Source organism: Nerophis ophidion, linkage group LG22 (genome assembly GCF_033978795.1).
Source record: "Nerophis ophidion isolate RoL-2023_Sa linkage group LG22, RoL_Noph_v1.0, whole genome shotgun sequence".
NCBI lineage: Eukaryota > Metazoa > Chordata > Actinopteri > Syngnathiformes > Syngnathidae > Nerophis > Nerophis ophidion.
Genome location: NC_084632.1, coordinates 31162588 through 31223712, shown reverse-complemented (window position 1 = coordinate 31223712; position 61125 = coordinate 31162588). Strand labels below are relative to the sequence as shown.

At 39.6% G+C, this 61125-nt stretch overlaps 1 protein-coding gene and 1 long non-coding RNA gene across 2 annotated transcripts; one reads left to right on the top strand and one right to left on the bottom strand.

The window, feature by feature from the left end:
- Positions 1 to 4256: 4256 nt before the first annotated feature.
- On the bottom strand, positions 4257 to 45579 carry efcab7 (EF-hand calcium binding domain 7). The gene is made up of 14 exons (XM_061883690.1): positions 45467 to 45579; positions 45237 to 45394; positions 36511 to 36722; positions 36293 to 36379; positions 31131 to 31332; positions 26947 to 27035; positions 17863 to 18004; positions 16072 to 16175; positions 14867 to 15030; positions 14500 to 14633; positions 10763 to 10911; positions 10466 to 10675; positions 6984 to 7091; positions 4257 to 4846 (listed from the first exon to the last, which is right to left on the bottom strand). The coding sequence occupies exons 1-14, from the start codon at positions 45568 to 45570 to the stop codon at positions 4766 to 4768; spliced, it is 1944 nt and encodes a 647-aa protein (XP_061739674.1). The 5' UTR covers positions 45571 to 45579; the 3' UTR covers positions 4257 to 4765.
- A 174-nt stretch (positions 45580 to 45753) lies between these two features.
- LOC133540774 (uncharacterized) lies at positions 45754 to 46634 on the top strand. The gene is made up of 3 exons (XR_009803720.1): positions 45754 to 45969; positions 46223 to 46264; positions 46487 to 46634. It is a non-coding gene; the product is annotated as an uncharacterized LOC133540774 (long non-coding RNA).
- Positions 46635 to 61125: the final 14491 nt, after the last annotated feature.

Sequence of the window (61125 nt, the reverse complement as noted above, 5' to 3'; positions counted from 1 at the left end):
TTATGTATTTAATATTTGTTTGCTTACTATAGTATATTATTTGTTCACTGATCTAGTTACAGAGAACAAGGAAATTGGAAAAATTGCTATGGTATGAAAAGGCGTAGGGTTAAATAAGCTCTGCTTCTTCCTACTCCTTTTTGGACATGCTGTAATGAAACAACTTAAATCGTGTGATGCATTACATTGTATCGTATGTATGTTCGAAGTAAACTGAAACTGAACTGAACTGCTACCCAAGAATATACAACAATTCTTCTCAACAAAAGATGAGTATAATCTTAGAGAAAATTTTAATTTAAAGCATTAGTGTGCACGTACAACACTTAAGACCTGCAGTATATCAGTACGTGGAATTAAATGGATGAAGCAAAGAAATCAAACAAAGCACCAATATGATTCATTTTAATAGACTGTTCATACTACAAGCGTTCACAAAGTACAAAGAACAATAATCATGATGAACATCTTGAACCCTTTTTTTCCATTTTTTTTTATTAGGACAAGAATTATTTATATATTTAATATTTGTTGGCTTAGTATGGTATATTACTTATTTGTTCACTGCTCTCTTACAGAGAACAAGGAAATTTGATAAAATTGCTATGGTATTAAAAGGGGTCAGATTAAATAAGCTCTGCTTCTTCCTACTCCTTTTCGGACATGCTGCAATGAAACAACTGGAATTGTGTGATGCATTACATTGTATCGTACGGATGCTCGAAATAAACTGAATAGAACTGCTTACCAAGAATATACAACAATTCTTCTCAACAAAAGAGAAATATAATCTTAGAGAAAAATGTAATTTAAAGCGTTATTGTGCACGTACAACACTTAAGACCTGCAGTATATCAGTATGTGGAATTAAATGGATTAAGCAAAGAAATCAAACAAAGCACCAATATGTTGAATAGAGAAACTGGAAATTGTAATCAAGCATGTTCGAAATAAACTCAAACTCAACATGTGGTTCTCAAAAGTTTTTCACCAAGTGCCACCTCAGAAAACACTTGGCTCTCAAAGTACCACCTTGATTGACATTAGAATACGCTAGCATAGTAGGCTTGAGTATTCATCAAAAACAAGACGGATGATTTATTTAACAAGTAAATATTTAATATTTTTGGCCACTGCATCAGTATACACAGTTTGAACGATAACATTGTTTGAAAATAGGAAAACACTGTTTTTAATCAAGTGAGTCTTTGGTGTACCACTCAGTTTGCGAATCACTGACTAAAAAGATGATGTTATTTATTAGACAAACATAACAGTGATCAAATAACATTGTATTAACCGTACAAAAATAGTATTAATAAAACATATTAAGATAATCAATAATCGTATTATTAATACAAGTCCAAGATTAACTTTATTGATCCTCCATGGAAAAATTTTACTAATGAACTCAGGTGTTGTCATCACCTGTCATCTACAAAACCCAAAACCAGTGAAGTTGGCACGTTGTGTAAATTGTAAATAAAAACAGAATACAATGATTTGAAAATCATTTTCAACACTTATTCAATTGAATACACTGCAAAGACGAGATACATAATGTTCCAACTGAAAAACAAAATAATCCATCCATCTTCTTCCGCTTATCCGAGGTTGGGTCGCGGGGGCAGAAGCCTAAGCAGGGAAGCCCAGACTTCCCTCTCCCCAGCCACTTCGTCTAGCTCTTCCCGGGGGATCCCGAGGCGTTCCCAGGCCAGCCGGGAGACATAGTCTTCCCAACGTGTCCTGGGTCTTCCCCGTGGCCTCCTACCGGTCGGACGTGCCCTAAACACCTCCCTAGGGAGGCGTTCGGGTGGCATCCTGACCAGATGCCCGAACCACCTCATATAGCTCCTCTCGATGTGGAGGAGCAGCGGCTTTACTTTGAGTTCCTCCCGGACGGCAGAGCTTCTCACCCTATCTCTAAGGGAGAGCCCCGCCACGTGTGGGAGGAAACTCATTTCGGCCGCTTGTAGTCATGACCATAGGGGAGGATGGGAACGTATAGATCGACTGGTAAATTGAGAGCTTTGCCTTCCTGCTCAGCTCTTTCTTCACCACAACGGATCGGTACAACGTCCGCATTACTGAAGACGCCGCACCGATCCGCCTGTCGATCTCACGATCTTCTCTTCCCTCACTCGTGAACAAGACTCCTAGTACTTGAACTCCTCCACTTGGGGCAGGGTCTCCTCCCCAACCCGGATGGCACTCCACCCTTTTCCGGGCAAGAACCATGGACTCGGACTTGGAGGCGCTGATTCTCATTCCAGTTGCTTCACACTCTGCTGCGAACCGATCCAGTGAGAGCTGAAGATCCCGGCCAGATGAAGCCATCAGGACCACATCATCTGCAAAAAGCAGAGACCTAATCCCGCGGCCACCAAACCGGAACCCTCAACGGCCTGACTGCGCCTAGAAATTCTGTCCATAAAAGTTATGAACAGAATCGGTGACAAAGGGCAGCCTTGGCGGAGTCCAACCCTCACTAGAAACATGTCCAACTTACTGCCGGCAATGCGGACCAAGCTCTGACACAGATCATACAGGGATTGGACTACCACAATAAGAGAGTCCGATACCCAATACTCTCTGTGCACTCCCCACAGGACTTCCCGAGGGACACGGTCGAATGCCTTCTCCAAGTCCACAAAGCACATGCAGACTGGTTGGGCAAACTCCCATGCACCCTCAAGAACCCTGCCGAGAGTATATAGCTGGTCCACAGTTCCGTGACCAGGACGAAAACCACACTGTTCCTCCTGAATCTGAGGTTCGACTATCAGGCGTAGCCTCCTCTCCAGTACACCTGAATAAATCTTACCGGAAAGGCTGAGTGTGATCCCACGATAGTTGGAACACACCCTCCAGTCCACCTTCGTATAGAGAGGGACCACCACCCCAGTCTGCCAATCCAGAGGTACCGCCCCCGATGTCCACGCAAATAATTATTAACTTAGAATTGAAATGCAGCAACACATTTTAAAAAAGTTGGCACAGGGGCATTTTTACCACTGCGTTACATGACCTTTCCTTTTAACAACACTCAGTAAACACTTGGGAACTGAGGAGACCAATTTTTGAAGCTTTTCAGGTGTAATTATTTCCCATTCTTGCTTGATGTACAGCTTAAGTTGTTCAACAGTCCGGGGTCTTCGTTGTCGTATTTGATGCTTCATAATGTGCCAAACATTTTCAATGGGAGACAGGTCTGCACTACAGGCAGGCCAGTCTAGTACCCACATCTTTTACTACGAAGCCACGCTGTTGTGACACATGCAGAATGTGGCTTGGCATTGTCTTGCTGAAATAAGCAGGGGCCTCCATGAAAAAGACGTTACTTAGATGGCAACATGTTACTCCAAAACCTGTATGTACCTTTCAGCATTAATGGTGCATTCACAAATGTCTAAGTTACCCATGCCTTGCACACTAGTACACCTCCATACCATCACAGATGCTGGCTTTTGAAATTTGCGTCGACAACGGTCTGGATGGTTCGCTTCCCCTTTGGTCAATGTCGAATATTTCCAAAAACAATTTGAAATGTGGACTCGTCAGACCACAGAACACTTTTATCCAATTTGCATCAGTCCATCTTAGATGAGCTCGGGCCCAGCGAAGCCGGCGGCGTTACTGGGGGTTGTTTTAAAATTATAATACAACCTCTCTAAATTTAAACTCTATTTTCTTCAGTTTGAATCTCGAATTGCAATTGTACTTCATGTTCTTAAATTCAAATTAATGGAATGGAGTTGGAATGTGGGAGACAGTCTCAAGTGAATTCATCATTTATGCAGTTGATATTCTTTAAGAGTGCCGATTTGCAAGGTATCTGTGATACACTGAAGATGCACTACACTAAACAGGGTTATGGTTTTCAATGTATTTATTTATCATTGGATCTCGGAAGCAGTTATTCTGTTATGTTATGTACATGAGGTAAGTATATATGCATACATAATCATACATAAAAAACACACAAGTGAGTTTATTAATGCATCAATAAGTAAATATGTCTAATCTGTTTATGGCACCCATCCAAAAAGAGACATAGTTGTGCAGCTGTGAATGAGGCACATATTGTGAAATAGTCCATAGGCCATTACTGTTTGCTTGTTGCATCAGAATGTGTGTACTCAACACAAAAGAGCAAAGTTGAACATCATATAAATACCTTGCGGACTTAAATGTGAGGTATAAATTGGACTTTTGATCTCTCATTCTAAATAATAATAAACAAACAATACCAGGGATTGTGAAATTAACTTTTTATTGATATGTGAGTAGTATATTTTCACAATTTTGCTTTTTAATTAGAAAAGTTTTAAAAACGGATAAAAAAAATCCCCCCACAAACTACTTACTGTACATATTTAAGTAGTTAAAAGTCAGTGTGTTACTAAACCTGCATTGGGGAAAGAAAAGCATACAGTGGGCTAAATTATATGTCGAATGCCGTATGACATTTAGTTAGCTGGCTCTACTGTTTCAGTAGAGAAAGTCAAAGGGCAAAGAATGGTCTGTGAGATATAAATAGAAGATCAAGACTCCACTTCTGGAAAGGGCAAGTAAAGTTTAGACTAGGGTGCAATGCAGACACACGTACTTTATTGCCAGTGCAATATCCCCAAAGCCAACCCTGCAGTACATTACCAGCTCCGAGTGGTGACCAGTAGATATGAGATGTGCACTCAAATCTTGACAGTAAGCCCCTCATTTAATGGAACCTTTTTCATTTTAAGTATAGAAATGCTGTGCTCAACTATTTATAAGGTAGTAAAGTCTCTACACAGTTGTAGGTCCAATCCAGTTTCTCACTGATAGGCAGGACATGTTGGCACACCTAAAGACAGCAAACATATTCATCACAGTCATCCAAAATTCTAAATTCTATTTATACATAGACCTGGGTCGATAACAACTTGATGATATACTGACCAACAAATTATTGCCAATAAACGATATTATTGTCAACATTATTTTGAGACCAAATTAACCACTGATGTAATGATAACACAGTACATGATGATAATGAAAGTATGCCCCTTAAAATGCAATAAACTTGCATTTTAAATTCAGGGGTGTAAAATGTACGGCCCATGAAGATTGAACATTACAGCAGAAAGTAAGCAAATGTTATCATGGGGTGTTAAACTTATGTCCCGGCCCGCGAGATGAGTTTGCTAAGTATGAAAATGAGCTGAAATTATTGAATGAAAGTAACTGTTGTTCTAGATGTGTCCACTTGATGTCGCAATTGCAATTCTTTGTATCCCCTGCAATCACATGCATGACTTCAGAGGGGGTGGAGCAATGTGCCTTGTTGGGATAATTACAACACTTCCTGTTGGGACACTGCATAATTGCTGCTTATTAATGATAGTAAACAACATGTGGATTTTTACGTTTGTCAAAGATGTTGTTGATAATGTAACCTGTGACAATTCTACCCAAATAAATGATTTTAAAAATGTATTAATGATTGGAGGACACACTTTTATGGGCGCGCATGAGTATTAAGATTAATTAATTTAGTCCAAATTCACAAGTTTTGTTGTAGATGATGCTCTCCATAAGTACAGAGCAATCCACATGATGTTATTAGTGCATCAATTGAGAATAATGAGTAAACTATATTATTAAAATGCTGTCATTTTATTTTGATATTATTTTTTTCATCTTCTGATAGATTAAAAATTAACACCGATAGGAGCATTTTTAAACCCTGCCAGACTCAATTCCACCTTTTTGACTAATTAATATTATCACATTATTGATTCAGAAAGTACAAGTAACGACAAATGAAGGTAGAATCTATTTTTAACCAACGAAAACAAGCTGAAGTTGTCTTTATTTTTAAGTTATCATGTCATGATTCTACCACTTGGGAATACATTTTCCTCCATGTGGCCACTGAGCTAAAATTAGTTTGACACCTCTGTTGTAATTTAAACGTAAACATAAATATCCAAATTAAATAAAACAATCAAAAAATAAAAATAGAATATAGTCTGTCAGCAAAATTTTGCACTTTAATAAAAATCACAACCAAAATCAATACAAAAGGTTCTGTCTCTGTTAAGGAGGGGTTGGGCACCCTCAGATATACACAACCAAAGCAATAAATATGGCTGAATAAAGTTATTGTGATCAAAATGATCATGTTTATCATTATTATCACGGTATTGTTGAATATACTAAAAAAGTACTAATATACACACTAAAATCTTGTCACCAAGTTGTATATATTTTCTTCAATAACTAAAATAAATAGACACACAATGTACTTTCTTGGCATCGGAAACATTAAATATTGTTCTGGCTTTATAAGAGCCATATATTATTTGTATTTGTGTGTTTGAATAGGTTCATGTTCTTCTATTTTAATGTGTTAACATTTGAGAATGATCAAAAAATACAGATTGGGTGATCAGTTTGTTGTCCTGTGGAATTTATACCAATTACTTTGTGCAATGACAGCACCGCCTTTATGTTCAATTTGACTATTGTATCTTAATAGTTTAGACAGTCCTGTGTTTATACAAGTTTTGATAAGTGTCTGACGTTTCTTAATAGAATAAATACAATGTCTACTGTTTTCATGTTAGCGTTTAATCTAGCTGGCAAGCTAACGATAGCCGGTCCATAATTTCATCAAAAAATAGTTATCAATCAGGGTTTTGGGATCATTTTAATTTAATTTAATTTTATATGGTAATACTAACTATTGGGAGTTGAAGGGGTTATAATTATAATAATTTATGTGCATGTAGTACAAACGCCTGCAGCTACTGAAACCAATGCAAAAAGTGACCGCTTTTGCAGCCCGAAACAACGCATGCATTTGGCGATTTTCGAGGCTGTTATCAAGTTCATTTTTCATTTATCATTCTCTTAACTGACTTACTGAATATCGACCCAGGTCTATTTAAATACACCAGCCATCTCAGAACTATTTCGATATAAAATAAAATACCTACCATTTTAGTTCGAGCCGGCACCTCAATGGCAAACACATTCAAGCCTCGACTGCTGCAGCAGTTGCTGTTGTGTTTGTTGTTGACATGAATCGTCACTTTCTGGTTGGACTGCAAAAAACAACAACAATAACATAAAGACTGATCGCCTTTTTGTTTGTAAACTGTCATACAGAATGATACTGAATTTGTATCATGTAGCATGCATATGGAAATGGTTTTGTTATTTTGGACACACATTTTTGCACAGCAATTAAATAGACTAACAATGTTGCCAATAGCAGTTTTTGATATGGGCTTCATGCTATGAGCAGCATTCTCCATGGGGCGTGACACAAGGATAAGAGAAAAAAAGATAATATTAATTTGTGCTCATTTTATAATCAGGTCGGGATATGTGTGCACAGAGCGCCATTGAAGATCCAACCACCACATAGTGTTGCTATACAGAAATTCCGAATTTGGAGTTTCAAGTCAATTCATTGGAAGAATTGGAACTACAATTGAATAGGCTCCCCCCAATAGATATTGAATTATAAATTGGAAATACAGGAAGTAGAATTAAAAAATAAATTCATTAAAAAAATTGGCCTATGAACTGACCAAATATATGGAGAATCGGGATGACTGGAAGCAACGATGGAAGGCTCGTCTGAGGACGACCTAGAGAGAGCCTAAGTACTAAAACAATATTTGGACTGAAATGCAATTTTATTGTCAGAATGGCAAACAGGAACACATTTTTTATTTGCTGAAATCTTGGTGACAGTTTTATCTAAATTCTTATTTGAGTGTATTTTAAAGTGAAATTTTCCAGCGAGCACAAGATTCAGAGTCTCCCTCACTAATCTTTGCACAGGCGTATGCATCGACCCGATCATTGACTGTATAGCAACCCATGCTGGTTATCAGGTAACCAACCTCTTATGATAAAAGAGCATGTACGGTCCAAATAATTTGTGTGATTATTCTGCGTGTATACATGATCGATATTTATTTAATATTTTTTTTCCATCCATCCATCCATTTTCTACCGCTTGTCCTGTTCGGGATGGCGGGGGGTGCTGGAGCCTATTTCAGCTGCATTCGGGCGGAAGGCGGTGTACATCCTGGACAATTTTTTTGTGATTAATTAATTGAGTTAACTAATTTTTACACCTTTTATACATAATTTAAAAGCAATAAAATTAATGACTTATTTTTTTAGCTACAATATTAGCTAAAATGCTAGCATGCTAACACCAAACATGGTAGCAAGGTCACAATAAGTAACAAAATCCACAACATTTAGTTTTACGGCTAGTTGGCTACGAAATTGGCTAATATGCTTGCATGCTAACACAACTTTTGGTTTAATAACTACGTAATTGGATAACATTTTAGTTTGCTATCACTAAGAATGCTAACACTAAACATTGTAGTAACGTAACAACAATAAGTTAAAAAATGTACAACGATTAGTTTTTTGGCTACAAAATTGGCTAAAAGGCTAGCATGCTAACATCAAACTTAGTAATAAAATTGTGCTAAGTCACAGTATCAACAACTTTTTGTTTCATGACTACAAAATTGGTTAATATACATGCATGCTAACACTCAACAGCTAGCAAAATAGTGTTAAGTAATACTGTCCATAACTTTTAGTTCATACCCACAAAACTGGTTAAAATGCTAGTATAATAAAACTTAGCTTGCTAACTTAATGTCTTTGTGCAAATGCCTTAATGATCTGTTTTACAGAAGATGATTCTACAAACCCCGTTTCCATATGAGTTGGGAAATCGTGTTAGATGTAAATGTAAACAGAGTACAATGATTTGCAAATAATTTTCAACCCATATTCAGTTGAATATGCTACAAAGACAGCATATTTGATGTTCAAACTGATTAACATTTTTTTTTGTGCAAATAATCATTAACTTTAGAATTTGATGCCAGCAACACATGACAAAAAAGTTGGGAGAAGTGGCAATAAATACTGATAAAGTTGAGGAATGCTCATCAAACACTTATTTGGAACATCCCACAGGTGTGTAGGCTAATTGCGAACAGGTGGGTGCCATGATTGGGTATAAAAACAGCTTCCCAAAAAATGCTCAGTCTTTCACAAGAAAGGATGGGGCGAGGTACACCCCTTTGTCCACAACTGTGTGTGCAAATAGTCAAATAGTTTAAGAACAAAGTTTCTCAAAGTGCAATTGCAAGAAATTTAGGGATTTCAACATCTACGGTCCATAATATCATCAAAAGGTTCAGAGAAAACCAATATTGAATCACCGTGACCTTCGATCCCTCACACGGCACTGTATCAAAAACCAACATCAATCTCTAAAGGATATCACCACAAGGGCTCAGGAGCACGTCAGAAAACCACTGTCACTAAATACAGATCATCGCTACATCTGTAAGTGCAAGTTAAAGCTCTACTATGTAAAGCGAAAGCCATTTATCAACAACATCCAGAAATGCTGCCGGCTTCTTTGGGCCCGAGATCATCTAAGATGGACTGATACGAAGTGGAAAAGTGTTCTGTGGTCTGACGAGTCCACATTTCAAATTGTTTTTGTAAATATTCGACATCGTGTCATCCGGACCAAAGGGGAAGCAAACAATCCAGACTGTTATCGACGCAAATTTCAAAAGCCAACATCTGTGATGGTATGGGGGAGCATTAGTGCCCAAGGCATGGGTAACTTACACATCTGTGAAGGCACCATTAATGCTGAAAGCTACATACAGGTTTTGGAACAACATATGTTGCCATCTAAGCGCTGCCTTTTTCATGGACGCCACTGCTTATTTCAGCAAGACAATGCCAAGCCACATTCAGCACGTGTTACAACAGCGTGGCTTCATAAAAAAAAGTGTGCGGGTACTTTCCTGGCCCGCCTGCAGTCCAGACATGTCTACCATCGAAAATGTGTGGTGCATTATGACGCGTAAAATACGACAGCGGAGACCCCTGACTGTTGAACGACTGAAGCTCTACATAAAACAAGAACGGGAAAGAATTCCACTTTCAAAGCTTCAACAATTAGTTTCCTCAGTTCCCAAACTTTTATTGAGTGTTGATAAAAGAAATGGTGATGTACCACAGTGGTGAATATGCCCTTTCCCAACTACTTCGGCAAGTGTTACAGCCATGAAATTCTAAGTTAATTATTATTTGCAAAAAATAAAATAAAAGTTTATGAGTTTGAACATCAAATATATTCTCTTTGTAGTGCATTCAACTGAATATGGGTTAAAAAGGATTTGCAAATCATTGTATTCCGTTTATATTTACATCTGACACAATTTCCCAACTCATATGGAAACGAGGTTTGCATTTCCTTCCGTTTGAATTTGAATTGCAATTTTACTTTCTGTTTGCAAACTCAATTCAACTTCATGGAATGCAGTGAATTTCGCAGACATTCTCAATTCAAGTCATCATTTTGCACAAGATTGCTATCAAGAGCCCCAGAGATTGTGTTGTTATCTACCTTGTTGGCTATGAGGGAAGACACCCTATGTTCTCCTGTGTAGGTGTAGATGAACACGTTGTCCTGTCCCTTTAGCTGTTTGGCTGTTCCTGCAAGAGTAATAGACCTCTGAAGGGCCTGGTTCAGAAGCTTGGGCCCTGAATCCAGTCTGACTGCATGAAGTGAAGGCTTTGTGCCCTCGCAGAGCACTTCTATCTGAAATGGGCAAGCCTGATGGACATGATAGTTACAATTAATAACTTGTTGACTGAAGCGTTGATGTGTTCGCTTTGACATTTTTGTTAAAAGAGTAAAAACCTCCACAAGCTCCAGCCTACGGTTGTATCCCATGGTTTCCACAAGGGTCCATAGGTCATCGGAATCTCCATCTTTTTCCGTTGCTTCCATCAGATTGAGCTCCATGAAGCCCTGTCGTGTCAGTTGGTTCTTTTTCATGTCAAAATTATCTGTGAATAAAAATATTATTAATCATGAGAGTCAAGTGGGACTTGGATATTTGAAAATTGAAAATACAATGTCCCTGCACATGAACTTAGTGTTGATGAGGGTTGAGAACTCATCATAACCAGAAGGGGTAGTAGTAAGTTACATTTACTTGGTTGGATTTACTTAAGCAACTACTTGAATGAATTGTACTTAGTTTAAATGCAACATACTTTTAAAGTTTACTTGGGTATTTCTGTGAAAAAGAAAACGCTGCTACATTACATTGAGATTAATTCCCATGGCTAGATTTATTTATATCATCATTGTATTTATATGTAATCTATTGATAACTGCGTGCAAAGAGGCATTCTTTTGGCATTTTACAGAGACTTCTTTCAGCAGGCACTGTCACATGTAGAGATGTGACGTTCACAAACGAACAAAGTCTTTTGAACGGTTCTTTTAACTGAATGGTGAGAACCGATTCGCAGTTTCGAACCGTTTATTTAGAAGCAAAAGGAGTGCCGGCAAGTGCGTGCTACTTGACTGGCGACTGGACTGGAAAATGAGGGACAGGCAAAGGAAACGGAACAACTTTAAGTGTCACATTTGGGGCGGCATAGCTCGGTTGGTAGAGTGGCCGTGCCAGTAACTTGAGGGTTGCAGGTTCGATTCCTGCTTCTGCCATCCTAGTCACTGCCGTTGTGTCCTTGGGTAAGACACTTTGCCCACCTGCTCCCAGTGCCACCCACACTGGTTTAAAATCTAACTTAGCGCTTTGAGTCACTAGAGAAAAGCGCTATATAAATATAATTCACTTCACTTCACTCCACATTTCTGGTTCATTGTCTTAATGTGAATAGAAGTATTTTAAGCGAACACACATTATGTTACTACAATTCTGGAAATCAAATTTTTTTATGTCTTCATTTTTATTGTTGTGTAATTTGTACTTTTTATATACATATATATACATATAATATATATATATATATGTATATATATATATATACTTTTTATATACATATACACTACAAATTATTTACCATTTGCCACGATTTAAACCTGTACTTCTAGAAATGTTCGTAGTTTTAAGAGCTATTTACTTATTTTAGTAATTATCTTAATTTTAGCATGAAGTGTTGTCTACCCTAGTTGGGAAATATTAAAATTGAGAAAATCACTATTAAAATGATATATTTAGGTTTTCCCCACATAGAAAATCTTGTTTAAAGATTCTGCAGCATCCAGAGGATGCTTAATTTAAGAATTGAATGTTGAATAATGCCTGTTTTCCGAATCCGTATTTCTATTTCAAAAGTCCTGCTCATTTTTAGATATACAATTCTTAATTAAAAATTTCTTATCAAGTAAAATTAACTAGCTGCATGGACAGATCATTTCACAAGTTTTGAGTATTTTTTTCTCCTAAAATGTAGTCTTTTTATCTTATATTTTGTCAGCTCTTTTTTTGCAGTGTACGCGTTATTCCTATTTGTGTATTTTTTCTCTAGTGTCAAAATGCGCTACAAAGTTTTTTAAGTGAGGGAAAAGTAAAAGTAGTAGCAGTTTTGCCATGGCACCACTTTTATGGAATGTTTACAATGAAAACAAAATAGTTATAGTCAATATTTTAGAATAACTCCCACCAATAGAGTAATGTTGGTTCCCTTAAAAAAACAACAACTTAAAATAAAAAAGAACTAAACTAACTAGCCTGTCTTTTGAACGGCTCTTGGAGAGCAACGGCTCCAAAAGAGCCATAAATACCATCTCTCGTACCATGACTGTTAAACCAATCCAACCTAAGCACAAGTAACGTTTGACTCCATTTCACCAGTCAAACAGAGCCTGGCAGTCACACGACTGCACTGTCGGCCACACAGTGTGAAAAGTGTGCGACTTGCAGTCAGATGAGACAAGGCTCTTCAGTGTTTACTTTACAAATTATGAAAAACGGCCACACAGTGTGAAAAGTGTGCGACTCGGAGTCAGATGAGACAAGGCTCTTCAGTGTTTACTTTACAAACTATGAAAAACAACATTCATACCATGTGCATTCTGAATCTGTGTCAGTAGAGATGTTCTCATTTCAGCCTGCAAGAATTCCACTTCCAACGAGAGAAAACATGCCACAGTGTTTATGTGATAGCTGTGCATTTTCTAACATTAGCCCTGTAAAATGTGCATCTTTTGTAATTCATGCTGTAGTGGTCTTTCTCTCTCTCTTACTCACACATACACACTACAGTTTAAGTAGGTACCATTAAAAAAAGATTTATTATATCAATCAGAAGTTACTCACCAGCCACTCTGTACTTGAGTAGTTATTTCCACTGAATAATTTTACTTAATTACTTAATGACTACTTTTTACTTTTATTTGAGTTGTAATACTCTAAAGTAGCAGTTCAGTTCATTTCAAACATGCATACGATACAATATAGTGCATCTCACAATTCCAGTTGTTTCATTACAGCACCTCCGAAAAGGAGTAGGAAGAAGCAGAGCTTATTTAATCCAAACCCCTTTTCATACCATAGCAATTGTATCCAATTTTCTTGTTCTCTGTAACAGAACAGTGAACTAATAAATAATATATCATAGTAAGCAAACAAATAATAAATACATAAATAATCTTTGTCTCAATAATAAAAAAAAGGGTTAAATATGTTTATCGTAATTCTTGTTCTGTGTACTTTGTGAACAGTCTCTTACACTGAATCATATTGGTGCTTTGTTTGATTTCTTTGGTTAATCCGTTCCATAATTTAATTCCACATACTGATATACTGAATGTTTTAAGTGTTGTACATGCGTACTAATGTTTTAAATTAGATTTTCCTCTAAGGTTACATTTCTCCTCTTTTGTGGTAAATATTTGTTGTACATTCTTGGGTAGCAGGTTATAGTTCGCTTTGTACATGATTTTAGATGTTTTCAAATGCACCAAATCATTGAATTTCAATAATTGAGATTAAATAAATAATGGGTTTGTATGTTCTCTATATCCAACATTATGTATTATTGCAATTGATCTTTTTTTATAACACTTTTAGTGAATGAAGCGCACATTTGAAGTTGTTTCCCCATATTTCTGCGCTATAACTCAGATATGGTAACACTAGCGAGCAGTAGAGAATATGAAGTGATTTTTTGTCTAGAACATGTTTTGCTTTATTTATTATCGATGTGTTTCTTGCTACTTTATGTTGTATATTTTTTACACATTTTCCAATCCATTTTATAATCTATTATTACACTGTTTTCTATTATCCTTTCAATATTTACTCCATCTATCTGTATTTGTGTGTGACTTTCCTTCCTACTGTTACCAAATAGCATTATTTTAGTATTACAGTGCCATTAAATGAGTACACTTTCGTGGCTACTCTTCCCACCTCTGATAAAAACAAACAATTTCTCATTGTAGTAAAAAAACAAATCTGCAGCATGTTCTGACAGTTCTAATCAGTTTTCATCATTCACCCGCACCTTCAGAACTTGTTTATTACTTTGCTGTTACGACAGACCCCTCTTTTAATGTAGTTTATATGATGTACAGGTGCACTGTTAAATGAATGCTGTGAAGGGTTTTGTGAGTTATACCTTTGCAAATGGCCCACGTCCCCATCTTACACTCTTCTCCACTGATCATCAGCTCCAGGAAATTGTATTCCTCCAGACTGAGCAAACCATTTCCATCCAAGTCTATCATGTCAAAGATGTCAGATAGCACCTCCCTGTGGCGATATATGGTATCAGTGCATTATAATCAAACATGCATGTCATAGGATCATACATGCACTTGTAATTTTGATGCTCAAAGACTAAAACCAACTGGGATGTTGATATTCATCATGCATTAGCGATGTTCATCATTAGATTCATGCACGTGATCTATTGTCAAACCAGGTATGTTAGCACTAATTTTATACTTCTTAACAAAATCTTAGCACCAACAATCCTAAATTACCGGAACTCCTTGGTGAGGTCCAGTTTTCCAGCGTCATTCTTATAAACGAGTTCTATAGTTTTACTGTAAACATTCTTTCTGCCCCTTTTCTTTAATTTGCAGCCACTGGAGAAAGGCAGCAGGTAGTACTTCCCAGCTTTGAGTTCTCCTCTCCAAATGTACTTCTGTGGAAACACGGACCATTTTTAATACACCACATTATCATATCAGTCAACAAAAACATGTAACAGGTTATATCTTACAGTATTTAAATCCTATTTTGACAAAAAAAATACCCCAGTGTCTGGAAAGTCAATGTGACATAATTAATTGCTACAACACAGTGGTTCTCAAATGGGGGTACGCGTACCCCTAGGGGTACTTGAAGGTATGCCAATGGGTATGTGAGTTTTTTTTTTTTATTCTAAAAATGGCAACAATTCAAAAATCCTTTATAAATATTTATTGAATAATATCCATCCATTTTCTACCGCTTATTCCCTTTTGGGGTCGCTGGCGCCTATCTCAGCTACAATCGGGCGGAAGGCGGGGTACACCCTGGACAAGTCGCCACCTCATTATTGAATAATACTTCAACAAAATATGAATGTAAGTCCATAAACCTTGAAAAGAAATGCAACAATGCAATACTCAGTGTTGACAGCTAGATTTTTTGTGGACATGTTTCATAAATATTGATGTTAAAGAATTTCTTTTTATGTGAAGAAATATTTAGAATTAAGTTCATGAATCCAGATGAATCTCTAGTGGGCACTTCAAGTTGATGATTACTTCTATGTGTAGAAATCTTTATTTATAATTGAATCACTTGTTTATTTTTCAACAAGTTTTTAGTTATTTTTATATCTTTTCTTCCAAATAATTCAAGAAAGACCCCACTACAAATGAGCAATATTTTGCACTGTTATACAATTTAATAAATCAGAAACTGATTACATAGTGCAGTATTTTACTTCTTTATCTCTTTTTTTCAACCAAAAATTATTTGTTCTGATTAGAGGGTACTTCAATTAAAACAATGTTCATAAGGGGTACATCACTGAAAAAAGGTATTGAACCACTGCTATAACACAACTAGGACTGAAGGGAGTTTGTTGAAATCATTCGGAATAATTGAAATTAATAGTAAATTTGATATTTACAGTACATAAATGAACAATAAATATTATAGAACAGAATACAAAATTAGCCTGACACCAACTTACTTCGTTGTCTTTTGCATTAGTGAAACACATTAGTGAGGAATCTGTACTGCTAGCTGACATCACAAAGAGAGCCGTGTCCACGTACATCCAGGGTGGAGGCTTGTCTTAACAACAAAACAGATTACAGATACATTACATTACACATATCAATTGTCTTCTTAAAGTATTTGTTGGACAAAAATAGGAATGAGTAAAGCCTACAGTAAATGGCACTGATTGATAGATTTATAGTGAAAAATACTGGGTACAGTACATCTGTAAAGTATTTGCAGGGTTTGACTTTCCCGACTTTTTATTAAGGCAAAGCATTCTTCTAAAATGTAATACATTCCCCTTTGTCCTCAAAAATATACACACAACCAATAATGACAATGTGAAAATGTTTTTTGACAATATTTTACAAATGTTTTGAAAATAAAAAACAAAAACAATCATGTACAAAAGTATTCACAGCCTTTTCCATGAAGCTCAAAAGTGAGCTCAGGGGCATCCTGTTTCAACTGCCATCCTGGAGATGTTCCTCTGGCTTAATTGGAGTCCACCTGTGGTTAATTTACTTGGTTGGACATAATTTGGAAAGGCACACACCTGTCTATAATTAAGGTCTCACATTTGACAGTACATAGCACAGCACAAACCAAGAACAAAGTCGAAAGAAATGTTCTGTAGACCTCTGGGACAGGATTGTCTCGAGGCACAAATCCAAGGAAGGGTAAAGCAAATATCAGCTGCTTTGAAGGTCTCAATGAGCACGGTGGCTTCCATCATACATTAATGGAAGAAGTTTGGAACCACCAGGACTCTTACTAGAACTGGCCAGTCATCTAAACTGAGCAATCGGAGTAGAAGGGCCCTAGTCACAGAGGTGACCAAGAACATAACCTAATGGTCCCTCTGTCAGAGCTGCAATATTCCTCTGTGGACAGAGCAAAACCTTACAGAAGAACACTCATCTCTGCAGCAATCCACCAATCAGGCCTGTATGGTATAGTGGCAGCCATTACTTTGTAAAAGTTTGCCAAAATCCATCTGAAAGACTCTCAAAACATGAGAAACAAAATTCTCTGGTCTGATGAAACAAAGATTTAACTCTTTGGCATGAATGACGGGTGTCATGCTTAGAGGAAACCAGGCACTGCTCATCACCAGGCCAATACTAAACCTACAGTGAAGCATGGTGGTGGGAGCATTCTGCTGTGGCGATGTTTTCTTAGCAACAGAAATTGGTAGACTAGTCAGGATAGAGGGAAAGATGAATGCATCAATGTACAGAGACCTCCGGGATTAAATCCTGCTCCAGAGCGCTCATGAACTCAGACTGGGGCGATGGTTCATCTTTTAGCAGGACAACGACCTTAAGTATCTGAAAATGGCTGTAAACTGACGCCTCCCAACCTGATTAGGATTGAGAGGTGCTGCAAAGGGAAATTGGAAAAGAGGAATGGGCAAAATTATCCAAAGATAGCTGTGCCAAGCTTGTGGCATTGTATTCTAAAAAGACTTGAGGCTGTAATTGCTGCCCAGGTTGCATCAACAAAGTATTGAGCAAAGGCCAGTGAATACTTATGTACACATCACAGATAGATTGTAGTCATGTGGGAAACAACGCAATCTGCAAGTTGAAATCAAAATCTAAAATAGATTGAAGTCCCAGTCAGTAACAAAATCCAAACATTGTAGCACACTATTTACTACTGAAGCAAACAGTAATTAAATGTTAACATTTTGATTTTAAAGTGCACTATCGAGAGATAATATTCAATAGGGAGACATGCAAAACCACAACCATACCTGTTCTGCGGTTGAGGGTGATGGGCTGGATGCTGAGGATAACACAGGCTGTTTGAGGCAGGTGCAGCTGGTAATGCAGCGAGCTGATAGTGCCATCCTCCTCCAGTAAGAAACAGCCCTTCATGCAACTGTGATGCCACTCCTACAAAAACATTTCAGTTTAATTCACAGGACAGGTCATGTAAACTAAAAACTATGTAAATACTGGAGTGAAATATTACTTTGAGAAAATGTGTGCAAAATCAGGCATATGAAGTAAAGACTGTAGTTGATTATATCCTGTATCCTACCCAGAAAAACAATATTTTGGCTCGGTTGGAGGGGTGGATGAGGGGTTCCATGTTCGAGTCTAGCTTCTGTTGTCCTAGTCTTTGCTGTTGTGTCCTTGGACAAGACACTTCACCATTGCTCCGAGTGCCACCCACTCTGGTTTAAAAGTAGCTAAAATATAGATAATGGGTTTTACTATGTAAAGCGCTTTGAGTCGCTAGAGAAGAAAAGCGCTATGTGAGTATTATTTCACTCACTCACTCTCTATTTCTGGTGCTACACAACAAAAGGCATTTGTTTATTGTCGTAGGAAAAAACATTTTGATGAACCCCTGAAAAGGCCCTCACACCAAGCTTTTGTGTCTTTAAGCAAAGCAACTTAACTCCTCAAACTACTCCCTGGTTAATAAATAAGATACCAGTTCACTAATGGTGTACACTGGTTAACAAGTGTGAATTAGTATTTAAATGTATGTTCATGGCAAACAATGTTTCTGTGGGCTTGCGGACCTGCAGCGAAGCGGAGTGTGCCAGGATCGGCTTCGAGATTAGCGGCAGGTACGTAGACGACACAGCTGAGAGTGTTTGTCTGATCACCTGTCGCTCTGTTAAAGCAGTGGTTCCCAACCTTTTTTCAGTGATGTACCACCTGTGAACATGTTTTTAATTCAAGTACCCCCTAATCATAGCAAAGCATTTTTGGTTGAAAAAAAGAGATAAAGAAGTAAAGTACAGCACTATGTCATCAGTTTCTGATTTACTAAATTGTATAACAGTGCAAAATATTTCTCATTTGTGGTGGTCTTTCTTGAACTATTTGTAAAAAAAATTGATAAAAATAACTAAAAACTTGTTGAAAAATAAACAAGTGATTCAATTATAAATAAAGATTGCTTCACGGTGGCAGAGGGGTTAGTGCGTCTGCCTCACAATACGAAGGTCCTGCAGTCCTGGGTTCAAATCCAGGCTCGGGATCTTTCTGTGTGGAGTTTGCATGTTCTCCCCGTGAATGCGTGGGTTCCCTCCGGGTACTCCGGTTTCCTCCCACTTCCAAAGACATGCACCTGGGGATAGGTTGATTGGCAACACTAAATTGGCCCTAGTGTGTGAATGTGAGTGTGAATGTTGTCTGTCTATCTGTGTTGGCCCTGCGATGAGGTGGCGACTTGTCCAGGGTGTACTCCGCCTTCCGCCCGATTGTAGCTGAGATAGGCGCCAGCGCCCCCCGCGACCCCAAAAGGGAATAAGCGGTAGAAAATGGATGGATTTCTACACAAAGACATAATCATCAACTTAAAGTTCCCTCTTTGGGGATTGTAATACAGATCCTTCTGGATTCATGAACTTCATTCCAAACATTTCTTCACAAAAAAGAGATCTTTAACATCAATATTTATTAAACATGTCCATAAAAAATCTAGCTGTCAACACTGAATTTTGCATTGTTGTATTTTTTTTTCACATTTTATGAACTTACATTTATATTTTGTTGAAGTATTATTCAATAAATATATTTATAAAGGATTTTTGAATTGTTGCTATTTCTAGAATATTTAAAAAAAAATCTCACGTACCCCTTGGCATACCTTCAAGTACCCCCAGGGGTACGCATACCCCCATTTGAGAACCACTGTGTTACAAGGAAGCAGTCAGCAAGGAGAGAAGAGTTGGATGGCGGATAGCGAAGCCGAGCGAGAGCGAGACACGACACTGGAGAAACACCATTCGTGTGCTCACTTGATAAAAAGACTGCACATTTTTTGAAAAATAAAACTATTTTGTAAATCTGGAAGAGCCTGGGATGTCGATGATTGGTGGTCCAACAAACCTGGAGGAGCAAGACCTCCACAGTTCTTTTTCCGCTACAGAGAAAATACCTCAAATGGACAAAAGTATTGGATATGAGACCATTTTTACAACTACTAAATAATTGTGTGAGGATTTGATTTGGTCATTCATCCAGAATAACATTTCTGCGGTCATAGGTCACTAATGCCTGCACCATAGTTCATCCAAAAGGTGTTTGGTTGAAGTCAGGACTGTGCTGGTCAGTCAGGTTCTTCCACACCAAACTCTTGATTGATTACAGTGGAACCTCTTTGTTCGAACTTTTCGATTAACAAACCAGAGACTGAGTAAAAATATGCTTTGGTGTACGAACCTTGTCTCAGTGTTTCATCCACTCACTGGGGGCCTCGCGGCTCAGCTGTTTTGATGATCAATCTCTGGTGCTTATTCAGTCAACACAGCAGTGCTATCAGTAGCTACTGTACTTAGTGCTAATCTGTGTTCTTTTTTACCGCAGTTTAATAGTTTTGCCTGCTGAATTTGAGTACAAAAAAAAGCAATGGACATGCGATGTGTGGTTTAAAACTTTCAGAAAGTATCAACAGCGATGTTGATCGACACTGCCCCATGCTTTCTGCTGAAAAAAGGTAAAGTTGTTTTTTTCATTATTCCTAATCATTGTAAAGTTAAGGAGTGTTGTGATTTCAGACTGAGTGCACCACAGGGCTAGTGACAGTGTTTGTGCGTGTCAGGAGGACGGTTGCAACTGAGTACAGTTCAGCTCGTTGCTGTTGTTTTAGTTTTGTTATTAAATAGAAAGTTGATCCATCAACACCATATGTTTGCTTGATATACAGTACTTTATGTTGTATTCAAAGTGTACATATTTTTACTAAAATATTTTTGTTGAGGCTGAAACCGAATAATTGTGTTTACATTTTTTATGTAGACATTTGCTTCAATATATGAACTATTCTATTTATGAAACCTGTTCATCAAACCAATTAAGTTCGTAAATCCAGGTTCCACTGTATTTCAAGTGTGTACCGTTTTGTGTCTTAACTTCTGCGGGTGTTTTTGTAGCATTAATGTGGGCTGTGCATCAATGGTTACTTGTTATGCTCATATTCACCTAGAGGAGAGCAGACAAGAGTCATACAAATTCGAAATTATTCAAATAACACTTGAAGTAGATGGTGCAGTGCTTCATTTTACTTTTCCGCTTTACTAATAAGGCAAATCAGTTGAATTTATGTCAGAAGACTGAAAACAAACATGTGATACTGCCTTTACAAAGGAGCTTTTATACAGGGTTCAACTAAAAATACATCACTAAATAAATTGCATTTTGCATGCTATACCATACATGTCAACCATGTGATACACAGAGGTGTCATACGATTTTCAAACAGGGGAAGCTTAACGGAGACGCACAGGATTTAAGCGAATGCAAAACTCAAGCATAACATTTAACAAAAAGACTAACACGGACTGAGAAATTATTTCATGTTATGGTTTCCGCCTGTTTACTGTTGTTACAGTACAACAACAATACACAAGTGAAGCAAAGCGAGACTCACAGATGTATAATCATATTTAATTGAATAATCCCTTTAACTTATTTTCTGCCCACTTCATTTTGAATTTGTCGGCACATTTTTGTAAGAAACAAAGAATGGAAAAAAAACCCCACCAAATTATTTTGGGGGGCTTACAAATCTTTGACGATGCCCTCTGAAATAGGCCTAATGACGCCACTGTTGATACACAAGCAGGCATGTGATTTGAACTTAATGAAAAAGACTAAAAATAAGCCAAGGGACTGGAACATGCAAAAATCAGCTAAAAAAAAAGGCACCATTTAAAGCTGTTTTAATGTTTGACGAATTGAAAAAATATCAACAGAGTTTACAAAAATACACACCCCATTCATCCAAATGAATCACTATATCTGTTTCAGTCACCGGACTACTGTTGGATAAAATCAGAGCAATCGGATTCGATAAAACCTCATCGAGCTGGATGCAATCTTACTTGGAGGGGAGGAAACAGGTGGTAAAGGTGAATGGCACCATGTCCCCCCCCCTCTCAGTAAGCTGTGGAATCCCCCAAGGCAGTATATTAGGGCCTTTAGGTAAGGCAAGGCAAGGCAACTTTCTTTGTCCATCACTTTTCATACACAAGGCAGACTCAAAGTGCTTCACAAACAACAAAGTGAAATGAAAGAAAATAAAAGCAAAAATAAAATGCAGACAAAAATAAAAACACGTTAAAAGTTAAAAGATTTAGCTGAAAGCTAAGGTGAACATAAAAGTTTTCAGTCTAGTTTTAAAAGTAGTCAGAGTTGGGGAAAGTCTGACATTTTCAGGAAGCTATCCATACACTTGGGTAAAACAGAATCCATCCTATTTGTGTCCCACATCAATCTCAAGAAAGTCAGCGACTTCACTATAAAAGTGGGTGACATTGTTATCACCAGGAAAGATGAGATCAACTACCTAGGTTCCATTCTAGAGGCTAATCTTTCCTGTGATAAAATGGCAACCAAGGTAATCAGAAAGGTCAACCAAAGAACGACATTTCACTACAGAATCTCCTCTCTGGTCAACAAAAGCACCTTGAAGATTCTAGCATGAACTCTAGTTCAACACTTTTTCGATTACGCTCGCACCTCCTGGTACCCCAGCACCTCCAAAACCCTCAAATCTAGACTTCAGACATCCCAGAACAAGCAAGTCTGGTTACTTTTAGACCTCCACCCCAGATCACACCTCACTCCAACTCACTTCTCCAAAAGTAGGCTGGCTCAGAGTGGAGGACAGAGTAAAACAACTTGCACTGAGCCTTGTCTATAAAATCCGCTACACCTCCCTGATACCAAAGTACATGTCAAACTACTTCCATAACGTAAAGGACCACCATAACCACAAGGGGTCGCTCCACAAACCACGTTAAATCCAGATTCCGATATAACAAAGGTCTTAATTCTCCTTCTATGCCACATCAATGTAGAATGCACTCCCAACAGGTGTAAAAGTAAGTGCATCTCTATCCTCCTTCAAAACCACACTAAAACAACACATCCAGGTAATTTCAACCCTTTACTAACACCCTCCCCCCACCACATCCCATCTCCCCGGAAAGTAAATAACCAAATGTAAATAATCAAATGTATTTCAAATGTATATACTTGTTCTTATGCAATCTGCACTCACTATGTTCTCTACTCGCTGTACATATCCTACTAAGTCATAGCTACACTCTTTCAATGTCCATTTCTCTGATGATGCAATTGTTGATGACTGAAGTGAAGATATCAACCAAACCCTCCTCATCCCACCCCCCGGATTGTAAATAATTCAATGTGTTTACTCTGATGTTTAACTTGTGTGATGACTGCGTTATGATGATAGTATATATTTGTACTATGTATTGATTAACGTGGAGCCCGACTTAAACAAATTGAAAAACATTTAGTGGTCAATTGTATGGAATATGTACTGAACTGTGCAATCTACTAATAAAAGTTTCAATCAATCAATCACTATATTATTTAGTCACTACAGTAATTATAACTTGTGTTCACATCCACAGGAACCACATGGGTTAGCCTACTCTATACAGTATTTACAACCTTACTGGTGTTCACTACGCAGCCTGTGATGGTTAATCGAGTTATTTACAATATTTACACATTACTTTGGTTCTTGATGGCTCTGACATGAGCCTTCCTGGCAAATTTCTGAGCAGATTGCATTTTCCTTTTTGTTTATGCTTCAGTGGATTCGGCCTTGGATTTTTATAGCCAATTTCTGTCTCTTCGACTCCCTCTCCCACTTATAACTGATCCGAATTAAAAAATCATGCAGAAATCATAAAAAATACAAACATTGTTTATTCATTAGCCAACTTCCTTTATCTGAATAACCATTTGTGATTTATAGCATGAAATAACAAATATCTTGCAGTCATGTTGTTTATGTTTCAAAATGATGAAACTATTATTCAATGTGGCCCCCCTGCGATGAGGTGGAGACTTGTCCAGGGTGTACCCCGCCTTCTGCCCGATTGTAGCTGAGATAGGCACAAGCGCCCCCCGCGACCCCAAAGGGAATAAGCGGTAGAAAATGGATGGATGGATATTATTCAATGTCAAAATACAAACAGTAAAAATAATGAACAAAATATCAGCTACTATCTTGTTATAAAACACCAATAAAAATTAAATTTAGCATTTAGACAGGTTATACTGCAGCAAAAGTCATCACATGTCTGCCACAATCATGTGTGTTCCTGAATGTGTATTCCACATCTTCCATGTTGAGAGCAGTTTTGATTTGGGCTTACATGGTAAACAATGAAAATGAATGTTTTGGCCGATGTCTTATCCAGACGCGTACATTTGTTCAAATGTGGCCAAGTAGACGCATTTCTTGGATGTCGTCTACATCGCTATAAGAAAAGTTTAAGGAAGAGAATCTCTCTCCCATCTTCCACTAGTTTTAAAAAAAATATGTAAATTGCCCGCTTGAATATTGCCTCTTCCCTTCTCCGACTCTCTCGTCGTCATTTGGGATGTGCGTGTCTGTTGTGATTTCCCTTCCTGGTTCGATAACCCACCCTATTTTGTCTATGATTGGCCTGGTCTTAATGTTTTGCCCTAATCTTAACCAATCGTGACTTGTCATAGTAAACCAACCAACCAATCATGGATTTTCTTATACATAAACCAACCCATCATCATTGATTTTTTTCCTTTATATTTTGTCCCCTGCCTGTGGCGTTACACCAGTCCATCTGTCTCTATCTGTTCTGCCTCTCTCTTTTTTTGTAACATGTAGCTTAGCTAACTAAAAATAGCTAAGCTATGGAAATTATTACTCGTTTAAAAAGTAGCAAAGCTACTGGCAAGCTACTGGGAAATGTAGTTAAGCTATGTAGCTTTGATTTTTAAATTAAGAATTGTTAATGGAACACCTTAGTTTTTACCACTGCAGCTGCAAACCGGAATGGATTATCAAAAACCTTACTCATTACCGAAAACCGTAGTTGTTGGCAGGCATGGCAAAGAAAGGGCTAAAGATTTTAACAAACATTGTAGGTCGGAAAAAACAAAGAAAAACGGAAAATATTTTTAAAATATTTTTACAGACATAAAGAAGACGGATTTCCGACTATTTATCCATCCATCCATTTCCCACGGCTTGTCCCTTTTGGGGTTGCGGGGGGTGCTGAAGCCTATCTCAGCTACATTCTGGCGGAAGGCGAGGTACATCCTGGACAAGTCGCCACCTCATCGCAGGGCTAACCGATAGACAGACAACATTCACACTCTAGGGCCAATTTAGTGTTGCCAATCAACCTATCCCCAGGTGCATGTTTTTGGGGGTGGGAGGAAGCCGGAGCACCCGGAGGGAACCCACGCAGTCACAGGGAGAACATGCAAACTCCACACAGAAAGATCCTGAGCCTGGGATTGAACTCAGGACTACTCAGGACTTTCGTATTGTGTTCTACCGTGCTTTGCGACTATAGTTGGAAAAATCACACGCCTGTAATAAGTGAATATTATTGAGCATGAACATTTACATTTAGTTTTTTTAAGTCCGACTTCCAGAATAAGAGAGGTTTTCATTGAACAATATGTTTATTTTTGTCATATGCATTGATGTAGAACTGCACTGAGTTGTTTCTAATATTTTGGTTACCTCATCAAACTTAATTAAATTAGAATGTTATAATATTGGGCAGCATGGTGGAAGAGGGGTTAGTGCGTCTGCCTTACAATACGAAGGTCCTGTGTAGTCCTGAATTCAATCACGGGCTCAGGATCTTTCTGTGTGGAGTTTGCATGTTCTCCCCGTGACTGCGTGGGTTCCCTCCGGGTGCTCCGGCTTCCTCCCACTTCCAAAGACATGCACCTGGGGATAGGTTGATTTGCAACACTAAATTGGCCCTAGTGTGGGAATGTGAGTGTGAATGTTGTCTGTCTATCTGTGTTGGCCCTGGGATGAGGTAGCGACTTGTCCAGGGTGTACCCCGCCATCCACCCGATTTTAGCTGAGATAGGCACCAGCGCCCCCCGCCACCCCAAAGGGAATAAGCGGTAGAAAATGGATGGATGTTACAATACTGTATAAGCCACACTACTTCAAATCTTGCGGCTTAACTTTATTGCTTTTTTTCTAAACATAATTGTTAAAAAATATACCACAGTTTGTGTTAGATTATTTACAACTATTATTAGTAAAAAAACAAAAACATGCTTAGTTAAGGAAAATATGTATTTTCAAGCATAAAGATGACTTAATTAACTTAAAATAATAAATGTAAAGTACTGTACCATATTGCACAGCAGATCACTGTCTTTGAACATGTTTTTTAATTTATATTTTCTATTGTTATTGGTTGTGTTAAAGAACTGTAAGTTTATAATTTAATTACAGTATATTTTATTTATGTCTCAAATTTTCCACTACACAGGGGCCTGAGGACCACTAAAATATTGACAATGAGTTTGTAATCTTACTCTTGATTTTAAAGGTATTCAATAATTATATTTAACCAACTTGCAGTTAAACAGGATACACCTTGTCATATGATATGAGAGCATGTGTTAATTACAAAGATTATTATTTCTTTCACACATAAACCTTAGGCTTAGGTCAGGCTAGGTCATGTCTAAAGGGCTTTAATACCGTTAAAACCCGTACTTAGGAGGCCGTAAACATTTTTTCTTCTATAATATTTAGTAATGTTTATTAGTCGAGCCCCAGCGAAGAGAAGTGAGAATTTTGATGATTTCATATTTATACATAAATATATATAAGTAGGAAATCATCAAAATTAAATATTTGTAAAGGAAAATATATTGATAAGTTCCAAATGATTTCATTAGGTTCTACATTTACCCTCTGTTCACATGTCTTTTTAAATCTATGAAGACAATAAGGGTTAATATTACACTTCTTGAAATAAAGAGTCTGATCATGCAAAGAACGGTTAGTAGCTGGGATTAAAACTGACCTTGTTGCTGCTGGATGTTCCAGAGGCTGAGTTTGACACATTTGAGCGTCGACTGCGAGCGGAAGAAGGATGAGAAGATTGTCGGCTGTCTGAAATAAAAATACGAAAGAGTAAACAATGATCCATGTCTCATTAACAAAGTCTTTGAACTATTTGAATTGAATTTGTTTTGGAGAAAACTAGATGTTGAGTGCTGTGATGAATTACATTATTTAATACATCCTTTTGAAGTTGTTTAAAAAACATTTTATATTATTGAGGGTAATATTTTCTGCGGGTACTATGGTTTCCTCACACATTTGATAGGCACTTGTGCACCCAGGACCTCAAACAGCATAAACGGTAACAAATTAATTCATGAATGACATTATTTTATTTTAGCAGTATGTTTGTGTATGTGAACAATCAATCTTTAAATATGTACAGGATGTGGGCCATTTGAACGTGTTATTTGCGTGCCCAAGCAAGTAAAATAAAGTAAAAAAATGTACAAGTGTTTACAGAGTACAAAGAAGAATAATTGTGAAATATTGAAAATAAGATAATTAGATCATTGAGTGAATCATCACTGTTTTAATGTTTTATTACCAGAACCATAGATGCCGATCAATGCCGAGCACTCACGTGGGATTGATGGCAAATTCTTTCTCACCACCAAGCAAAAACCGCACATGCTCAGAAAAGTAGCGTCAGATTTACCGCTCGTCCCAGCACCCACTGGCAGAAATGTAGATCGGCGCTTATGACCAGAACTGTCATATTTAGAAATACTTGATGTAAGTTATGTTAAAAATTCAAAAGAAGAAGTAAACATACACTATATTGCCAAAAGTATTTGGCCACCTGCCTTGACTCACATATGACTTGAAGTGCCATCCCATTCCTAACCCATAAGGTTCAATATGATGTCGGTCCACCTTTTGCAGCTATTACAGCTTCAAATCTTCTGAGAAGGCTGTCCACAAGGTTGCGGAGTGTGTTTGTACTCCAAAAGCGCCTTGGTGAGGTCACACACTGATGTTGGTCGAGAAGGCCTGGCTCTCAGTCTCCGTTCTACTTAATCCCAAAGGTGTTCTATTGGGTTCAGGTCAGGACTCTATGTAGGCCAGTCAAGTTAATCCACACCAGACTCTGTCATACATGTCCTTATGGACTTTGCTTTGTGCACTCGTGCACAGTCATGTTGGAAGAGGAAGAGGCCCGCTCCAAACTGTTCCCACAAGGTTGTGAGCCTGGAATTGTCCAAAATGTTTTGGTATCCTGGAGCATTCAAAGTTCCTTTCACTGGAACTAAGGGTCCAAGTCCAACTCATGAAAAACTACCCCACACCATAATTTTTCCTCCTGGCAACTCCCAAACCCAGACTCGTCTATCAGATTGCCATATGGAAAAGCGTGATTCATCACTCCAGAGAAGTTGTCTCCACTGCTCTAGTTCAGTGGCGACGTGTATGGCTTAAATACAGCTGTTCGGCCATGGAAACCCATTCCATGAAGCTCTCTGCGTACTGTACGTGGGCTAATTGAAAAGTCACATGTAGTTTGCGGCTCTGTAGCAACTGAATGTGCAGAAAGTCTTCACACTATGCGCTGACCCCTCTCTGTCAGTTTATGTGGCCTACCACTCCATGGCTGAGTTGCCATTGTTCCCAAACTTTCATTCTCTTATAATAAAGCCGACAGTTGACTTTGGATAATTTAGGAGCGAGGACTTTTCACGACTGGATTTGTTGCACGGGTGGCATCCTATGACAGTTCCACGCTGGAAATCACTGAGGTCCGAGAGCAGCCCATTCTTTCACAAATGTTTGTACAAACAGTCTCCATGCCTAAGTGCTTGATTTCATACACCTGTAATCACCAAGTGATTAGGACACCTGAATCTCATAATTTGGATGGGTGGCCAAATACTACAGCTTTTCAGACATGTTGAAAAATGTAGGGGCATATATGTGAGGTATCCAATTGAAACTGTATACATGTTCAAAATAAACTTCTACCAACCAATAATAGATGCATAATAAAATGAACTGTAAAACCCAAGCTTTATTCATCAAATGGTCTTTCACGTCAATGTAATTACAAATTTAATAATACAATTTAAAATAATAACTTTAACCACCTTAAACATTGGGAAAAAAAGCTTTTGTTGACAGTCCCTAACGCTTCGCGCCACGGGAGACAGTGAGAATGTCTTAGGACATTTGCCATTATGTCCTTAAAGGCCTACTGAAACCCACTACTACCGACCACGCAGTCTAATAGTTTATATATCAATGATGAAATATTAACATTGCAACACATGCCAATACGGCCTTTTTAGTTTACTAAATTACAATTTTAAATTACCCGCGGAGTTTCCTGTTGAAAACGTCGCTGAATGATGACGCGTATGATGACGCGTGTTTGTGACGTTATTGCTTGGAGGGGACATATTAGCCAGCACCACTTGCGGCTATAAGTCGTCTCTTTTCATTGCGCAATTACACAGTATTTTGGATATCTGTGTTGCTGAATCTTTTGCAATTTTTTCACTTAATAATGGAGACGTCAAAGTAGAAAGATGGAGGTGGGAAGCTTTAGCCAAACAAACACACGGTGTTTCGTTGTTTAAAATTCCCGGAGGTGAAGCTTTATTATGGATCAGAGCGGTCAAGCGAACATGGATCCCGACCACTTGTCAACCGGCAGGTTTTGGTGAGAAAATTGTGGTAAAAAGTCGCCTCTTACCGGAGATCAGCGGAGCTTGTGTCGTCCATGCAGCTGCTGTGACTTCCCTCAGAGACTGACGTCAACACACCCGCGGACACACCCCTTCGACTATCAGGTACTATTTAACTCACTAAAACACTAGCAACACAATAGAAAAATAAGGGATTTCCCAGAATTATCCTAGTAAATGTGTCTAACAACATCTGAATCGCTCCTAATAAAATCGCCTTTTTTTTTTTATAGTCCTTCACTCTAAATATCCTCATCCACGAATCTTTCGTCCTCGCTCAAATTAATGGGGAAATTGTTGCTTTCTCGGTCTGAATAGCTCTTGATGCTGGAGGCTCCCATTATAAACAATGTGAGGACGTGAGGAGCCCTCACACCGGTGACGTCATCGTCTGCTACTTCTGGTAAGGGCAAGGCTTTTTTATTAGCGACCAAAAGTTGCGAACTTTATCGTCGATGTTCTCTACTAAATCCTTTTAGCAAAAATATGGCAATATCGCGAAATGATCAAGTATGACACATGAAATGGACCTGCTATCCCCGTTTAAATAAGAACATCTCATTTCAGTAGGTCTTTAACAGTGACAGAGCAGGAAAGGGCTAGCAACAGGTTTTAGGTAAAATTTCATATGAAGCGCCCTGCCATTAATTAAGTGACATTTCAAAAGCGCTTCTCTTATGCAAAACAGGGCCCCACACACATCACGGGGCCTTACGCACAGCGGGCGATCTGCAATAGGGAGGGGCGGTTTAAATGAGCAAACCAAATTGAAAGAATAACGCATTCAACGTGTGCAGTCGGGTAGCATCTTATGTCAGCTCCTTATTAAAATGTAACAGGTTTAAATCAATATGTGGGAGAGTCACAATGATTTGATAATCCAGACTACTGTGCAGGAACTCGTTTGTTTTTGCAGTGGCGGTCGACTGGGCCCTCCCCTTCACCACTTTCAAATCCCTCATCCTCTCCCTAGTGAGTAGTTGTGGAATCGTCCAAATCAATACAAGAACATAGACTGACCACTTAAATCCATCCCATCTATCATATTGTCCTAAGTTTCTCAGCTTGGTGGTTCTAACATGCTACTTACTGACACATGGAGTGGCCAAATTAGTTGCCATGAGCACATATCTTTTTGACCAAAACAATGTCTTGTGGTTCTCTCTGTTGTAGATAAAGTGTTTGTCAATCTCCTAATGGCAGAAATGATAATCACAGCACTTTACAGTCTCCGCCCTCCAAACAAGCTGTTCTAATCACGTAGCTCTCATGATGAATGAACTGTCTTAATGAGGTGATTCGTCACTTGGGAGTGAAGACATAATCAATAACAGAGCTATTATATTTAATCAAAAGAAAACGTCGATGTGTAATGTTGCAAATGGTGTGTATGGGTAAGCATTTAAAAAGTCAATAAGTAAATCCACCACAAAAACACAACATAGTAACACTACCCAGGTACCTTTCTTCTGTGTATTATCTGGATCAGACCATGTTGCTTCTGCAGTTTTCAAAGAAGCTGCCGATTTGGGTGACATGGAGGGATTTGAAGGACCGCCTAAATGGCTGCCAAAGTTTTGCTTTTTTAGCTTGGCATCAGCTTGGAGCTTCTCCAAAGAGGCCATCTGACACGCATCCACTGTTGACACAAGCAACCTGCAGAACTGAAGGGAAATGATATGGACAATATGATGGCTGTTTTCAAATAGTGGCAGATTCGATGACAACTTTGCAGTCCAATTGTCAGACACCGCACAAACTTTAAACCCCCTCCCACACTAGGAGGAGGGGTTGCGTTAAGTACCTGATGAGGCCCCCCCGCAAACAGCAGGTGTGTTGGGAGGATGGATCGATTGCGTTGGTCATACTAAAACACTTGTGTGCAGACAGATGTAGAGTAAGAGATTAAAGTTAAAGTACCGATGATTGTCACACACACACTAGGTGTGGTGAAATTATTCTCTGCATTTGACCCATCACCCTTGATCACCCCCTGGGAGGTGAGGGGAGCAGTGAGCAGCAGCGGTGGCCGTGCCCGGGAATCATTTTTGGTGATTTAACCCTAAATTCCTACCTTTGATGCTGAGTGCTAAGCAGGGAGGTAATGGGTCTCATTTTTATAGTCTTTTGTATGACTTGGCCCAGGTTTGAAGTCACAACCTACTGATCTCAGGGTGGACACTCTAACCACTAGGCCACTGAGAAGTATATCATTCTAATTTGAGTACAATGTGGGCAGTCACTAGAAAGCGATCGCTGCTTCCAGGTGTCTAAAACAGCTGCCCGTGGGTTTTGGCCCTTCAACATCTTTCTTTAAAAACTATTTGACAGTATTGGTAAGATATTTCTATATGGGGAACTGGGCTCCTTGGGATGCGCCAGAGTCAAACACCCTGACCTCCGTGCCACCACGCTCCTCCAGTCGGCCGAATCCCGCCATATGTTCCGAAGGAACTCACCGGAAACTAAATGTGCACGTGCCGTCTCGCCACAGAAACGTAACTCTTTTTGCTGGTAAAGATTATGACCCTTCAGCATGTTCACATAGAGAACATTTGTAATGGCTTTTACTTCTATTCAGTCAAGTTTGTTTTGTCGAGGACCTCACTAAACAATCCAACAAAAACTGAGTTTATTTTGTTTATCAGAGTGGTTTAGCCTTTTTCTGGGGTGGAAAAAGTTGGAATCGTGATGAAAAAATAGCACATCATTTGTTTTGTTCACTTTAATGAAAACAATTATTTTTAAAACTATCTGAAAGAATCACCTTATAGCGGCTAGATTTATATAATGTGACACTATACTGACAGAGTGAGCAGTAAGAATACGTTAATAGTATCACAATTTATTTCTCTCTTAAAATAAAACACCATATTATAGGTGACAATGGAGAATATCAAACAAATCGAATCTGAATATGACATTTCTTATTCAAAGACAGCCCTAGACAATATGTTATGTGATGCAGTGCTTCTCAATTATTTTCCATCCTTACACCCTTAAGGGACAAAACATTTTACACGACCACCCTGAATTGACTTACAACCAAGAACTTGATAAGATGTATTTATTTGAATGTACAGTATGACTCACATAGTTACGTTTTTATATATGCCGCTCACAACTGGGGCTGGGCTGTATACCCATATTACGTATGTTATATTTCAGAAAGAGACATGTATTTGAGATAGTACTACAATACCGATATGTAACCCTTAATGTCCTGATGCGGAAGTCTCTCTGTTCATTTTGGTGCCATGTCCCTCCTCCATGCACCTTTGACACATACTCCAGTACTAGGAGTGTGTGAAGCCTATATCAACCTTCTAATTTTTGCCGGGAAATCATGTATTTTGTTCTCCTTTTTTCCGCAAATTTTGCTCTATAAGAAAAAAAAAAAATCCTCAGAAGATTTTCCAGGGATTAAGTCCGTTTGACTCGAGCCTCAGCAACACTCGGCATCACTCAGGGCAATAGGCGTTCATGACAGCAGCATGGCGAGTCGCATTTCACGTGATTATGTGAAATCAGCAATGCGATAGAAAAAGGATGCACTTCGAAATGATGGAGAACATATTGTGTAATTAGATATGTTCCCAGTTGCAACGGTATGAAAAAACGGAAATAATCAACTCGTTATATCAGCGTCCCAGTTGCAACTACCGTATTTTTCGGACTATAAGTCGCAGTTTTTTTCATAATTTGGCCAGGGGTGTGACTTATACACAGGATCGACTTATGTGTGAAATTATTAACACGTTACCGTAAAATATCAAATAATATTATTTAGCTCATTCACGTAAGAGACTAGACGTATAAGATTTCATCGGATTTAGCGATTAGGAGTGACAGATTGTTTGGTAAATGTATAGCATGTTCTATATGTTATAGTTATTTGAATGACTCTTACCATAATATGTTACATTAACATACCAGGCACCTTCTCAGTTGGTTATTTATGCATCATAAAACGTACACTTATTGAGCCTGTTGTTCACTATTCTTTATTTATTTAAAAATGCCTTTCAAATGTCTATTCTTGGTGTTGGGTTTTAACAAATAAATTTCCCCCAGAAATGCGACTTATACTCCAGTGCGACTTATGGTTTTTCCTTCTTTATTATGCATTTTCGGCAGGTGCAACTTATACTACGGAGCGATTTATACTCCGAAAAATCCGGTAATTTGCTCAAGAAGCACTGCCATGACAAAGGTATACATGATCTGAAAGGGTGTTTAGATGCAGTGGCAATATTGTCACATGTCACACAGCATCCTGCAGTTTACAGCTTGATGTTATTGGCTTTCATTTTTGAGGGAACAAGGGTCTTCTAAAAATGTTGAGCTAAGAAACAGTATTGTTAAAAGTAGCTCCTTTTCAAATTGCTGCTAATGTTTGAAATGTTATCTTAAAGCAGGGACTTTATTTAAATTTTTGTTATTTTGGATTTTTCTTGTTAGATGAGGATTGGAGCATCGCTAAAGCTTTGTTTTAAAGAAGATTGAAGGTGGCACTTTTCTCTTCTTATTTAATTTTCAAGGCTTTTGTTTATGTGCATTTATCTTTGCAGAAAACTTTAAAATGTCCTGAAAAATTACCCATGTAAAGTATTTATTTCAATAAAACAACTTGACACATATGTTTTGGTCTGACTTTGTCTTTCGGGATATATCGTCCATCCAGCCATTCATCCATTTTCTACCGCTTATTCCCTTTTGGGGTCGCGGGGGGCGCTGGCGCCTATCTCAGCTACAGTCGGGCGGAAGGTATTCAGCCAAAACATATCAGGATATCACTTTAGGTCCATACCGCCCGGCCCTACTCACAACGTCCCCTTTATTTTTTCATTTTTGTCACAAACTTGTCCATCTCTTTGCCACTGTTCTGTACACAATTGTGTTAGACAAGTTGCCACCAAGCAGTAGGCTTGTGTGTTTTTCCAACATGAATACTAAAGTGTAGACAACATTCATCCATCCATTATCTACCGCTTATTCCCCTCGGGGGCGCTGGAGCCTATCTCAGCTACATTCGGGCGGAAGGCGGTGTACACCCTGGACAAGTTGCCACCTAGCTGCAGGCTTGTGTGTTGTTCAAACATGAATACTAAAGTGTAGACAACATTCATCCATCCATTATCTACCGCTTATTCCCCTCGGGGGCGCTGGAGCCTATCTCAGCTACATTCGGGCGGAAGGCGGTGTACACCCTGGACAAGTTGCCACCTAGCTGCAGGCTTGTGTGTTGTTCAAACATGAATACTAAAGTGTAGACAACATTCATCCATCCATTTCTACCGCTTATTCCCTTCGGGGGCGCTGGAGCCTATCTCAGCTACAATCGGGCGGAAGGCGTTGTACACCCTGGACAAGTTGCCACCTAGCTGCAGGCTTGTGTGTTGTTCCAACATGAATACTAAAGTGTAGACAACATTCATCCATCCATTATCTACCGCTTATTTCCTTCAGGGGGCGCTGGAGCCTATCTCGGCTACAATCGGGCGGAAGGCGGTGTACACCCTGGACAAGTTGCCACCTAGCTGCAGGCTTGTTTATTGTTCCAACATGAATACTAAAGTGTAGACAACATTCATCCATCCATTTATTATCTACCGCTTATTCCCTTCGGGGGCGCTGGAGCCTATCTCAGCTACAATCGGGCGGAAGGCGTTGTACACCCTGGACAAGTTGCCACCTAGCTGCAGGCTTGTGTGTTGTTCCAACATGAATACTAAAGTGTAGACAACATTCATCCATCCATATCTACCGCTTATTCCTTTGGGGGCGCTGGAGCCTATCTCAGTTACAATTGGGCGGAAGGTGGCGTACACCCTGGACAAGTCGCCACCTCATCGCAGGGCCAACACAGATAGACAGACAGCATTCACACACTAGGGCCAATTTAGTGTTGCCAATCAACCTATCCCCAGGTGCATGTTTTTTGGAGGTGGGATGAAGCCGGAGTACCCGGAGGGAACCCACGCAGTCACGGGGAAAACATGCAAACTCCACACAGAAAGATCCCGAGTCCGGGATTGAACTCAGGACCTTTGTATTGTGAGGCAGACGCTCTAACCCCTCTTCCACCGTGGTGCCCTAAAGTGTAGACACAAATAATGAAAATCTTCTGTGCTGCTCTCAACCCCACTAAAACCTCAACGTGACCCCAGGGGGTCCTGACTCACAATTTGAGAAACACATTAAACGGACAAGCGGTAGAAAATGGATGAATGGATGGATGGTTAGTATATGACAAGCGCTCATCACGATATCATGAATATTATACATTTTGTAAACATGATTATGCCTTCTGAAAAATGCATTGTCTTTATTTACGAATTTTATTTTCCTATGTTCATACTATATTTATTTTTGTATTATATATGTTATGAGGTGGCGACTTGTTCAGGATGGCGACATTCCGCCAGAATGCACCTGAGATAGGCTCCATCACCCCCCGCGACCCCGAACGGGACAAGCGGTAGAAAATGGATGGATGGATGGCATTATTAATATTGCAAAAGTCTATTTTTTCCACATCTTTGGACACACAATAACCTACAACTTGTTGCCACTGACACAATATGAGCTCAAAAGAACAGGCTGAAAGAATGTCATACTTACTTCTGCATAGTTGAATTGTCCATCCTTGTTGATGTCACTTAATGAGAAAATGGCATTCACCTCTTCAGGTGTCATTGTATCACCTCCCTGTAAGGTTCAAAATATTTTGAAAGCAATAAATCCTGAAAAAAAATGTTCTTTAGATCCGGTTAATTGAGCTTAACTTCTCAAGCTTCAATCCAATATGTATACATAATGCTTAATGCTTGGTGACTCACGGTCGTAAGGAGCTTTTCCACTTTGCTCTGTGAGATGTATCCATCGCCATCGGTATCCAGCTTTTTGAAAACGTCAATCAGCTCGTTCTTTTCAGCCTTCCGCTCATGTTTCAGAATCCCACAGAAATCGTCAAAGTTCATGTCAGTCGTTCCTGTGGTCCAGTACTTATCGAGAGTGGCTTGGGAGGGATTCCTGCCAGCCAACTGGAGAACTAGGAAATGGGGAACAAGTCAACAGACAACTCTTTCTGGCCTTTTTATAACATTTTCCTATATATTCATGTAAAAAATAGAACTCTGAATGAGAGTGTACGCATATCCCTATTTCTACACTCTTTAGTCTTAATGTAAGCATTCAAAAATATGGCAACACAAATAAGTGCGCTCCAAACAGGCTCGTGCACAGATACAGTCGTGGTCAAAAGTGTACATACACTTGTAAAGAACATAATGTCATGGCTGTCTTGAGTTTCCAAAGATTTCTACAACTCTTACTTTTTTGTGATAGAGTGATTGGTCACAAAAAACATTCATGAAGTTTGGTTCTTTTAAGAATTTATTATGGGTCTACTGAAAATGTGACTAAATCTGTTGGGTCAAAAGTATACATATAGCAATGTTAATATTTGATTACATGTCCGTAAACAAGTTTTACTGCAATAAAGCGTTTTTGGTAGCCATCCACCCGCTTCTGGCAAGCTTCTGGTTGAATTTTTGACCACTCCTCTTGACAAAATTGGTGCTGTTGAGTTACATTTGTTGGTTTTCTGACATGGGCTTGTTTCATCAGCATCATCCACACGTTTAAGTCAGTTTTAGCCATTCCTTTACCACTTTTGACATGACTTTTGACTTGTCCTCTTCTGGGATTACCCAACTGCACCCAAGACCCAACCTTTTGTTTGTGTCGTTACGTTTTTTAAGTTAACGTTTTTTGTTTTTTTTTATGTTATTAATCTGCTATTAGCTATGACTGAACACTAGCTATGTCAAAATCTCCCCAAACCTGTCCCATTTGTTTGTGCAACATTTAGGCTGCAAAATTATTTGGGCTAACTCTTAAAAATTTTAAGTTATTAATGTTTTATGATTCGCCTGTGTGAAGTCGCCTCCCCCCGTTGTCCAAATCTCTCCAAACGTGTCCCAATTGTTTGTACCTTGTTTATGCTAAAAACATTTTCGTTTAGGCCAGTTTTTCAAGTTACAGTATTTAAGTGTTCATAACCAAACCTCCAACCATGTCAAAATTCACCCCAAACCGGACACATTTATTTGTGCTTTGTTTGTGCTGCAAAAATTTTCGGTCAAGCAATTATAATTTTTAAGTTATTAACAAATGATGGCTCTAGTGGAAGAGGGGTTAGTGCGTCTCCGGCTTCCTCCCACTTCCAAAGACATGCACCTGGGCATACATTGATTGGCAACACTAAATTGACCCTAGTGTGTGAATGTGAGTGTGAATGTTGTCTGTCTATCTGTGTTGGCCCAGCGAAGAAGTGGCGACTTCTCCAGGGTGTACCCCGCCTACCGCCCGAATGAAGCTGAGATAGGCACCAGCACCCCCCGCTATCCCGAAAGGGACAAGCAGTAGAAAATGGATGGATGGAAGTAACCCCCCCCCCCCAAATTTTCCCCAAACCAGTTCCAATCGTTTGTTTTTAGTCTAACTCTTATAGTTTTTAAGCTCTTAACACATTTTGATTCATAATGATAATATAATAACAATACTAACCAAGATGTAGCGACATTGCTATTGTACACGGAGAAAATATTTTTCTGGTGTAGTAACAAATGGTCTTGCGACGGCTTGCTACGCTATTAGCCGTAAGCTAGCTATGGCAAAGGGTAAGCTAGCTACAGCAATAGATAAACTACCTTTTGTATCACCAGCTGAATGACTTGTGAGATTGTAATGCGATTGGACACCAATTTGTACTGACTGAAAAAACATGAACTATCATATACATATACAGTACATGCAGTATCTGTAAAGTATTAGCCCAAAAATTCACGTTTTGTTTTTACACAGCTAGCTCGACAGTGTATGTAGTTGTAACGACACGTATGATGTGCTTCATCTATCATGATCAATATTATAGTGACTCACTCGATGGACAGTTGTCTGTCCAGCTGGCCGGGGACGTTTTTTCAAGTTGACTTTGGGTAAGCATGCCATTTATGTTCGCGGAGCTTAGCTCCAAGTTCCAAATTCTTACCTGTAAGTCACACAGACCTCACACTGTCGGCTTCCGTCTGCTCCAACGTTTCACCCTCTGTTTGTGCTTGCTTCTATAACATGCAGTTCATCCTCTGTATATTCAGGTTCGAAAAAATTAAGTTGTAAATCCTCATTTGTCCAAAAATAGTCGCCATTGTTGTCTGTTAAGAAATCTGCGATGTTTACAACACACTCGTGTTTGTTTCAGGACAAATTTTGGAAACGGAAAAAATGCGTTGAGGAAAGAAGTTCAGGTAACGCACAAAATTACCAAAATACAGCAAATATTTAACATATTACATATTGGTATTAACATGTATGTAACTACAGTTACTTAAAAACTGTAAGCAGCACAAACGATTGAGACAAGTTTGGGGAGATTTGTTCAAGGCGATGGGGCCAACTTCACACAAATGAATCACAAAATGTTAATAACTTAAAAACTATAATCGTTAGACCAACATTTTTTACAAACAAACATAGCACAAATGAATGGGACAAGTTTGGGGAGATTTTGACACAGTTGGGGGAGGGGGTTAGTTATGATTAACATGTTAATAATTACATGTTAATAACAAACCACAAAATGTTAATAATTTCAAAACTATTATAGTTAACAATAGCAGAGACCAGCACAAACATAGCACAAACTATGAGTACTGGTTTGGGGAGGTTTTTTTACAAGGGGCTGGGGACTGGTTATAAATATCAAAACGTTAATAACTTCAAAACTATAATAGTTAGACCAAAACATTTTGCAGCACAGACAGATAAAACAGCTTTGGGGTGAAAAAAACCCAAACGGAAATGTTTGCGGCACAAACGATTGGTAGAAGTTTGGATAGATTTGGACAGGGTGGGGAGCCAACTTTACACCGGTTCGAAACGCAGTAGGAATAAGCAAAGCGTATTTAACCCTCCTACCCTTTTTCCATTTCATAGCATTTACCAACACATTTATTCACTTTCTATTTTGAATCAGTGCACAATTTATTCCATAAATATAACAACTAAAGACCTTAAGTGTTGTGCGTGCACACAATTGTTTTACATTACATTTTTCTCAACTTCACACCGCTCCTGAATGCACTAAACCAGGGGTGTCAAACGTACGTCCCGCGGGCCAGATAAAACCTGTTTTTGGGCCGCACCGGGTTTTATCCTACCCGCGTGATGAGTTTGCCAAGTATTAAAACGAGATGCATTTTTTTTGGAGTGAAAGAAACTACTGTTCTAAATGTGTCCACTGGATGTCACAATAGCAATTCTGTTAGGACATGCAAGAGGAACAAAGTAAAGCGTGGCTGCTGTTCCTCTCCCTTCACACAAATGAAATTTAAAACCTGCCGTTTTATGTCTTCTGCTTCGAACACATCCATATTTGGCAGCCTTACTCCCCCACTATGTCTGTCAAAAACGAGAAAACGTAACCATTTTGAATAGATTTTTACCTTCGTTTGTTACGATTTGTTGAGTTAACTCTGGATTGATACGTGGACATGACACAGGAGGTACTTGATACCTCGAAGGGTTTACATGTTTTTTGTTCCATCCCAGAAAGACTGTGACTTAAAGTTTATTTTCCAGCTCTGTAGATACACTGAGACGAAATCTAAGCTCATTGTGTTTTTGAAACTGCACCAATTCCCTCAGAATTTTTAACAAACTTGAAGTGTTTTGTCCAGAAGATTTTTTGTACATTTTCATAGTGTGCTTTTTCTATTTTTGGCCAAAGTAAACAACCTGGAGTTGTCTTTATTTTCAAGTTATCAGCCCCTGACATAAAATGAGTTTGACATCCCTTCATTAAACAATAATGAATCATTTTCGTGTTGGGTGACCTTTTTTCTGTATTGAGCACCTGCCCTCCCAAATTCTCTGTGCACGTGCCTGGCTCTACCGATGCAAAACACATCTTTGAACCGATTTGGATGACTTTCAAACCTTGGATTTCATGTCGTCCACAAACATGTATGTAGTTACTGAATATGTTCTATTGTAAGACGTTGACATGGAAAAGGAACATGTTTTGATGGGGTTGGGTTCCCCACATTTGCAGTCCCCTCCAAGGTTTCTCATTGTAGCCTATTGGGTTGAGTTTTTCCTTGCCCTGATGTGGGATCTGACCCGAGGATGTTTTTGTGGCTTGTGCAGCCCTTTGAGACACTCGTGACCTAGGGCTATAAAAATGAACTTTGATTCATTGATTGATTGATTGATTGATTGATTGGTTGGTGTGAATCTGATTTGAGATACCGTTGACGAATATTTAGGAGGCTTTTGTCAGAGTTAGTTTGTGTCGAACCCCAAGATACAGAGAAGGAGGCAAGCATTGCGAGGGAAAACACGATTTAATTAAAATACTAGGACAAGAACAAACAAAAAAGGGTACTAACAAAAGGCGCGCACGAGGCGGATAACAAACTAAAAGAGCTAGCATGGGAGCTAGAAGATAACGAGCAGTATGACCTCGGACTAATTTAAGGTAACGTGTGGAGTTCCCCAGGGTTCGGTCCTTGGCCCTGTACTCTTCAGCATCTACATGCTGCCGCTGGGTGACGTCATACGCAAATACGGTATTAGCTTTCACTGCTATGCTGATGACACCTAACTCTACATGCCCCTAAAGCTGACCAACACGCCGGACTGTAGTCAGTTGGAAGCGTGTCTTAATGAAATTAAACAATGGATGTCCGCAAATTTTTTGCAACTTAACGCCAAAAAAACGGAAATGCTGATTATCGGTCCTGCTAAGACACCGACCTCTATTTAATAATACAACTTTAACATTTGACAACCAAATAATAAAACAAGGTGACTCGGTAAAAAATCTGGGTATTATCTTCGACCCAACTCTCTCCTTTGAGTCACACATTAAAAGCATTACTAAAACGGCCTTCTTTCATCTCCGTAATATCGCTAAAATTCGCTCCATTTTGTCCACTAAAGACGCCGAGATCATTATCCATTCGTTTGTTACGTCTCGTCTCGATTACTGTAACGTATTATTTTCGGGTCTCCCCATGTCTAGCATTAAAAGATTACAGTTGATACAAAATGCGGCTGCTAGACTTTTGACAAGAACAAGAGAGTTTGATCACATTACGCCTGTACTGGCTCACCTGCACTGGCTTCCTGTTCACTTAATATGTGACTTTAAGGTTTTACTACTTACGTATAAAATACTACACGGTCTAGCTCCATCCTATCTTGCCGATTGTATTGTACCATATGTCCCGGCAAGAAATCTGCGTTCAAAAGACTCCGGCTTATTAGTGATTCCTAGAGCCCAAAAAAAGTCTGCGGGCTATAGAGCGTTTTCCGTTCGGGCTCCAGTACTCTGGAATGCCCTCCCGGTAACAGTTCGAGATGCTACCTCAGTAGAAGCATTTAAGTCTCACCTTAAAACTCATCTGTATACTCTAGCCTTTAAATAGACCTCCTTTTCAGACCAGTTGATCTGCCGCTTCTTTTCTTTTTTCTCCTATGTCCCCCCCTCCCTTGTGGAGGGGGTCCGGTCCGATGACCATGGATGAAGTACTGGCTGTCCAGAGTCGAGACCCAGGATGGACCGCTCGTCAGGACCCAGGATGGACCGCTCGCCTGTGTATCGGTTGGGGACATCTCTACGCTGCTGATCCGCCTCCGCTTGGGATGGTTTCCTGTGGACGGGACTCTCGCTGCTGTCTTGGATCCGCTTTGAACTGAACTCTCGCGGCTGTGTTGGAGCCACTATGGATTGAACTTTCACAGTATCATGTTAGACCCGCTCGACATCCATTGCTTTCGGTCCCCTAGAGGAGGGGGGGGGGCCCACATCTGAGGTCCTCTCCAAGGTTTTTAAGAGTCAGCATTGTCACTGGCGTCCCACTGGATGTGAATTCTCCCTGCCCACTGGGTGTGAGTTTTCCTTGCCCTTTTGTGGGTTCTTCCGACGATGTCGTAGTCGTAATGAATTGTGCAGTCCTTTGAGTCTTTTGTGATTTGGGGCTATATAAATAAACATTAATTGATTGATTGATTGATTGATTGATTGAACGAGCAGGAAACAGAAGTCGTACTGATATGACAAGCTGGGAAGCAGGTAGTGATAGGTCCGGCAACACCGATGCATCGGTGCATGCGTCGAGCTCATAGAGCGAAACCCTGTGTTGGTGCGCGTACCGCTCTTAGAAAGTCACGTGACCGATCATGAGCTGTTTTGGTCACGTGACCATTACGCGAACTGTGTCGCACTGGCACCTGCGTAGCAACCTGTGTCGCACTGGCACCTGCACGCCATACTGTTTATAAGGAAGCACATCTGTCAACAAGATGCTGCTGTCAACAGCATCGCCGCACTGTTCACATTATTTGACTGTATCCAAAAAAGATAAAAATATATTTTTATTTAAATGAAGATATGAAATAATCCTAAATAAAATACAATGACTTGGTTTGTATTTTTGTATATACTAGGTCATAAAATCAGTGTCAGTTGAGTCAGCCCATAGGTTGCCTGTAGGGATTTTTAATGTCCAGCAGATGTCAGTATTTAGTGACAGTATTGACACAGTATCAATACAGTTTTGCAATGTGTCGAAACGATACATGAAGCTTCATCAACCCATCACTAGAAGCAGGGAACAAAAGACAATAAGCTACAAACCACTATCAAATATAGCTTACCGCAATGCTGCATTGACACGATATAATACGACACGCCAGGTAGCAACGACAAGAGCGACAATAATCCAGCAGTGACTGGAGGAACAAAGCAGGTAAAATAGGAGCGGTGTCAAGCCAAATTTGTGCACAGACGAAATAAGTGCTCAGGGGGGGTGTGCGCATGAGTGCACTTGCGCAGTCCACGGGTGCCCCGGGCAGTTTTTTGTCAGGGCGGCGTCATTGACAAACCATCGTGTGTGTATCGAAGAGAGAGACCGTCCACTATTTTTAAAAGCTTAACTCACCAAAATTAAAAACTACTGATCTTATTTGTTTCATCCTGCCGTTTCTCCATATTTAATAGCCTAAGACAATATATATCAGAGTAACTTTGGTATGATACGGTTTTTCTTTTAGCTAACAATGTCAGCAAATCCACAGGGGCAATTATTTGGCAAGCCGTCCCATACACACTCTATACAATAGGGTGGGCATATGATTCGCTCTTAAAGACCTACTGAAAGCCACTACTACCCACCACGCAGTCTGATAGTTTATATATCAATGATGAAATATTAACATTGCAACACATGCCAATACGGCCTTTTTAGTTTACTAAATTGCAATTTTAAATTTCCCGGGAGTTTTTTCTTTAAAACGTCGCGTAATGATGACGTATGCGCGTGACGTCACGGGCTGTTAGGAAATATGAGTGCTGCGCACACACACAGCTAAAAGTCATTTGCTTTAACGGCATAATTGCACAGTATTTTTGCAACTTGTTCAATTAATATTGGAGAAGTCAAAGTATAAAGATGGAGTTGGGAAGCTTTAGCCTTTAGCCACACAAACACAGGGTGATTCCTTGTTTAAAATTCTTCGAGGTGAAACTTTACTATGGACCACAGCGAACATGGATCCCACCCGAATGTCAACCAGCAGGTTTCGGTGAGAAAATTGTGGTAAAAAGTCGCTTCTTACCGGAGATCAGCTGAACTTGCCCCGTCCATAAAGCTGCCGTCGACTTCCCTGAGACATTGGTGTCAAGACACCCGTGGACACACCCCTCCGACTATCAGGTACTGTTAAACTCACTAAAACACTACCAACACAATAGAAAGATAAGGGATTTCCCAGAATTATCAGAGTGAATGTGTCTAAAAACATCAGAATCCGTCCCAATGCAATCGCGTTTTTTTTTATTACTTGTTTTGTCTGGTCCGTCGCTATCAATATCCTCAAACCTGAATCTTTCATCCTCGCTCAAATTAATGGGGAAATTGTCGTTTTCTCAGTCCGAATAGCTCTCTTTGTTGGAGGCTCCCATTAAAATCAATGTGAAGCAATCAACATGTGACATCATCGTCTGTGACTTCCGGTACAGGCAGGGCTTTTCTCTTAGCAAAGAAAGTTGCAAACGTTATCGTGGATGTTCTCTACTAAATCCTTTCAGCAAAAATATGGCAATATCGCGAAATGATCAAGTATGACACATAGAATGGACCTGCTATCACCGTTTAAATAAGAAAATCAAATTTCAGTAGGCCTTTAAGGCGCTAAATATATGCCCCGACACGCTTGGGCACTTATTTCGTAGCGAGCACTTATTTCGCTTGACAGCAGGCTGATGACAACAGGCGTGGCCAGGTGCCAATCAGCCACAGCTGAGGGGAAAACAGCGCACAGGGAAAAAAACAGGGAACAGACAAAATAAAAGCGCTGACAGGAACTAAACACAGAAAATACTAAACACACATACAGAGGAAAAACTGAAACACAAACAAACTGTCAGTGGCAAGCCTGACAGCTTTCCATTTCCGGTTAAATAAATAGGCTTGTGCATTTAAAAAATATGACTTACCTCGACATAATTCCTGTTTCGAGGAGATCTTTGCCAGGCTAGATTTGAACGCACTTACGTAGGCGGCTCGACACTGCAAGTAGAAAGCTTCGTCCTCATCATTAGGAGCCGAAGATGATTCCAAATAAGACATCTTTGCTGGAATATATTTTCGAACTCTGTCCCACAACAACAAATCAGGGCAATTGTTTTACAAATCCCAACAGACTAGCGATTACATCACGGCTAACCTGAGTGGCTTAACTAGCTCGGTTATGTTGTTACTAGGGTCTGCTTGCTTTGGCAACGTCGTGTGCTCACCACTAAAGAGCACGGAAGAAACACACATTAACATTAAATGTGTCCCCCCGTTTTTGGCGGTCAAAAATCAAATGAAAACAAACACTTTTTAGTTCCACTACAAAATATTGTTGCGTTTTTAGGCTGGGCATTTTGCAATGTTTTTTTTATTCCTTATCACAAGCAGGCAAACTGCACTATGTGGTAGAATTGTGTCTTTGTCGTTTCAGTCTTTGGAAAATGGCGACATCTAGTGTTAGTAATGGCGAGTGTAGGCCATTTAGGTTTACACATTACACATTACAATATTGTATTACATAAACATACGAACCATTGGTTAAAATACATCTATTACTACTTACATATAACACTGAGCTTTTTTAATTTAGGTGTGCAAGCGGGACAATAAGAAAACAAGTCAAACAGACGCCAGTTTTATGGACCCGAAAATGCCGTAAGTACTTTTAACCCTTATGTCCTGATATAACTTAGCAATACGTGCTCTCTTCTCCATTTACGTGTACAATTTCGTAAACACTGCATTGGAATCATCACGCCACTTCAGTTATGTTTGCTATAATGTCAGTGGATGTACCGTTGCCTTTTGAACATGGGATTTTATGCTTAAATAGTGTGAATTATTACTTCTATGATAAACATTCGGTTTGTACAATGTCAAGTTAAGGCTGTTGTTTCCGTTTTAATAGGACCAGAAGTGCCGCCAGTCGTGGGACATGCAAGTAGAAGCAGTAAGTATCATTGATTGATTGAGAAAATTTTATTAGTAGATTGCACAGTACATATTTTGTACAATTGAACACTAAATGGTAACACCCAGATACGTTTTTCAACTTGTTTAAGTCGTGGTCCACGTTAATCAAGTCATGGTGTTCAGACAATATATGTAGTGCATTGACCCAAATATAAAAAAATAAAAGTTAAAGTACTAATGATTGTCACACACATACTAGGTGTGGCGAAATTTTTTTCTCTGCATTTGATCCATCACCCTTGATCACCCCCCTGGGAGGTGAGGGGAGCAGTGAGCAGCAGCGGTGCCGCGCCCGGGTGTCAGGCTTGGACTTGGTCTTGGGTTGTTTTCCCGAAGTGCAAAGCGAATGGAGTGAAAACGGCTTGAAGGTAAAGACATCTTTATTTTAACACTAAAACTCAAAACAGGAACCAACAAAAAGCGCGCACAATGGCGGTACAAAAAACTGGGCTATGAAACAAAAGACTAGCACAAAGGCAATTAACTATAAAAATTAAGCAAAAACTTGCACTGTGGCATAAATAACAAGAAAACTTACTGTGACAAGGGTATGAGAAAAGCAGCATGGATATCATGGGTGCAGGAGGTGATGTTGCCAGACTGACTACCTGGTAACTGTGGCTTAAATAATGAACATGATAAGTGTAAACAAGTGTGAGACAAGACAGCTGAACTGATTGGTCGTAATAGTGACAAAACAGGGAGTGAAAAAAAAAAAGGAACTTAAAGAGTCCAAAGGTCAAACAGCACCTGGTATTCCTAGGCAGTTTTTGATTGATTGATTTATACTTTTATTGGTAGATTGCACAGTACAGTACATATTCCGTACAATTGACCACCAAATGGTAACACCCGAATAAGTTTTTCAACTTGTTTAAGTCGGGGTCCACGTTAATCAATTCAGTCTCCCATCCAAGTACTAACCAGGCCAGACACTGCTTAGCTTTGAGAACAAACAATATTGGAGATGCTCACGGTAGTATGGCCATACAAACTCAGGATCAGACATGACAGATGAAAACTAATGAGTTAGCATGGTAACAAGCCAAACAAGGAAATGCAAAACAGAACTAAATGTCCAAAAAACTAAACCGAACATGACCAAAACAAAACATGAACCTTAGGCGTGACACCAGGAATAATTTTTGGTGATTTAACCCCCAATTCCAACCCAGAGTGCTGAGTGCCAAGCAGGGAGGTAACGGGTCCCAATTTTATAGTCTTTGGAATGACTCGGCCGGGGTTTGAACTCACAACCTACCGATCACAGGGGGGACACTCTAACCCAGTGGTTCTTAACTTTGTTGGAGGTACCGAACCCCGCCAGTTTGATATGCGTGTTCACCGAACCCTTCTTTAGTGAAAAATGAATGTTTTTTCTTAATTTAATGATGTTACTACATTAAAGAAATACCAATGAAGATATATTTTACAAACAGAAAGTTACAGGAATGTACACATGATCATTGTGCAACATGTGAATGTTTTAGTGGGACCTAAATGTAAGGGGTACAAATTATTTCCAACCCGACCTTGTACAGAGCTCATGAAAAACAATGTTGGTTTTTTTGTCATAGTAAGTGTGCCAAAACACTTACATTAGAAAATATTCTCATGGAAATGTCATTTGATTATAATAATAAAACATTGAACTTGTTATTTAGTCAGGTTTGGACGGAGGCTCCGTCGAACCCCTGAGGCCGACTGACCGCACGCCTAAGGTTGGATCGAACCCAGGTTAAGAACCACTGCTCTAACCACTAGGCCACTGAGTAAGTGTAGTGCATTGGTTCTTAACCTGGGTTCGATCGAACACTAGGGGTTCGGTGAGTCGGCCTCAGGGGTTCGGCGGAGGTCAAAACAGACCCGACTCATCGTGTAAATACAAACTTCTCCCTATCAGCATATTACGGATACGGCAACAGCTGACTGATTTGCAAGTGTGTAATTTTTTGTGAGTTCATGCACTGAGTTGGTTTTGTTGTTTGAACAAGGTGATGTTCATGCACGGTTCATTTTGTGGACCAGTAAAAAAAACATGGTAACACCTTAGTATAGGGAACGGCGTATGTGGGACGGCGTGGCGCAGTGGGTAGAGTGGCCGTGCGCAACCCGAGCGTCCCTGGTTCAATTCCCACTTAGTACCAACCTCGTCACGTCCGTTGTGTCCTGAGCAAGACATTTCACCCTTGCTCCTGATGGGTGCTGGTTGGCGCCTTGCATGGCAGCTCCCTCCATCAGTGTGTGAATGTGTGTGTGAATGGGTAAATGTGGAAGTAGTGTCAAAGTGCTTTGAGTACCTTGAAGGTAGAAAAGCGCTATACAAGTACAACCCATTTATCATTTAACATATTCACCATTAATTAGGTGCTTATCAACATGCAAATTAGTAACATATTTGCTCTTAACTAGTCATTATTAAGTACTTATTAATGCATTATATGGCATGGCCTTATTATAACCCTAACCCACTAACCAAATAACTCTAAATTAAGACTCTGTTACTTAGAATATGTTCCGCATACTAAAGTGTTACTAAAAACATATAACTTTGTCTTGAATTTGAAAAAAATATATATATTTTTCACTGAAGAAGGGTTCGGTGAATGCGCATATGAAACCGGTGGGTTTCGGTACCTCCAACAAGGTTAAGAACCACTGGTGTAGTAAGACGACCCCTCTTTCACTAGTCCTCTATAAAAATCAGGGAAATAACAACTGGTATATAAAGTGGTAGAGTACAGTTTAAATTATATCATAATATAACCTGGTTGTTGCCCAACATTTAAAGCTCTATTCACCTGTGTGGGCAATACAAAAGGCTGCAAATTCCATCCATTCCCTACAGCTTGTCCCCTCTGAGGTTGCGGGGGGTCGTCGGTGCCCATCTCAGCTGCATTCGGGCGGAAGGTGGTGTACACCCTGAACAAGTCGCCACCTCATCGCAGGGCAAACACAGATAGACGGACGACATTCACACTCACATTCACACACTAGGGTCAATTTAGTGTTGCCAATCAACCTATCCCCAGGTGCATGTCTTTGGAGGTAGGAGTAAGCCGGAGTACCCGGAGGGAACCCACGTTGTCACGGGGAGGACATGCAAACTCCACACAGCAAGATCCAGAGCCCTGGATTGAACCCAGGACTACTCAGGACCTTCGTATTGTGAGGCAGATGCACTAACCTCTCTCTCACCGTGCTGCCCAGGCTGCAAATTAAAAACATAAATATAACATAAAGTAAGCAGAGAAATTATATAAGTTAAGTGCATGTGCCTCACATTACGAAGGTCTTGAGTTCAATTCCCGGCTCGGGATCGTTCCGTGTGGAGTTTGCATGTTCTCCCCATGACTGCGTGGGTTCCCTCTGGGTACTCCGGCTTCCTCCCACCTCCAAAGACATGCACCTGGGGATAGGTTGATTGGCAACACTAAATTGGCCCTAGTGTGTGAATGTGAGTGTGAATGTTGTCTGTCTATCTGTGTTGGCCCTGTGATGAGGTGGCAACTTGTCCAGGGTGTACACCGCCTTCCACCCAAATGCAGCTGTGATAGGCTCTACGCCCCCGTGGCCCCAAAAGGGACAAGCGGTAGAAAAATGGATGGAAGGATGGGTGGAACTGAAATATTCCAAACCAAAATGCCAAAGGCTGCGTTCAATGTGTTTATCATTGTTGTATATCCGTGTTTCGACTTCATGCTGTCTGGTCTGGTTTTGCTCTTGTTTTCTTTTTGTCTTCACATTCAGTTACCATGACACTAAAGTATAGGTGGGAGTAATTGAGCCCACTTGGCCGTCATCCCCACCTATACTATACCTTGTGTTGCCACACACCTGTTGTTGCAGGATCTTTTCCCTTGTATTATGCCTTGAGATTGTTTTGCTCTATTTGCTTCTAGCCTTCACTTTGGCTATTTGTTTTTTAAAGTTTAGTTTTTTTTCTATTTTTGTTGTTGTTGCAATGGCAGCTCCTGATTGTGTCATAGCTCTTAGTTCTTCTCCTTTTGTTGCTGAGCGTTAAAGTTCTTGTTTTCTCAAATCCTACTATCTATTTAATCTGGGATCCATTCCTGAACAACTCCTAACAATCATTTTTTTGTATTCTGCGAGTATACACTCATTAATCTCTTTCCGGTGAAACACTTAAAAAAGTCAATACAATTATTGGTAGGATAATCGTTTTTCACTGCCATTAATAGCGACCACCTTCCAAAATACCAGTGGACTCCAATATTTCAAACCCAAATGCCTTCTGCTGAGTTCAATAAGTTCATTGTTTTTATATTCCACTATTTACAAAGGGCTCAAATTTAATGAAAATATTCTAAGATAAACTTTTAAAGATTGCTTTTGCCAAGCACTGTAACACTAAGCGGTTAAAGAAAGGAGCAGACAGACAACACTTCTCTGTGTGTGATTGTAATAGCGAAACAACAGGCCAGCGGGCGGAAGAACAGGCCAGCGGGCGACTCATCTGGTACTTACGGGCGACCAGGTGCCCGCGGGCACCGCGTTGGTGACCCCTGGGTTACACCATTGTTTGCGTGTTTTTGTTGAGAGCGACTCAGGAATAAATTTGATTGGTAAATATGATAATGAATGGCCAAAATGTCCATGGAAGTTATAGGTATTGGACATCATTGCGAGTTCAATCAATCAATCAATGTTTATTTATATAGCCCCAAATCACAAATGTCTCAAAGGACTGCACAAATCATTACGACTACAACATCCTCGGAAGAACCCACAAAAGGGCAAGGAAAACTCACACCCAGTGGGCAGGGAGAATTCACATCCAGTGGGACGCCAGTGACAATGCTGACTATGAGAAACCTTGGAGAGGACCTCAGATGTGGGCAACCCCCACCCCTCTAGGGGACCGAAAGCAATGGATGTCGAGCGGGTCTAACATGATACTGTGAAAGTTCAATCCATAGTGGCTCCAACACAGCCGCGAGAGTTCAGTCCAAAGCGGATCCAAGACAGCAGCGAGAGTCCCGTCCACAGGAGACCATCTCAAGCGGAGGCGGATCAGCAGTGTAGAGATGTCCCCAATCGATACAGGCGAGCGGTCCATCCTGGGTCCCGACGAGCGGTCCATCCTGGGTCTCGACTCTGGACAGCCAGTACTTCATCCATGGTCATCGGACCGGACCCCCTCCACAAGGGAGGGGGGGACATAGAAGAAAGAAAAGAAGCGGCAGATCAACTGGTCTAAAAAGGAGGTCTATTTAAAGGCTAGAGTATACAGATGAGTTTTAAGGTGAGACTTAAACGCTTCTACTGAGGTAGCATCTCGAACTGTTACCGGGAGGGCATTCCAGAGTACTGGAGCCCGAACGGAAAACGCTCTATAGCCCGCAGACTTTTTTTGGGCTCTAGGAATCACTAATAAGCCGGAGTCTTTTGAACGCAGATTTCTTGCCGGGACATATGGTACAATACAATCGGCAAGATAGGCTGGAGCTAGACCGTGTGGTATTTTATACGTAATTAGTAAAACCTTAAAGTCACATCTTAAGTGCACAGGAAGCCAGTGCAGGTGAGCCAGTACAGGCGTAATATGATCAAACTTTCTTGTTCTTGTCAAAAGTCTAGCAGCCGCATTTTGTACCAATTGTAATCTTTTAATGCTAGACATGGGGAGACCCGAAAATAATACGTTACAGTAATCGAGACGAGACGTAACAAACGCATGGATAATGATCTCGGCGTCTTTAGTGGACAAAATGGAGCGAATTTTAGCGATATTACGGAGATGAAAGAAGGCCGTTTTAGTAACGCTTTTAATGTGTGACACAAAGGAGAGAGTTGGGTCGAAGATAATACCCAGATTTTTTACCGAGTCACCTTGTTTTATTATTTGGTTGTCAAATGTTAAAGTTGTATTATTAAATAGAGTTCGGTGTCTAGCAGGACCGATAATCAGCATTTCCGTTTTTTTTGGCGTTAAGTTGCAAAAAGTTAGCGGACATCCATTGTTTAATTTCATTAAGACACGCTTCCAACTGACTACAGTCCGGCGAGTTTGCGCATAATTGGCAGGGATTGGCAATCGCAATGCTGTAAAATTCTGGGGGTCTTTTTAATCGTGCACCCATTTGGATTTGCAGCATTACTCAATCTTAGTATGTAGACAGCAGCACATCCTTCAGAATTCTTTCTTGACCAGTAAACACCACTGACCCAGTTGCAGCCATGCACTAAATGTATCTGGTTTATAATTTAAAAGACAAGGTCAAAGTTGTCACACCTAAAAAAGATGTGGCTCAGTCATGAGATGCAAGCATAAAGGTTAATTTATCAATCAGATGATGTAAGCTGCAAAACGGTATTTTCAATGTTAACTGATAATAAAGCCAAAGGGCTGATTTTGAGGCTTGCAGAGAGCTGGCAGTCTTTTAGGACTAGTTGCCATATTTCAATTGCCACACTCTCCTGATGCACATAATGACATATCAGAATTTAATGACAGGAGACAAGAAATGACGGGGATTTGTCCCTGGCCAAATTATGAATGATTTACATAGCACTAAAAATAGTTGTGTAAGAGCCACTTAACACACGAACCATTTCCTCAGCCAAGGCAGACATTTGCTGTCTGACTCATCCATCAAGATAAGCATTAGTTTTTAATTTCATAGTGGTGTCACGAATACATTTCATAAGCTCAGTTTACAGTCATAGCACTCACTGGCTTGTCATGTGTAGGGATGCAACGATTATAGATTTGTACTGCATGATTATATTGGTAGTCTGAGTAATAATCACACTTTTATGATTATTATGCAATGAATAATTGTATACAATCACAGACATTCCTTAGAGATTTTGATGTTATTTATCACTTTCAGAAATAACAGTAATTATATAATAACATTATAAAAGCAGTAAAAAATAATAAATACAAACAAAATAATAATTATTGATGAGTAAATGAATAATTGTATTATTATATAAGACAATAATTAACTGTTGAACCCTAAGAGGAAAATGTTACTCATGTGGGTAATAAACTCCTATTTATTCACTTTTAATGATCTATTTTATGCTGTGTTAATAACTGGAATGCCCATAATTAGATCCCATGGTATAGGACTGTCATTCTACAAACTCCTGATGCTATGTTAGTGTTTTACACTCGCTGTATCAACACTGGATGAATTAGCCATTGACCGGAGTACCTGTTGCTGTTTGTTTACACTGAACTGACTCAATGCTAAGCTACTGATTGTAAGAGACATATTTGTCCATCCATCCATTTTTCTACCGCTTATTGCCTTTTGTGGTCGCGGGGGGCGCTGGCGCCTATCTCAGCTACAATCGGGCAGAAGGCGGGGTACACCCTGGACAAGTCGCCACCTCATTGCAGGAGACATATTTGTATTTAGCTCAATTTTTCATAAAGTAACTTGCCACTAAAATAATTTAACTCAGTACATGTGTCAGCTTTACTTTGGTGTGGAAAGCTGTGTGGTCATCCCGCAAATGCTGCACCATATGTAAGACCCCGTAGCTGCAATTTTTTTGGCAGGTTTGGCGAATGGTTTAGTTAGCTTTAGCCATCGTCTTCGGTGACTTCCGGGTCAATTTTAAGGTACTCATAATGTTCCCACACTTCAGCTTATTTTTGGGTAGGAAAAGTTTTCTGCTTTGTCCTGTTGCCATTTTTAAACCAATCTAGCATACTAGCGTGTCTCTCGACTCAAGCGTGTACCACAGGTGTAACTTGTTTTTGTTCCATGCAGATTTGCTGAAAATGACATACTAACTTAAAGGCCTACTGAAATTAGATTTTCCTATTTAAACGGGGATAGCAGGTCCATTCTATGTGTCATACTTGATCATTTCGCAATATTGCCATATTTTTGCTGAAAGGATTTAGTAGAGAACATCGACGATAAAGTTCGCAACTTTTGGTCGCTAATAGAAAAGCCCTGCCTTTACCGGAAGTAGCAGACGATCTGCCCGTGACGTCATCGGTGTGAGGGCTCCTCACATCCGCACATTGATTACAATCATGGACACCAGCAGCGCGAGCGATTCTGACCGAGAAAGCGACAATTTCCCCATTAATTGGAGCGAGGATGAAAGATGTGTGGATGAGGATAGTGAGAGTGAAGGACTAGAAGAAAAAAAAAAGGCGAGGTCAGTGGGAGCAATTCAGATGTTATTAGACACATTTACTAGGATAATTCTGGAAAATCCCTTATCTGATTATTGTGTTAGTAGTGTTTTAGTGGAAAGTCGGAGGGTTGTGGTGACCGCCAGTCTCTCTGAGTGAAGCCATGGAGGAGCCAAGAAAGTCGCAGCTGCCTCTTTGACAGCTGCAAGAAGAACGACACAAGCTCCGCTCATGTTTACGGTAAGAGCCAACTTATTACCACCATTTTCTCACCGAAACCTGCCGGTTGACATGTGGTAGAGAAACATGTTCGCTTGACCGCTCTGTTCCATAGTAAAGCTTCACAACAAACAAAGAAACACCGACTGTGTTTGTGTTACTACAGCCGGTCGAAATCCACTGCTTTCCACCAAATGCGATCTTCTTTATAGTCTCCATTATTAATTGAACAAATTGCAAAAGATTCTGCAACACAGATGTCCAAAATACTGTGTAATTATGCGATTAAATAGGACGACTTTTAGCCGTGAGTGGTGCTGGGATAAAATGTCCGTTACAACCAATAACGTCACAAGCATAAGCGTCATCATTCCGCAACGTTTTCAACAGGACACTTAGCGGGAAATTTAAAATTGCAATTTAGTAAACCAAAAAGGCCGTATTGGCATGTGTTGCAATGTTAATATTTCATCATTGATATATAAACTATCAGACTGCGTGGTCGGTAGTAGTGGGTTTCAGTAGGCCTTTAATGTCTGTTCACAGCGAGGAGGACTGTAACCTATGTTGTAGTGGAGCTTTTGTGATGAAATAATTGTGACTTTTTTAATCATGGTTAATAGTAAAACCTGTTAAAGCGAAACCTTCATAGAATAGCATCTCAATTATAGATATACTATCACTGAAAATGTACTCCCCATTTCAAGCATTTCAACAACTCTTAATCTTTATCATTTTTAAAGTCACAACAGTCATGTGTTGAACCGACAAAGGGCAGTTGGACTACGTTATGATTGATTGATTGATTGAAACTTTTATAAGTAGATTGCATCGTACGGTACATATTCCGTACAATTGACCACTAAATGGTAACACCCGAATACGTTTTTCAACTTGTTTAAAGGCCTACTGGAACCCACTACTACCGACCACGCAGTATGATAGTTTATATATCAATGATGAAATAATAACACTGCAACACATGCCAATACGGCCTTTTTAGTTTACTAAATTGCAATTTTAAAGTTCCAGCGAAGTGTCCTGTTGAAAACGTTGCGGAATGATGACGCTTATGTTGACGCGTGCTTGTGACATTGGTTGGAGCGGACATTTTATCCCAGCACCACTCACGGCTAAAAGTCGTCTGCTTTAATGGCATAATTACACAGTATTTTTGACATCTGTGTTGCTGAATCTTTTGCAATTTGTTCAATTAATAATGGAGACTATAAAGAAGAATGTTGTTAGTGGAAAGCGGTGGATTGCAGCTGTCTTTAGCAACCACAACACAGCCGGTGTTTCTTTGTATGTTTTGAAGTTTTAATTTGGAACACAGCAGTCAAGCGAACATGTTTCTCTACCACATGTCAACCGGCAGGTTTCGGTGAGGAAATTGTGGTAATAAGTCGGCTCTTACCGGAGACATGAGCGGAGCTTGCGTCCTCCTGCAGCTGTGAAAGAGGAAGCTGCGACTTTCTTGGCTACTCCATAGCTTCCCTCAGAGACACTGGCGGTCACCAAACCCCTCCGACTTTCAGGTACCAAATAATCTCACTAAAACACTAGTAACACAATAATCAGATAAGGGATTTTCCAGAATTATCCTAGTAAATGTGTCTAATAACATCTGAATCGATCTCATTGCCCTCGCCTTTTTTTTCTTCTTGTGCTTCACTCTAACTTTCCTCATCCACGAATCTTTCATCCTCGCTCAAATTAATGGGGAAATCGTCGCTTTCTCGGTCCGAATCGCTCTTGCTGCTGGTGGCTATGATTATAAACAATGTGAGGATGTGAGGAGCCCTACAACCCGTGACATCATGTGCACATCGTCTGCTACTTCCGGTACAGGCAAGGCTTTTTTATTAGCGACCAAAAGTTGCGAAGTTTATCGTCGATGTTCTTACTAAATCCTTTCAGCAAAAATATGGTAATATCGCGAAATGATCGAGTATGACACATAGAAAGGACCTGCTATCCCTGTTTAAATAAGAAAATCTCATTTCAGTAGGCCTTTAAGTCGGGGTCCACGTTAATCAATTCATGGTATCGTCATCCCACTATGACCAGATTGGACTCTCTGTAGTATAAATTGGAGCCATCGCTGGATCTATTCATCAGAGCCAGGAAAGAATTAGAGGAAATTCTCATAAGACAAAACCTTAAATCTTTTAGAATAGCCGGAACTGTCTACATCTTATGACATGTGCTATTATAAATCTTTATCCCTTCAGTTTGAAAGGATGATAGCTTTATTACATCATGAATACCCATATTTGACATTCCTTTTCGTTTCACAGTGACTTGCACTTGAAGGGCTTAGGTTTGAAAAAAAATAAACAAATCAAATTCAGTGAGACTTTTATCCTTTTTTGTGCTGCACTTTCATTGTTGTATTTTAATTAACCAGCAGAGGGCAGCAATGAATAATAACATTTCCAGGCTGCAGCAGGCTAGCAGGCTGAGCTGAATAGCCACAGGGACCCCCGAGAGGGACAAGCGGTAGGATATGGATGGATGGATGGATGGATGAAGTTAAGTGAGTACATCCGGAAGGCAACCACAGCGCTTCACTCTTTCCACATTTTGTTATGTTACAGCTTTATTTTAAAATGCAATCAATTCATTTTTGTCCTAAAAATTTCACTCTCCATATTGACAATGTTAAAGTTTTTTTGTTTGTTTTTTTAGATATTTTTCCAAATGTCTTAAAATGTTTTAAAAACAATAAAAATAAATGTACAGTACAAAGAAATTCACATCCTTTGCCATGAAGCTCAAAAGTGAGCTCAGGGGCATTCTGTTTCAACTGCCATACTGGAGATGTTCCTACGGCTTCCTACAGAGTCCACTTGTGGTACAGTCAGTTGGTTGGACATGATTTTGAAAGGCACACACCTGTCTATATATAAGGTGCCACAATAGACTGAAGTCGAAGGAATTGTCTGTAGATCTCCGAGGCAGGATTGTCTCGCATAAATCTCAAAATGTCAGCTGCCTTGAAGGTCCCAATAAGAGCAGTGGCTTCCATCATCCGTACATGGAATAAGTTTAGAACCACCAGGATTCTTCCTATAGGGCCGGCCGCCTAAACTCAGTGATCAGGGGAGAAGAGCCCGAGTCAGGTAGGTGACCAAGAACCCGATGGTCGCTCTTTCAGAGCTACAACATTCCTCTGTGGAGAGAAGAGAACCTTACAGAAGGACATCATCGCTACAGCCTACCACCAATCAAGTCTGTATGGTATAGTGGCCGGACACAAGCCATTCCTTCGTAAAAGTGTGCCATAATGCACCTGAAAGACCATGAGAAACACAAATACCTTGTGTGATGAGACAACGATTTAAACTCTTTGGCGTGATAACCAGGCATCATGTTTAGAGGAAACCAGGCACTGCTCATTATTAGGCCAATATCATCCCTACAGTGAAGCATGGTGGTGGCAGCATCATGCTGTGGGGATGTCCTTCAGCGGCAGGAACTGGAGACAAGTCAGGATAGAGGGAAAGATGAATGCAGCAGTGCATAAAGACATTCTGGATGAAAACCAATGCTTCCCATCCAACCTGATGGAGCTTGAGAGCAGTTGCAAAAAGGAATGGATGAAATTGCCAAAAGATAGGTGTGCCAAGCTTGTGGCATCGTATTCAAAAAGACTTGAGGCTGTAATTGCTGCCAAAGGTGCATTAACAAAGTATTGAGCTAAGGATGTGATGTGATTTCTTAGTTTTTTTATTTTGAATAAATTTGCAAAACATAAAAAAAAAAAACATTTTACTTTGTCATTATGGAGCATTGTCTGTAGAATTTCGAGGACAAAAATGAATGTATTCCATTTTGGAATAAGGCTGTTAAACACAACAAATGCAAAGTGAAGCACTGAATACTTTATTGATGCACTGTACAACAACAGCTTGTTTGAGATGTGTCGTGCACACTTGTATCCAGTAGAATACCATCCATCCATCCATTTTCTACCGCTTGTCCCATTCAGGGTCGCTGGAGCCTATCTCAGCTGCATTCAGGCGGAAGGCGGGGTACACCCTGGACAAGTCGCCACCTCATCGCAGGGGCAAACCATACCAATTAACTGATAATAAAACAACTTGTACTTCAGGCTCTCTCCAGTCAGTGTAAATAATAATGATCACATTTTTTGTCAATGCAACATTCGCAGTAGCGACACAGCTGAAAGGTAACATCAAACAAAAGAATCTGTTACGACTGGTTGGCATAGTGATGCCAAATTGGTCCCTTCGAGGATGCGTCGGTATGAACACAGCAACGGTAAGCTTAAATTATTTATTACATTTAACAAAAACAGACTATGAACAAAAACACTGGAGCTAACAGACAAAAATAAACCAAGGGCGCTAGCATGAAAGCTAGGAATAGAAAATACAAAAAACTATACTTGGCACGAAGCACACAAAAGAGTAAACAAAAAAACATTCAGCATGAAAGCTGGAATATCGAGTGGCTTAGCGTAAGAGCTAGCGAGAAAATACATACGGGTAGTAGACAGTCGTGAATGTTGCTCGAAGGCAAATTAGAGTCCCAGAAAGAATGACGAAAAGGGACGGGCTTAAATAGGTGAGTAATCAAAAAGTGATAGGTGTGCAGAAACCGTGATTAGCAGGTGGGATCAATGAGGGACCATGGTGACTGACTAAACAGGAAGTAAGAGTGTAGAACAGTGATACAACAACTGGAAGTATAAAACATATGTGGTGATCCAAGTAGCGGATCGCAACAGAATCCCAAGAAAGTAGGTTGGGGTGGGCGGGGTTTGGTGCTCGTATGGTGTATTAACATAGTCAGGAAGTGTCATGGATGCAAAGGATTCTGGGTATTTGTTGTGTTGCGTTTATGTTGTGTTACTGTGAGGATTTTCTCCCGAAATGTGTTTGTCATTCTTCTTTTGTGTGGGTTCACAATGTGGCGCATATTAGTAGGAGTGTTAAAGTTGTTTATATCACAACCGTCAGTGTACTCTGTGTCACCCAGTATGCCTTCCAGTCGTGTGCGTGCATCTGCGGAAGCCTCTCACAACATGTTGCTGGACTGGCAAACAGTTTGTACATGTTGTAGAAGGTGTTTAAGGCAATGGCTTCATGGCATGCCCTTATTCTTATCATCTGGGTGACCACCAGCAGATATTGGCGAGAATAGTTGCCCCATTGTCTTCCTCATTTTGTGAAACGGCTCGAAATGGCTCTTTGAGTGGTAAAGGTTGCCGACCCCTGATCTAATGAGTTGAATAAAGCCAAACCACAATGCATTATTTTGACATAATGAAAATAAAACACCCCCGAACTTTGAGTTTATGTTGTCCCAATGATTAGCGGCTCTAAAAAAAAAAAACTGCCAAAAAGATTCACTAAAGATGTTTCACACACATTAGCGAATAAGAGGCTCTTCTTTCATCTACATTTATTTTGGGAATTTGACGACGTGAGTGCTTGATTGTCTTATGTTATGAGATTGTATGGCCGATTTCCACTTTGAATTTGATAAAGCTCATTAATCTGCTTGCTTCTCATTAGACTCTCTCTTTATTCATTTAAAACTACTCATGTTTTGTGTCAGTAGTATTTAATTGTCTTGCTTCTATTTTTGGTTAGTATCAATAAGCACATTTTCTTTGAAAGGTCCTTTGGTTGCATTACACTTAATGAAGGGGTTGTGTATCGTCATTATGAAATGGTTTTTGCAACAGTGCCCCAGCTATAGTACAGTGGTAGCTCAACTTAAAAGTGTTTTGAGAAAGGAGCTGTCTCTCAGCTAATTGTTTTGCTTTAAGTTCCAAACAAAAATTTGACTTACAAGCATTAGTTGGCGTAGAAAATGCTGCGGTGAACCCTGTAAGATCCCACCAAAACGTTAGCTTAAAGCTAAAGATTGGAATAACTTTGTTTTTCCAACCATGGGAAGGAAGTGAGTAAGTGTAAAGGACAGTGCGGAAAAGAAGAAGCAGATGATATTCATTGAATTAAAGAAATACACGATCCAAAACATGAATTGTCAAAGCAATTGGTCTGCAGAATGGGTCTAATGCCAGCCAGTCAAGGATGTTAAAATAATATCTAAACAAGGAACATGTATCCATTAAAATAAGGAAAAGCTGCTGATGGTGTGTATGATGGAGAATAGAATATAATGCTTTTATCGCAGCACAATCACCAATATCAGTGCATAAAATAAATATAAAGCGGGTAAGAAAATATACAAAATCTGAAAAGTATAAAAATATAATTAATTCTGTTTTAATTAAAGTGCACATTTCCAAGGAGGTAACTTCAAATAAGTATGGTGAATATGAGTATTAAAATATAAATATATTGCACACATGGGCTATAGAACATGGATGGTTTTATTTACTGTAGAAGTCCTCTCACCTGTACATTATTATTACATTAATACATAAAACTACAATATTTGATTATATTCATGCTATTGTATTGTTTTTATACAATATTTGTAATCTAAAT

Bases quoted from the DNA above. Each gene is read 5' to 3' on its own strand.
- efcab7 (XM_061883690.1), bottom strand. From the start codon at position 45,570: ATGTTAATGTGTGTTTCTTCCGTGCTCTTTAGTGGTGAGCACACGACG. The intron at 36,723-45,236 runs GTAAGTCATATT...CCCATTTCCTAG, and splicing joins GAAACAGGAATTATGTCGAG to TTCTCCAGTTGGCTGGCAGG. The intron at 10,912-14,499 runs GTATAACTCACA...TTTTATTCACAG, and splicing joins GACGTGGGCCATTTGCAAAG to ATAATTTTGACATGAAAAAG.